At 43.2% G+C, this 72,089-nt stretch overlaps 1 protein-coding gene across 1 annotated transcript; it reads left to right on the forward strand.

Annotated features, from left to right (window-relative positions):
• Positions 1–15,737: 15,737 nt before the first annotated feature.
• On the forward strand, positions 15,738–53,455 carry WDR55 (WD repeat domain 55). Its single transcript, XM_073620876.1, has 9 exons — positions 15,738–15,817; positions 20,487–20,537; positions 22,858–23,015; positions 23,771–23,871; positions 32,714–32,801; positions 35,476–35,655; positions 39,433–39,532; positions 41,436–41,605; positions 50,797–53,455. Exons 1-9 carry the CDS (start codon positions 15,800–15,802, stop codon positions 51,131–51,133), a joined length of 1,203 nt encoding a protein of 400 aa, XP_073476977.1. The 5' UTR covers positions 15,738–15,799; the 3' UTR covers positions 51,134–53,455.
• Positions 53,456–72,089: the final 18,634 nt, after the last annotated feature.

The following is a 72,089-nucleotide window of genomic DNA, read 5'->3' on the forward strand; positions in this document are numbered from 1 at the left end:
TTTATTTATTCTGAGCATGCGTGGCACTTTGTCCGTCAGATTTGTGTACACACGATCGGAATTTCCGACAACGGATTTTGTTGTCGGAAAATTTTATCTCCTGCTCTCCAACTTTGTGTGTCGGAAAATCCGATGGAAAATGTCCGATGGAGCCCACACACGGTCGGAATTTCCGACAACATGCTCCGATCGGACATTTTCCATCGGAAAATCCGACCGTGTGTACGGGGCATTAGACTCTTCAGCAATTCAGTGGGTTTCTGGCGGCAGATCTGGCCTAATCCCGCAGAAGAAAAAAAGACAACAGCAGCCCTTTCGGTTTAACAAGAGATCCAAAGAAGGATTCAGAGAGGCCAGTGCTTACAGACAGTTTTTCAGACAGTGGAAGGGAGCCGATTCAACCTTCCAGAAACCTTCCAAGCCCAGAGCCAACAAAGCTCCTAAGGCTTCAAATAAGTCCTTCTGAAGGTGTCTCCGCTTAACCCCCTCAAGTAGGAGCAAGACTAGGAGCAAGGGGGGTTTGGGCGGAAAAATTACATGATGCCTGGATTGTAGCCATCATTCGATCACATTATCGTCTCCAGTTCAGAACAAGGCCCCCTCAGACCTTGTTCGTAGAAACTGGACTTCCTACGGATTTGGAAAGGAGGCAATATTTGCAAGGATATATAGGGGAGCTGTTGGCAGCAAGGGCCATCCTTCCGAATCCAAGGCATGAATTGGGTCAGAGAATATGTTCCCCTCTGTTTTTGGTCCCAGAAGCTTCAGGGGATTTCGGACCAGTTTTTGACCTCAAAGTCCTGAATTCTTAAATGAAGGTTCCCACCATTCAAAATGAAGTCATTGGAAATGATCATTTTGGTTGTGGAGTCAGGAGACTGGATGGTTTCCATCGATCTGGCGGTTGCGTATCTTCATGTTTCCATAGACGCATCTCACCATTGCTTTCTCAGGCCTTCCGTAGAAGGCTCTCGTTTTCATTTTTAATGTCTCCCATTCGGTCTCTGCACGACTCTGAGAACGTTTTCGAAGCTACTGTCTGCTGTCGTCACGACTCTCAGGGTCAAAGAAATGCAAACATTCCATTATCTAGACGGCATGCTACTTCTGGGTCCGTCAAATGAGCTCCTTCTAGTTCTTATGAATTTCACCTGCAAAACACTAGCTCGTTTCGGTTGACTGATCAACTTTCGGAAGAGCCAGATACATCTGACCCAAATGTTGGAGTATTTAGGGGTACAATTTGACACGGATCAGGGTCGTGTTTCTCTTCCTCAGAGGAAGGTCCAGGAGATCCAGTCTCAGACAAAAGCAGTGATGGCCAGGCCTTCTATGATGGTGAAGGAATGCATGCAGTATCTGGGGGTTCTATCAACCACAGTTCCAGTAGTCCCGTTGGTCAGGTGGCGCAGAAGGAGGTTTCAATGCAACTTTCTTCTTCAGTGGGATCATCACTCCTTGTTCCAGAAAATCTATCTGTCAATTCCGATACTCTAGTCCCTGGTTTGTTAGGTCAGTAGCTCGCAATCTTTCCTGCGGAGTTCCGTTGAAGGCCTCACAACCCATAGTGGTGACGACCAATGCTAGTCTGGCAGGCTGTGGGGCACACTGCCTGGGACAGCAGGTTCAAGGCCAATGGAACATTTGTGGCACAAAGAGTTCAAATTTCCTGGGATTGGATGCTGTCAGACGCGCTCTCTTAGCGTTCCAACCTATGTTGCGAGGTCGAGCTGTCAAGATCCTTTTGGACAACAAAACTACGGTGGCTTATGTGTCTCATCAAGGGCGCACAAGAAGTCGCCCTCTCCTTCAGGTGGCATGTCAATCTTCCTATGGGCAGAGAAGAATCTCGGCTCTCTTACAGCATCTTATCTCCCAGGGCCTGGGGATGTTTTAGCAGATCGCTTGAGTCGAGGCTTTGGAGATCACAACAAATGGGGCCTTAACCCCAAGTACCTACGCAAGATCCGCAGGGTCTGAGGGACGTCTTTGATAGATCTTATGGTATTGGAGGAGAATTGTCAACTGCCTTGCTTCTTCTCCCGAACCTGGCATCCACAGGCGTTGGGTCGGGGTGCTCTGTCCAGGTCTTGGAACTTCCCCTTGGTGTATGTGTTCCCGCCGCTTCCATTGGCTCTCAAAATCCTGCTGAAGATTCAGCGAGAAAGGGTCACAGCAATAGTAGTCCTACCTTACTGGCTCAGGGAGCCGTGGTTCCCTCTGGCTTGGAGGATAAAGTTGGGCTCACCAATCCCACTCCCTCCTTGTCAAAATCTCCTTCTGCAGAGTGGGGCCTGACACCCGAACCGCAGGAAGATGAAGTTAATGACTTGGAAGTGAGAGGGGCCTTAACTGGCTTGGGTCCCTCGGGCGGTGTAGTGGAGACATTATTACAGGCTCAGAAGAGGTCCACGAATGTAACCTATCACTGGTTCTGGAATACTACAGAAAGGGGTTGGGACCTTGGATCTCCTTCAGTATCTAACATTTTGGAGTTTTTGCAGAGTGGTCTCTAAGGCTTTAGCTTATTTAGCTTAAGCTTAGCTTAATTCCCTGAAGGGTCAAATCTCTGCCTTGTTGGCTATGCCATGTACAAGATATGCTCTACATCCGTTGGTGATCCGATTTTTAGGGGCAGCCATAGAAATCAGAAATCCAATCGTTTTTTCCAAAAGAGGGCTTAACACTAGTCTTGGCAACATTGCTGGTTCCTCCGTTTGATCAAGCTTTCTCTTGTTCATTGTTTCTTTTAACAGTTCTTTGTTTTTTACTAGCCGTTGCCTCGGCCAGAAGAGTCTGCGAGTTGTGCGCCTTCTCATCTAAAGAACCATATTGTTTGGTGCTCCCAGACAACATAGTCCTTAGGCTGATACCAAGCTTTCTACCTAAGGTGGCCACATAATTTCGTATGAACTGGGAGGTCATTCTCCCAGCCTTTCCGGCAGGTACAGCTGATGAGTGGAGTAGGTTAGACCTGGTCTCTGCGGTTTCAACCTACCTGAAATGGACTAAAAGCTTCTGAAAACAAGATCAGCTGTAGGTGTTCCCAATGGGGCCTAAAAAAGGTATGCCAGCAACATCCAGAGTTGTGTCTTCCTGGTTTGTCAAGACCATACATATTGCATACAAAACGCTGGCCTTTCCTCCTCCTTCAGAGATCAAAGCACATTCGACGAGGGGTATGGCAGCATACGCGAAGATCGCCCCTGAGGTAGTTTGCAGAGCAGCAAGCTGGAGCGCGCCCAACACCGTTTATTAGGCATTACAGGCTTAATATGGCTTGTCCGCCTGAGGAAACATTTGGCTCTACGGTTATTACGGCGGCTGTTGCCCATTAAAAATTTGAGTAGCATTGCATTAAGGGTTTGGCTTATTTTTTATTTTTGGTCTTCCCTCCCTTCTTAATATTGCTTGGTATGTCCCACAGTAGGCTGACATGGGGAGGTCCAGGAATAAGAAAAATTGTTATCCATACTTACCGTAATTTTCCTTTCCTGGATCCTCCCCATGTCAGCCAGGGATTCCCACCCAGTTTATCCATCGCGAGGCGTGGCTTTTTTTTTTTTTTTTGAACACTGGTGTGGGCAGAAAGCCACCATTTATGGTCCTGGAGGGGTCAGAGGGGGCAGAGCTGACCCATAGTAGGCTGACATGGGGAGGATCCAGGAAACGAAAATTACAGTAAGTATGGATAACAATTTTCCATATTTTCAATAGTATTCTCATCAGATCAAAAAGCAAATAAGAGAAAAATTGCAAGAGATTACATATATTTTCATCATTTGTTGCCAGTCTTTTTGTTTTCAACTGTCAGCAAGTAGTTATAGAGAAAATTTAAAATGCAGTACTTTCTAATCATAAAGAAGTCCTTTAAAATTTTCTATATAAATTCAAGGCATATAGGGCACCTCCAGTGTATGTAAATATTTTTCATATAACGGGGGGAAAGAAACCTCCATCAACACCACAGCACACCAGGCCTCTTACCCTTGGACATAAACCACTAAATTATAAGCGGTCTAAGCGCTCAATCGTCGATCAAACACGATATGGCTTCCAATAGATTCCACAGAAATTAGAACTCAATCTCGGTCTCTGTTCTAGGATCATCTCTCACAGGGTCAGATCATAATGCATGTGTATCAAAAGGAAAGATTGGGCAAGTGTCTAAAAAAAAATATATTCTTTCATCCACAGGAAGTCTGTCACCTATGTATAATACTGTTGCCTAAGGAAGAATTGGACACTGGCAAAAAAAAAAACTGTAAGCCAAACCAGGATAACCCCTGTTATTACCAGCATGCCTCTGGCCTATTTCTTGCTAGCAAATGTTTTTCTCTTCAATCAAGATATTTTTCTACATCACTGCTAGAGCTGGTCTGTTTTATTGCAGCTATCCAATGTCATCTACCCTCAACCTGGTCTTTAATGTGCTGGGACTGAAAGTTGTGGGGCTAACCTGGAAGTGGCATTGGGTTCTGTGTATGGTGCTTACCCAACCTTGTTTTGGTTTTACTTTAGCCAAAGAGTGCTTCTTTTCCTTGCCTTATAGATCGAGGGCTCTACTAAAGACACGTAAGACTGTGGCAAAACTCACCCAGTTCCTTGCCTGTTTTGACTGCAGAGGTTCTAAGTCCACTTTCATGCCTTTCCCTGCAGAGTCTATTGCAGATCTACCTGTGACCTCAGTGGCCATCAGATGCAATAACCATTTATGATTCTTTATCATCCCAGGCTATCCCTGACAAGACTATCTTTGAGGAATTGTAGTCCTCTGCTATTACTCCAGATATAAAAGAAGTAATTCTCATTGATGTGGTATGTGCTATTCTACATCTTGAAGGTCTGCCCGCTGTCTCCAGTTTTGAATCTCTAATGCCGTGTACACACGGGCGGACTTTCCAACCGGACTGGTCCGACGGACCAAATCCGGCGGACAATCCGACCGTGTGTGGTCTGCATCGGACTTCCAACGGACCATTTCGGTCGAAAATCCGACTGACTTTAGATTTGAAACCTGCTTCAAATCTTTACGTCGTAACTCCGCCGGCCTGAGTTCCTAACGGAAAGCCCGTTCGTCTGTATGCTGGTCCGACGGACCAGATACGAAGCAAGGGCAGGGTACTGCATCTCGCGCTCGCTGCAATAGGAAAAACTAATTTTCCTATTGCGGCAAGCGTGAGGGGGAGGCGACTATGTCCCTTAGGTCTGGTATGAATTTTAAGGGGAACCCCCTACGCCAAAAAAAGGCATAGGGTCAACCCAAAATCCATACCAGACTCCTATCCGAGCACGCAGCCTGGCCAGTCAGGAAAGGGGGTGGGGATGAGCGAGTGCCCCCCCCCCCAAACTGTACCAGACCGCATGCCCTCAACATGGGGGGGGGGTGGGTGCTTTGGGGTACATCGTACCCCTACCCATTCACCTAGGGAAAAAGTGTCAATAAAAAAAACACACTAGACAGGTTTTTAAAGTAATTTATTAGACAGCTCCAGGGGTCTTCTTCCGACTTCGGGGGTCTTCTTCCGACTTCGCTGCTCTCTCCGGCCTCTTCTCCCGGTGTTCAGTTCTCCCGCTCTCCGGCCTCTTCTCCCGGTGTTCGACCTCTTCTCCCAATGCCCCGTTCTTCTGCCGGCTCCTCCGCTATCTTCTGCCGCTCTTTTGCTAGCGGTGGCCCGGATTTCTGCATCGTCTTCTTCCCTCTTCTCTTTTTCCGATGTTGACACGACGCTCTCTCCTGCTGTAATGCTGTGTGAGCGCTCCGCATTGGCTTATATAGGCGGGACTGTGATGTCACAAGGGGGCATGGTCACTGGGTGATTTTGACCATGCCCCCTTATGATGTCACAGTCCCAGCATGCCCAGGGACTGTGACGTTATAAGGGGGCGGGGTCACCGCTTATAGGTCGAACACCAGGAGAAGAGGCCAGAGAGAGCAGCAAAGTCGGAAGAAGACCCCCGGAGCTGTCTAATAAATTACTTTAAAAACCTGTCTAGTGTGTTTTTTTTATTGACACTTTTTCCCTAGGTGAATGGGTAGGGGTACGCAGATCCCCACAACCAACGGCCAGGGTTGTCGGGAAGAGGCCCTTGTCCTCATCAACATGGGGACAAGGTGCTTTTTGCAGGGCGCCCCCCCTCCCCCAAAGCACCCACCCCCCATGTTAAGGGCATGCGGCCTGGTACGGTTCAGGAGAGAGGGGGTGCTCGCTCGTCCCCACCCCCTTTCCTGACCGGCCGGGCTGCGTGCTCCGATAGGGGTCTGGTATGGATTTTGGGGGGCCCCCACGCTGTTTTTTTGGCATAGGGGGTTCCCCTTAAAATCCATACCAGACCTAAGGGCCTGATATGCCCCGCGATGGGGCTCGCAAGGTGTCAAACTCGCCGATAAAAGCGGCGAGATTGACTTCCTTTTCTAGTCCCGTCGTACCCGAGTCACGCTCAAAATGAACAGACTTGTTCGTGTGTGGGCAAGTCCGTTCATTCGGAAAGTCCGTCGTAACTCCGTCGGGAAGACCGGCAGACGTAGTCTGCCGGAAAGTCCAGTTGTGTGTAGGCAAGTCCGTTCGTAAAAAAGTCCGGCGGAAGTCTGTCAAAAGTCCGTCGTACCAGTCCGGTCGAAAAGTCCGACAGTGTGTATGTTGCATTAGAGGTTCTGCAACTGCATATATCTTCCCCATTACACCCTCTCTTCAAGGTATTCCTTCAAGGTATTCCTCTGTGAGGATTGGAAGCACCCTGATAGGTCCTGGACTTCCCCTGAGCACCTACTGAAATTTTTTTCCCCTTTTGAGAAGGATTTTGTTAAACAGTGCCACTGCGGATCTGACAGTGACCCACCTTAATGGGCAAACCACTAGGCCAGTACAAGATATTCTCACAGTCAATGATTCTACGAACCAACAGTTAGAATGCCTCTTCAAAAGACAGTTCTTGCTAGCAGGCACTGCCCTTCTGAATGTGACCTTAAAGGGGTTGTAAAAGCGGAAGGTTTTTTATCTGAATGCATTCAGATAAAAAGACTTCTGTGTGCAGCAGCCCCCCTAATACTTACCTGAGCCCCATCTCTATCCAGCAATGTCCACGAGACCCTCAAGCGTCCAGGACTCTCTCTCCTGGTTGGCCATTGGCTCCCGCTGCTGTCAAAGTCAGTTAGCCAATCAGGAGAGAGAGGGGGCAGGGCCGAACCGCAGCTCTGTGTCAGAATGGACACACTGAGCTGCAGCTTGGCTCCGGTGCCCCATAGCATGCTACTTGCTGTGGGGGCACTCGACAGGAGGGAGGGGCCAGGAGCAGCAAAGAGGGACCTGAGAAGGGGAGGATCCAAATCCACTGCACAGAGGAGGTAAGTATAACATGTTTGTTTTTTTTTTGAAACAAGACTTTACAATCACTAATTTGTCAAAGCGTGGCAAAACAGCCTAAATTCATCAAAAGGGATCTCTCCACTGCATCAGTAGATTCATTCCTAAAAGAACGTGTGGAGCAAATGTCTGAAGCCTTACAATAATTCAGCTATGATGGCCTTCTGTATGAGTCTATTGTCAAAACAAATGCACAGAGCATTCTGGATCAAGTGCTGGAATGCGGCTGTTGGAGTGCCTGACCCATAGGTTTTTCAGCAACAATGTCCCTTCAGCCCAGCCCTTTAGATTATCATCAAGGGTTTCACGGGAGCCCAGAGAATGCAACTGCCTAAATGAAACGAGTCCACAGAAAGCTTGGCTAATGCCGTGTACACACGACCGGACTTTTCAACAGCAAAGGTCCGACGGAACGAATTCGCCGGACAATTCGATCGTGTGTGGGCTTCATCGGACCTTTGCTGTCGAAAAATCAGAAGGACTTTTGAAATAGAACATGTTTCCAATCTTTCCGACGGACTCGAGTCTGGTTGCAAAATCCGTCGTCTGTATGCTAGTCCGACGGACGAACAACATCACAAGGGCAGCTACTGGCTATGAACGTTTTCCTTATTCTAGTCCGGTCATACGTCATCACGTTTGAATCAGTCAGATTTTGGTGTGATCGTGTGTAGGCAAGTCCGTTGCGTCGGAACTCCGTTGAAAGTCCGTCAAAAAGTCCTTCGGAGTTCAGTCCGTCGAAAGTCGCTCGTGTGTACACAGCATAAGTCTCCTCCCTTCGCTTTCCTTTCTCTTAGAGTAGACGCATGCTTAGGCCTTCCAAGCCTTCTGTTTTTACCACCCACAAGGTCTGGGGTAAGAAGCCTGCCAAACCTTTGTGAGCAGGTTGAACTAGTTAGTTAGCTACTGTCCCAGCCTGGAAAGCGGGGTGGGGGGGATAATTCTTGTTCTGTTTCCTTGGTTTTATTGGCGGGTTCTGCTCTGGGTCTGGCCCATCTGCCCTGTATGATATAAATCGGGGCAGCAGTCCGGTGACAGAGAGATTCCTCCAGAGACACTTGGAGAAAGGAGAGTGCCAGCGCAGCCGTGGGCTGTGAGGTCCGTAAGGGATTGAGATGGATGAAGAGACCCTAGGACAGTGATGGCGAACCTTGGCACCCCAGATGTTTTGGAACTACATTTCCCATGATGCTCATGCACTCTGCAGTGTAGTTGAGCATCATGGGAAATGTAGTTCCAAAACATCTGGGGTGCCAAGGTTCGCCATCACTGCCCTAGGAGTAAGAGAATGTTGCTTGTCATGGCCTGCTTATATAGACTTTCAATTTGGGGTTCGCCCTGATGACACCAGTGCTGGAGATATGACTCTGAAGGACTATGATTACTGGACTACACTTTTGCAGGTATGCCGGGGCAGCACACAAGCCTATAGTCATAGTTTGGGAACTAGGAAATGATCATGTCTTGCCTGTTGGACTGTGAAATGTCTATTTTTGCACTTTTTCCAAGTAAACTATTAAAACATTGTCCATGCTCGATCTGAAGTTATTAACCAGAGCTTTCTTTTGGTGGTATTTGATCACCTCTGTATTTTTTATTTTTTGCGCTATAAACAAAAAGAGAGCAACAATTTTGAAAAAAAAACAAAATTTTTTACTTTCTGCTATAAAACACATCCAATAAAAAAAATTGAAAAAAATCTGATTTCTTCGTCAATTTAGGTCAATATGTAGTCAATATGTATTCTGCTACATGTTTTTGGTAAAAAAAATCCCAATAAGCATATATTGATTGATTTGCGCAAAAATTATATCGTCTACAAACGATGGGATATTTTTATAGAATTTTTTTGTTTTGTTTTTTTTTTTTTTTACTAGTAATGGAGGGGTGTTTTTTTAGCGGGACTGTAACTTTGCCGCAGACAAATTGGACACCTAACTGGCACCTTTGACACTTTTTTGGGAACCAGTGACACGAATAGTGATCAGTGCTAAAAATATGCACTGTTACTGTACTAATGACACTGGCAGGGACATCAGGGGTGATCAAAGGGTTAAGTGTGTCCCTAGGGAGTGCTTGCTAACTGTGTGGGGGTTGTTCTGACTCGACAAAGACAGAGATTGGTGTTCCTGCTTAGCAGAAACACAAGATCTCCATCTTCTTCCCTGTCAGAACGGCGATCTGCCTTGTTTACATAGGCAGATCGCCGTTCTGCCTTCCTGGGGAATGATCGTTAGTGCCCCGCGGGCATCGGGTCCGCCAGACCCGCTGATTGGCATCCAGTGTGTCTGCGATTGTGCCTCTGGCAGCACGCACCCCCCCAGTGGCTGTTGCACTCAGTTATGTACAGATACATGTTTTTGCGAAATAGAGCCAACCTGCCACAGTAAATATGTGGTAGGCGGTCTCATAAGTTACTGGCACACACACAGTCAACCAGGTATTGGGGTATGAAGACATTAGTATGGAGTGGAGTAATGTGAAGACACGTGTGCAAACTGTGACCCTCCAGTTGTTTAGGAACTACAATTCCTATCATGTCTGTGAATGTCAGAGTTTTACATTGCCTCATGGGACATGTAGTTCTACAACAGCTGGAGGGGCCCTAGTTTGGAGATCCCTGACCTAGAGTAATGGAAGTGTAACAAGCAGCATGTCAATAGCATGTACCTGTTATAAGTGCATTGGCCTCTAGCAGCAAGGGAGATGTTGTTGGCACTCCTTCCGCCAGTGGTCTGTCTCCCACAGCAATGAGAGCTGATTGCACCACAGAGGTTTCCCATCTTGTACAGAGGTTCAAGAGTTGAGTTGAGTGCATGTGTGGAGCCCATGCAGAGTGCAGGGGGGCCCACTCCGCCACTCGGGATTTACAGAAGAAAACGCTGGACAGGTGGTTGTGGACAGTGGCTCAGCATGTCCCTCAAAAATGCAAGTTTCTTTGAGGTGTGCATTGGCACTGGAAGTGCCAATGTACATGGTGTATGTTCATCTCTAAGAGTAGAGGTCCGCCTTAAAGTTGAGTATTTCCCCAGGCAGCCTCAGCCTTGTCCCAAGGCATTGATGAAAACTGCACAAAGTAGAGGTATCCCAAATGTGTGTGTAATGTGACCCTGTAACAGTGCCTAACGTAGCCCAGAAGAACCCACGCGGGGCAGGCCTTCCATGTGACCCAGTACTTGGCACCCAAAAGTTAATGGGAAAACGTGGAGGATGTCGCAACCAACCACCTGCCCCCTAAACACCCTCACGGATGAATTAATTGACATAAAGTTGCGCCCCCGCTTTTATAAGTGGGTGGACATCATCTTCAACCTTCCTATGCCACCACACAGATTAGTAGACCTTCTGCCTCTTGGGGTCTCCTGGACCTTGAGAGCCTTATTCTAGCTACTGTGGTTAGTTTGGCCTCAACAGCTGTAGCCCAATGGCCACTGTCCTTAGTCCAACAGTTATGCATGGTATCTATCAGGTCTACCATTCCTGTCCCTCCCCTTTGATTTTTCAGCCTCACCCGTACACTTCGTTTTTTTAAAAGAGAAATTTACCTTCTATTCTCTGCCTTATCATTCTATTTTCCCATGTAACTTACCCCATCTGGTCATGCTGACTCTGTTGGGTGGAACCTTGGTTCCCTAGGTGGGTCCAGAAACCACTGGTGCACTCCTTGCAAGTACTTCAGACCTAAATCATTCTCCAAATTCTTCCCTGGTAGTTATCATCTTGGCCTCCCTGGTAGCAATCAAACCTTATGGGATTAGGTCAGTTGAGGCTTAGGGGCATCTCCAATTTAGGGCACTTCTGGTCTTCCTGCTACCAGGACAAATTACTCTGTCCAATCCCAGTTTTTAGAGCAGGGCTCTATTTGTTGACTACTGTTCAGACTATGAGTCTTTTCCCTGTAGGGAGTTTGTTTTTCGATCCGCCCTTTTGGATCAGTTTATGCACTTATGATCTACAGTTAGTTGTTTTCCCTCATATGTCCAGACATTTCTCACATTCCCATGCTAATTTACCACCTGGTCTTGTTTTTCCATATGTTCCCCCTTTCAGGTGGGGGGATGGGACTTCTCCAGTGTCAGCTTTAGGTGTTGGTCCTTCTGACAGGTCTTAAAATTGGACTGCTTTTGGATGCCCTGAAGACGAAAGACTTCCTGTGTCTCTCGATGAGTAAAAAAGAAAATAGGATTTTTGTATTTATGGAGTTCATTGAGGTACACAGGTGCTACCACTCTGTGTTTACTGCTTGCTGCAAAACTGGGGCATGCTAGTAGTAAGAGTGGGCTATCCTGGGCTGGCCTACAAATTTTTTTTTCCTCATTTGCTGGTGTCCAATCCTCCTGTAGGTAGGGTTGCCACCTCATCCCTTTAAACCCAAACACATATGGATTACATAGGTTCTGAGGCTAATTTAATGCAGATAAGGCACCAAGTGAGTTTAATTACCACCTTAATCAGCCACAGAACCTGTGTAATTATTATGTGTTCAGGTTTAAAGGGATGGGGTTGCAACCCCCCAGATGACGTCTAAGGAGATGAAACGCGTCGGGTAGGACACCATTGTCGCCATTTTATCCACACAGCGCTGTTTTTTATCTTTTTTACATGTGAGTGTATTTCCTTCTCAATAAAATAGTCAAGGATTTTTTCATACGGGATTACACTATGTGGCCTTTCTTTGTTTTCCTTTGTCTATTTAACCACCCACATTGAGGACATCTACCTTGACTCATCTACTGAAGCTCACCAGCCTGGTCGTTGATGACTAAAAGCCCGTTTGACCCGATTGAACGTAGGTTCATTGGGTCCAAAGGTTCTGGTAAGCCTTCTCATTGTTGGTGGGGATGCACTTTTAAATTATCTTTGCCTTCACGTTTGGATAAGTGCAGTATGAAGTCATATCTGTATTGAGGATCACTATCACCTTGCAAGATTCATTTCTTGAGGACTTTTAGGACTTATCCCACTTTTAGTTTTATTTTTAAACAATTATTTTAGGTTTTTTCTATGATTGCTGTATTATGCTCTTTATTTATGATTGCTGTATTTGAAGAGTTAATTGCCCTTCACAGCATATAATATATGGTCGTTTCACTTTAGCGCTACACATTTGTTTGTTCCTCTGTAGGTAACGAATTGGGATTGCGGCCAGTGGCCACGATTCCAAATTACACTGCAGCAGTGGCAAAATGCACCACGCATCTTTGGATGCCACTAATCTTTAATGGCACCTCAAATGTGGTGCGGATTTGGCATGTGATAAATTGTGAGGCAATCATGGCAAACCGCATCGCACAAAGCTTGTCGCCCAAGACTTCCTGTGGACCTCAGTAGACCAAAAGAAAAGAATTTTAGCGCACCCACACAAAAATCCAGACTCTAAGGCTGGGTTAACACTATTGTGAATTGGATGCTGGTTTTGCCGCATCCAATTCGCATGTCAGGAGATTGTAACCAGCTCTCTATGGAGCTGATTCACACATCTCCGAAGCGGCTCCGGTGTGAATTGCACATGAGTCCTGTACATCTTCTGGTCCGTTTCAGGTCCAAATTCAGACAAAAATTCAGACTGAGATCGGACCTTAAACTGTGAATGGAGATGCATCAGACCCCTGCTGTCAGCCGCTCCGTGCTGCAGCATGAACCCAGCCTTAGACACAGGGGCTAAATACGTTAGTGTGCACGATATGTCCCTTTCTGTGGCCAGCCTTAGCACTGATTGTATTTCATGCCCTGTTATGTGTTCTGCATCCTGCCTACTGCAAACCTCCCAACTTTTTGAGATAGGAACAAGGGACACCTGTTATAAAAAGTATGTAGGCATAGGACACAGCTTCTGCCACACCCCCTCAAAGGAGAATTTCTACAAAAATAAATTGTACAATTGCTTTTTTTACCGCTACTATTCCTTTTTATTGGCTTTTGAAATTTACAAATGCAGCAATTTAGATTGAAAACACTTTTTGAACGATAAAAAGTGTATTTTATATACAACTACAGTAAAACCTTGGTTTGAGAGTAACTTGGTTTGAGAGCATTTTGCAAGACAAGCAAAACTTTTAAATAAATTTTGACTTGATATACAAGCGATGTCTTGATATACAAGTAGTGTCACAACTGAGTATAGAAGAGAGGCGCCTCTAAGTGTAGCAATATGGTTACATTTAATGATGGTACAACATTTAGCAAGTCACATGGTTGATGATTAAAACAGGCACATCTAAGTATGCAGGCATCCGGGGTGAAGCTGTCCACATAGACCATCCTCCACACCGCCATCGTTGTCATCCCTTCCACACTGCGCTCCATGAGCGGTTCAAGCCTCGCTTTCAAATCACTCTACTGCAGGGTAGTCTTCCCGGTCATGATTGCAGACTGACAGCGGTGAGAGCTGGTGGTGTGGGGGATGGTCTATGTGGACAGCTTTGCCCCGGATGCCTGCATACTTAGATGTGCCTCTTTTAATCATCAACCATGTGAGTTGCTGAATGTTGTACCTTCATTAAATATAACCATATTTCTACACTTAGAGGCACCTCTCTTCTTTTCATACTCTGTAGCTCCTGCTGGATTTTGCTTCTAATCCCCTTGTGGAAGCTTCCATTTGTGGATGGACATTTTATGGTTACACAACCTGGTCACATTGCTATAATCTTTCTATATGGACTATAAATGAAGGACTTATGAATACAGTAAAACCCTGGATTTGCGAGCATAATTCCTTTCCGGGAACATGCTTGTAATCCTAAGCACTTGTATATCAAAGTTAATTTCCCCATAAGAAATAATGGAAACTCAAATGATTTGTTCCACAACAGTTTATTTAGAAGTCCTTCATTTATAGCCCATATAGAAAGATTATAGCAATGTGATAGGTTGTGTAACCATAAAATGTTCATCCACAAATGGAAGCCTCCACAAGGGGATTAGAAGCAAACTCCAGCAAGAGCTACAGAGTATAAAAGAGAAGAGAGGCGCCTCTAAGTGTAGCAATATGGTTACATTTAATGAAGGTACAACATTTAGCAACTCACATGGTTGATGATTAAAAGAAGCACATCTAAGTATAATGGCTTCCTGGGTAAAGCTGTCCACATAGACCGTCCTCCGCACCGCCGGCTCTCACCGCTTTCAGTCTGCAATCATGACCGGGAAGACTACCCTGCAGTAGAGCAATTTGAAAGCAAGACTTGAACAGCTTGTGGAGCACAGAGTGGAAGGGATGACAACGATGACGGTGTGGAGAACGGTCTATGTGGACAGCTTTACCCCGGATGCCTGCATACTTGGATGTGCCTGTTTAATCATCAACCATGTGAGTTGCTAAATGTTGTACCTTCATTAATTGTAACCATATTGCTACACTTAGAGGCGCCTCTCTTCTCTTTTATACTCAGTTGTGATGCTACTTGTATATCAAGTCAAAATTTATTTAAAAATGTTGCTTGTCTTGTAAAACGCTCTCAAACCAAGTTACTCTCAAACCAAGGTTTTACTGTAAATGGTTGTGGAATGAATCATTTGAGTTTCCATTATTTCTTATGGGGAAATTCGCTTTGATATACAAGTGCTTTGGATTACGAGCATGCTTCTGGAACGAATTATGCTCGCAATCCAAGGTTTTACTGTATACAGATCAGACCAAAATAAGGGACAAATGAAGAGGACAGAGCAAAACTCCCAACATTTTGAGATGTTGGGAATGAGGGACACCTACTAACAAAGATATGTGGGCATATGACACGCCCACTGCCACCCCCCCTTAAAGGAGAATTAACCAAATAAAAAGGTTAAGTAAATCCACAAGTGCTTTTTTTTACCATTACTATTCCTTTATATTGGCTTCTAAAATGTACAAATGCAGCAATTTAGAAATTCGATAGAAGGTTTAGCACTGGGAAACACTTATTGAAAAATAAAAAGTGCATTTTATATACAACTATATAGATCAGACCAAAATGAGCGACAAATGAGGAGGAAAGAGGGACAGAGGGACATTGCTCCAAATCAGGGACAGTCCCTCAAAATCAGGGACAGCTGGGAGCTATGCATACTGCAATAAGTTGAACTGGCATTGCTACAAATCTTTCTAAAATTGCAAACTCAGTACACCTTTACAAACTATAAATGTTGTCATTTCTGCAAAATTTCTTCTAGCAAATAATAATAATGATAAAAACACCAAACACAAGTGTCTTCAAGCACCGCATGAACAATATTGGCCCTAATCGCATACCGCAAGGTCTTAGCAGTGTACTCGTACAAATGGTAACACTTAAAAACGATGTTAATGCGTTACTCGATAATTATGTTTATGCACACTCTACATACAAGCCTCATTTTTGGACACGTAATAATCTTACTACAAAGGTGCCGATTGGGCGCAGTTTTTTCTGTGCTCTATAGAGCTGCCAAGACCTTGATGTCTCTCGGTAAAGATGGCGGCGCCCATGGAGGTAAAGCATGAGTGTTGTGTGTGATCGTTGTTGTGGTATTTAGCGGGGCAGACTTTGCTTTAATATGAAATAAATCATTGATGTGAGGTGTGTTCTTTAGATTCCTGTCTAGTCATGCTGTAAAGTGTCCGTCCACACGTTATTCTACCCGGGTACAACGATACAGACTGTCCGCTATCCCGAGACCTCCTCTCCTCTCCTCTCCTCTCCATCTTCAGTGTTCTTTTAGTTCTCAATCCAGTCCTAAGAAGTTCAATGTACTTTTCTTTATCAACTAGTTTATTTTTTTATTAGGATTTCATCTAGAGCAGAAACTATTATGTAACCTGTATATGAATATTATTATTTTTTTTTTTTGTGTGTGCATTAACTGTTTGTGGTCCTTGTGACTGGTAATTGTCACCGCGCTACAAAGAAGGTGCTCTTAGGGTGCCATGTACAATGAAGTCTGTAGAAGAACTGCCACTTCTCACAATGTAGATGTCCCACTCAGTGCTGACCCACAGCACCCAACTGTCCCTAACTTCTAAGGAACTGTCCCTCATTCAGAACAAAGTCCCTCATTCCTCCTCATTTTTCCTTCATTTTGGTCTGATCTATATAGTTGTGTATAAAATACACTTTTTATCTTTCAAAAACTGTTTCCCAGTGCTAAACTGTTCATCCAATTTCTAAATTGCTGCATTTGTAAATTCCAAAAGCCAATATAAAGGAATAGTATTGGTAAAAAAACAAACACTTGTGGGTTTAACCACTTTAATACCAGGCACTTTCGCCCCTTCCTGCCCAGGACAATTTTCAGCTTTCGGCGCTGTCGCACTTTGAATGACAATTGTGCGGTCATCCATCACTGTACCCAAACTAAATTTTATCATTTTCTTCCCACAAATAGAGCTTTCTTTTGGTGGTATTTGATCACCTCTGGGATTTTTTTTTTGCTAAACAAACCAAAAAAGACCAAACTTTTTGAAAAGGAAAAAAAAAGAAGTTTTTCTTAGTTTCTTTCATAAAATTTAGTTTTCTCCTTTACTGATGGGCGCTGATGAGGCAGCACTGATGGTATGGTTGCCACTAAGGATGAGCTCCAGCGTGTTCGCACAATCCACGTGCAGATCCCGCCAGGAAGTCGGCGCTGCACTGATCACAGGTAGTGAGACATTTTCCTGATGTGCGGCTGCAGAGATCGGGAAATGTCTCACTGCCTGTGATTAGCGCCGTGCCGACTTCCTGGCGGGATCTGCACGTGCAGTGTGCGAACACGCCAGAGCTCATCCCTTTAAACCCAAACACATATTAAAATTACACAGGTTCTGTGGCTGATTAAGGTGGTAATTAAACTCACTTGGTGCCTTATCTGCATTTAATTAGCCTCAGAACCTGTGTAATTCAAAGGTGTTCGGGTTTAAAGGGATGAGGTGGCAACTCTAACTGATGGGCATTGATAGATGGCACTGTGGTGGGCACTGAGAGACTTTATTGAGGGGCACTGACTGGCAGCTGATTGGCACATCTGATGGGAGCTGTACTGATAATCAATGTGCACAGGAAGCGCCGCTGATCGGCTCTCCCTGTTAGGGCGAACCGAGGAATGCCGTTTACCGGCACTTCCTGGTTCACACGATGATCAGCTGTGATTGGTCACAGCTGATCATGTGGTAAGAATCCTCTGTTAGAGGCTCCTTACCATGATCAGAGATGAGGGGTGTCAGACTGACACGCCGCACTTGCGATCGCCGCACAGTGCACCCTGTGGGCACACTCAGGCATGTTATCCTGCTGGATGTCAAATGACGCCCAATTAGGATAACAGAACCACTTCCCAGTCGTCAATCTGCTATAGGCTGGAAGTGGTTAACTAATCTTCTCTTTTTTTTGTATATTTCTCCTTTTACGGGGGCATGTCCTATACCTACATACTTTTGCTAATTGGTGTCCCTCATTCCCATCTCAAAAAGTTGGGAAGCATGCTGACCTCAGGGATGTCCCTGCTGTGTCTTGCAGTGATGTAGAAATTGGCGGTAGGAACCACTCAGCACAGTATGGGACACACAAGATCTACATTCTCAGAAGTGTTCAGTTTTCAGCAGACCCAAAAGGAAGATTTCTCTTCGGCAAAGTAATGTGATGCAAAGTGGTCTTGGACTTCTCTCACATGGGCCTAGTTACTGACTTGCAGTTCGCAGTGGATCATATTTATCAGCAGCAGCTGGCAGGCAGTTAGGTGGCAATTAGAAGATACACTATATTACCAAAAGTATTGTGACACCTGCCTTTATACACACATGAACTTTAATGGCATCCCAGTCTTAGTCCGTAGGGTTCAATATTAAGTTGAAATACCCTTTGCAGCTATAACAGCTTCAACTCTTCTAGGAAGGCTGTCCACAAGGTTTAGAAGTGTGTCTATGGGAATGTTTGACCATTCTTCCAAGTGCATTTGTGAGGTCAGGCACTGATGTGGGCGAAAAGGCCTGGCTCGCAGTCTCCGTTCTAATTCATCCCAAAGGTGTTCTATCGAGGTCAGGACTCTGCAGGTCAGTCACGTTCTTCCACCCCAAACTCGCTCATCTATGTCTTTATGGACTTTGTTTTGTGCACTGGTGTACAGTAATGTTGGAACAGGAAGGGGCCTTCCCCAAAGTGTTTCCACAAAATTGGGAGCATGAAATTGTCCAAAATGTCTTGGTATGCTAATGCCTTAAGACAGGGATCCTCAAACTACGGCCCTCCAGCTGTTGCGGAACTACACATCCCATGAGGCATTGTAAAACGCTAACATTCACAGACATGACTAGGCATGATCGGAAATGTAGTTCTTGAACAACTGGAGGGCCGTAGTTTGAAGACCGCTGCCTTAAGAGTTCCCTTTAGAGTTCTAAGGGGCCAAGCCCAACCCCTGAAAAACAACCCCACACCATAATCCCCCTCTACCAAATGATTTGGACCAGTGCACAAAGCAAGGTCCATAAAGGCATGGATGAGCGAGTTTGGGGTGGAGGAACTTGACTGGTCTGCACAGAGTCCTGACCTCAACCCCATAGAACACCTTTGGGATGAATTAGAGCGAAGACTTGAGCCAGGCTTTCTCGTCCAACATCGGTGCCTGACCTCACAAATGCACTTCTGGAAGAATGGTCAAACATTCCTATAGACACACTCCTAAACCTTGTGGACAGCCTTCCCAGAAGAGTTGAGGCTGTTATTGCTGCAAAGGGTGGGCCAACTGCATATTGAACCCTACGGACTAGGACTGGGAGGCCATTACATTTCTTCAGCTTGTATAGACAGGCGACCCAATACTTTTGGTAATATAGTGTATGTCGCCTCTCCCATGCCTGATTTCACACTGAAATCCCTCTTCAATGCGCCGCATTAGATGCAGTTGTGGTGCAGCCCTATTCACCTCTATGGGGCACAGTGGCGGGTAGTATTTTTTTTGTGCTGTGCTGTGAAGCACAGTAATGTGTAGGGGCTGCCAGGCAGCTGAGGTTAGAAACTTGCCTTAACTGCCTGGTTTTGCTGTCTGACATTGCCAATGTGAAAGGGGCCCAAATTGTCCCCATCTTTCCCATCCTAAACTTTGAGGTATGCAGATGTGGATCTACCGCATTGAGCACCTTAGATGGCTGCTATGTGGCCTGGACCTAAAGGGGTGGTCAGGGCTCCAGGGATGAGGGGAGGAGGGGCTGCTGTGGTTCAATCAGTTCTCATGCAGACCTCCATAGGTGTGGCCCCTTAGAAGCAATGACAACTCAGCTGATAAACAAGCGAGCCAAAAACAAGAGATCCACAACTTACTATCGGGCTCTGAATTAGATGTCTTCAGAGCCCTGCCAAGGAAGCAAGTAGTGTACCAATTCTTGATTTACAAGTGATCGCACTGATCAGCTGACTTTTCACTGCATCTCGATGGCCATCCTGACAGATCTGAATGGAGCAAGATTTAACTACAGAGGAACCCAGCACTCCTCACCCCTGGGGATGGGTGTTACTGCATCTCGTTTGTTTGGAGGGGTGGACAGAAAAGGGTAATGCCTAGTACACACGGGCTGAATGTCGGGAGACATTGGCCAGTTCAATAAAATCCAACAGACATTCTGCCCGTATGTATGACAGCTGGTCCGACAGATGCCAGTCATTTGGCTGACTTCTGTCGGACGAGCATGCTGGAAAATGAGCAGCCAACCAGCTCCTGAACAGCGCTCTTAGCCGATGGCTGGGAGCGCTGACTGTAGTGTTATGTCGGGGGCAAATGTGTTAAGGTGCTTATAATGGGATGTCAAAAGGTGCACATTAAATTTTTTGTAACACAGTGCACTACAATGCACAGTACTGCAATACCATGTGTTTTAGTGCACTGCAACGCACATCTGCTGACAAAGTGAATTGGGGGTGCCATTCAGAATGTTTGTAATATATCACAGTGTAAATACTGTACCTTTTTAACTTGTTTGGAGTGATTACATTTCTGTCAGCCATGTGTCAGTGAAAATCTTACTGCGGCTGATGGGAGGAAACTCCTTCTCTCTAAAGAGCACACTGGAAACTGAAATTGGTTCAAGCTGGACCAATGTAACTGTAAAAATTGACAAATCTGGAATTCAGCTTTAGCTTTTTTCAGATAAAAAACAAAAACATATTGTTAGTAATAAATATTATTTTATTGTAGGCTGCGCCACTTAACAAAGAAGAGGAGGAAAATGAAGAGCAGAGTCAACAGGTTGGTTTTCTGTAAAAAGACCTGTACTATGTTTCTATAGAAAACAGTGCAAGTAAAAAGGATTTCTTGTTTGCAGAATGCTGTATTAAACGAAATCAAATCCCAACTAAAATTTCAGTTTAAAGTAGAACTGAACTCCCCTATTAACAACTGAGAAAGACATATTAGCTTCAGTTTGGATTTGCAGTTGCCATGATGCTGCATGAGAGATCGGCTATGACACCAGCCATTTGAGGGCTTGAAAAGTCAGCTGAGAAGGAACATAAGCATATTAGTGACTCCAAGAGTTGCACATCAAGTGGCTACCTGCGGCAAGGAAAAAATGAGCTCTGAATGCAGTCCAGTCATTTGTCCCTGGACAGACAGATTGTGTCCAGGGTTGGTAATGTGTCCTTGGCGGCAGGTAACCGCTGTGGATACATGTGAAGTTTAAAAGACAGTTGTGGCACCTGTCAGCATATCATTGTTTTGTACAGTGACCTCAGCTGTCTAGAACCACTTGTGATTTTAGCCACATGTTTTTTCAGATTCTTGCCACAGAAAAGCATGCTGCAGAGAAGGAGCCTTGTAATCAGTGTGGAAGCAGCAGTCTCTCCGTAAAGGTCCAACACACCACATACCATTTAGTAGCCATAGCTCTGCAATCAGCAAAGCTTGTTTTCCCTGTTAATAAAAGAGCTCTAGGTCTGAGTCAGTAGGGGCATGGTTGGCCTCTGCAAAGAGACTGCTGCTTCCACACAAAGAGCAAGGGTCTAGCTCTACAGAATTCTGGCAGGGGACAGGCTTTATATACTCAGGATGTGGCTTTTTAAGAAAAATGAAATTTAAACACCTCTTGTGTTGATGCATCTGAAATATATTTCGCTTACTTGAACCAGGGCCCCATTCACACTTGCGAATAGGGCCATTAGCAGTTATATGTGGAAGACCCAGCAATTAGCATCGGGAGGAAGCCCCATTGAAAGCAATGGAAGGCTGACAGCTCATGGAGCAATTGCCTGCAAATGATGCTTCCAGGGCCAATGATTTGCAGGTAATAGCATTTGCAGCAGTTTTTATACTTCAAATAGATTTTACTCTAGAGTTGGTTAAGAGGCACATTTTGAACTGGCTGCGTGCAACCTTTATCCAGTAGTGGGAGAGCGAGCCCAGCAAAGAAGCTGCACACTACAGATTATGTCCCTACAGTTATTATCCACTTTTTTGGTTCTGAACAGTAAACTAGCCAGATTTTGGTGCAAATGAGGAACCCTGCAGCACTAGGTCTCACCAGCAGAAGCTGAGCCAGAATCAAAATGGCATTGATTAGATCCCTGAGAAGGATAGATTTGCCTATTTATGGGCAGCTTCTACTGAGTATTGTGAACAACTCATTTATAGCTTTGTTTTATAATAATTCATAAATAGGCTGCTTCCATTCTCTGGTATATAGATGGTATATATATTAACTTCATAATTAGCAGGAACTTTGTAAGTCACACTCGGGCAACACAGTGGCTAAGTGGTTAGCACTTCGGCCTGGCAGCACTAGGGTTGTTGGTTTGAATCCCAACCACGGTCCTGCTTGTATGGAGTTTGCTTGTTCTCCCTGTGTATGTGTGGGTTTCCTCCCACATTCCAAAAACATGTTGGTAGGTTAATTGGATCTTATCTAAATTGTCCCTCGTATGTATGAATGTGAGTTATGGACCTTGTATTGTAAGATCCTTGAGGGTCTGGACTGATGTTTAATGTACAATATCTATGAAAAGTGCTGTGTACAATTGTTGGCGCTATGTAAATACCTGTAAAAAAAAAATTAAAATAAAAGTCTTTACAGTGCTGAATATAGATACTCAAGAAACAGTCTTCCAAGTCCAGTTTATGAGTTTATGCACACTTTTACAGTCTATGCATATACTCTTATTAAAGGTACATGCCTGGTAATATTGCAAATATAGCTTCAGATGCATGCAGGTAGCATCGTTCATGTCAACATTGCACCCCCACTCTCTTTTGTCTGGAATCTGGAACTTGTCTTAGTGCTGCTGGAACACCCTTCCTTCTTTACTGCTCTCACACACAGCAAAATGGACTGAAATGTTTCACGCTACTGTATATGATTTTTTTATGCAGGAAGCAGAAATAAAGGGAAGTACAGAGTACGGGCCTTAGGAGATACACTCCTATTGAGCCTTTATAGAAGTGCGGATGCTAATTCTGCTAGGGATCACTAAATCCCTTTACTCGTTTGCTTTTTATATGTATCAGAATTTGACCACTTATGAGCATTGACAGGGCAGATTCAATGAATAACAAGATATAATATCACATTCTGCAGGGTGAAACTGAAGAGTTAGATGATATTCCAGGCCCTGCGGAACCAAGGGTGAAGGACACACCAGGAGACATAACATTTGAGGCTGCTGTCAACACAATTGCCTTTCACCCTACCCGGGACATCCTTGCTGCAGGAGATGTAGACGGAGATGTTTTTGTGTAAGTGTTCATTCATTTTAAAGAACTCAATTTTAAACAATATGTTTGCTTTATTTTTTTTTTCATGCTTCTCTTCAAATGTTATTACTTAAAGAAGAGCTCCAAAGTGCTAAGTAAAAGCACAGCTCAAATTTTAGACAGATTTACTGATATAAAAAAAGTCAAATAATTATATCCTGTTGCTATATATATGCAAATTAGCGAGTAAAAAGCCTTTTTAAATGGCGCAGTGTGCCAGTAAATACTTCTTTCTTTACGGAGTGGAATTGTTCCTCATTTTTTGCCATCAGTTCAACTTCAAACACTAAAGTGAGCCCAACATATCTTATTTGAACACATTACACAGCCAGCTTATTGCAATGTTGTTGACATCATCATTTTTTGTTTCTCAAGATATTATGGAGTCCTTTCCCCAGCAGTGGTGTGCTAAGATAGAGCAGCAGCTACATAAATGGAAATATGGAATTATCCAGTATTAACTCACTGTTATTTGTATGCATATATTGATATAACTGAAATTTTCCCAGATGGCATTAGTGGAAATTATCTTGGCTTTTAAAGCTGCAGATGCTACTTTGTCTACTGCCATTAGGACAATGTACAGTAAAAAGAATACAACAAGCTTTTGCTATTTAAATCATTCATGAACCACTAATGTAGTACTGGTAGTATTACACATATAAACGTTTACGGTTGGGTACTTCCATGCCTTCCGATGGAGTATACATGCAGTTATTAATAGTTTGTTGTTTCAGGTATTCCTATTCCTGTGTAGAAGATGGAAACAAAGAACTATGGTCGTCTGGACATCACCTCAAATCCTGTCGAGATTCAGCATTTTCTACTGATGGCCAGCGTAAGAATTTCTTCTTTTCAAGTCTTAAACATGTACACTAGAATTTGAGAATAGCTCTAATTTTAACCTGAGATGAATGGAGGAGGTAGCAGGTCTCTGAAGCAGAGTAAAAAAAAATGACAAAAAGTAAACCTGACTGTTTTTTTTTTTTTTTTATTAGAGTAAAAGCAGGTTCATCAAATTGGGACTTTAAACAGACCACAAACAGTATTTAGTAAAAATAAACAAATTTATTGAACATTGATACCAATCAATGACATCAGAGTGGTAATAAAAACAACAAACACATATATTGGGAGCAGAAATGGAAACAACTGAAAAGAAAGCCCAAAAACTGTCAAACAGACAGAACATTCAATGCGTTCGAAAAAACAAAATGCAGATCTCCTTCAGGGACAGAGGGCTTACGAGTTCCAAATCTGTAGCTTATATCCCAAGTGTTAGTGCTCCACCCATACAGAGAGAGATCATAACTCAATAATGAAAAAAAAGATATGTCCGTCAGAGCCACGCACAGGCATCAGACCAGGAAGATAGCAACAGCCAGTGATCCACATAAGACAGAGTAGTCCCACACTGTAGAAAGGCCAATAGCCTAGATGTTTGACTGTGGTATATATTCACAGTGACTCTAGAGGAGATGTACAGATGCCTGTATCCATGACACAGATTCCATCCTACACCGACCTGATCCATGTTTTTGGGGGATAATTACTGTACATCTCCTCTAGAGTCACTGTGAATATATACCACAGTGAAACATCTAGGCTATTGGCCTTTCTTCAATATATGTGTTTCTATTTCCACTCTGATGTTGTTGATTGGTATCGATGTTCAATAAATTTGTATATTTTTGCTAAATTCTGTTTGTGCTCCGTTTTAAAGTCCCAAATTGAGGAACCTGCTTTTACTTTATGTATCAGGTATGTGGTCCACAATCAGTATAGTCAGCTAGTTGCAGCAAATATCTTTTTCGTGATTACAAAAGTCAAAACTGGTATATCATTAATTGCTAGAAGAAGAAGCAAGTGAGAGTCCGCAATGAAGGAGGAGTATATTGCGAACAAATAAGAAGCAGCAATGGTAATGTGTAATTATGAGGCAAGATGTATTAGAACATTGTGAAAGGATAACAACAGAAACGCAAAAAGGAAAGGGAAATGACAAATAAATTACAGGCTCTCGCAAAAGGGGTGAATCCCAAGCTCAGCCAAAATGTAAAAACTTCTGTATAGTGAATAGTTGGCTTCACACAAAAGGCATGTAGAGAGACATCCACAGGAGGAAGGAGGAAAGCACAACACAGGTGAAAAGTAGGGAGGAAAAAAGAGGGGTGGGGGGGAGACCTGACCCATTCAGCCATCACTCCCAGTCAACATATTCATTTCAATGCAAAGTATATGCTGTGCTTTAGATTTGATGTAAAACATGTTATGATCAGTGCATGCTGATGAGAGTTGGTACATGCCTGTGGGTGGATGCATTGTGTGTGTGTGTGTGTGTGTGTGTGTGTATATATATATATATATTATTTATATATTATTATGCTGTGTTGAAAGTGAACCCAACCTGATAACATCACTGAAGTGCAAGGACCTTTATTAGTGTTCAGATTGATCGGTGTGTTAGTTTGGACCTGCTTGAGCCTAGGCTGTACACAAAACCTTTACGTCTCTATAAATGAAGATTATACCCTGCCCCTTCATTCAGCTGTCAAATGCGATAGTACCAGTGGGCAGAAGAGGTTGTTGGAAAAATTAGTGATGGTGGGAGGAAAGAGGCAGGGCTTAACCACTTGAGCCCCGGACCATTATGCTGCCTAAGGACCAGAGGTCTTTTTCCAATTTGGCACTGCGTCGCTTTAACTGCTAATTGCGCGGTTATGCAATGCTGTACCCAAACGAAATTTGCGTCCTTTTCTTCCCACAAATAGAGCTTTCTTTTGATGGTATTTGATCACTTCTGCAGTTTTTATTTTTTGCGCTATAAACGGAAAAAGACCGAAAATTTTGAAAAAAAATGATATTTTCTACTTTTTGTTATAAAAAAAATCCAATAAACTCAATTTTAGTCATACATTTAGGCCAAAATGTATTCGGCCACATGTCTTTGGTAAAAAAAATGTCAATAAGCGTATATTTATTGGTTTGCGCAAAAGTTATAGCGTCTACAAACTAGGGTACATTTTCTGGAATTTACACAGCTTTTAGTTTATGACTGCCTATGTCATTTCTTGAGGTGCTAAAATGGCAGGGCAGTACAAACCCCCCCCAAATGACCCCATTTTGGAAAGTAGACACCCCAAGGAAATTGCTGATAGGCATGTTGAACCCATTGAATATTTATTTTTTTTGTCCCAAGTGATTGAATAATGACAAAAAAAAAAAAAAAAAAAAATATTTACAAAAAGTTGTCACTAAATGATATATTGCTCACACAGGCCATGGGCCTATGTGGAATTGCACCCCAAAATATATTCAGCTACTTCTCCTGAGTACGGGGATACCACATGTGTGGGACTTTTTGGGAGCCTAGCCGCGTATGGGACCCCGAAAACCAATCACCGCCTTCAGGATTTCTAAGGGTGTAACTTGTTGATTTCACTCTTCACTGCCTATCACAGTTTCGGAGGCCATGGAATGCCCAGGTGGCACAACCCCCCCCCAAATGACCCCATTTTGGAAAGTAGACACCCCAAGCTATTTGCTGAGAGGCATATTGAGTCCATGGAATATTTTATATTTTGACACAAGTTGCGGGAAAGTGACACTTTTTTTTTTTTTTTTTTTTTTTTTGCACAAAGTTGTCACTAAATGATATATTGCTCACACAGGCCATGGGCCTATGTGGAATTGCACCCCAAAATACATTTAGCTGCTTCTCCTGAGTATGGGGATACCACATGTGTGGGACTTTTTGGGAGCCTAGCCGCGTACGGGGCCCCGAAAACCAATCACCGCCTTCAGCGTTTTTAAGGGCGTGAATTTTTGATTTTACTCTTCACTGCCTAACACCGTTTCGGAGGCCATGGAATGCCCAGGTGGCACAAACCCCCCCCAAATGACCCCATTTTGGAAAGTAGACACCCCAAGCTATTTGCTGAGAGGCATGGTGAGTATTTTGCAGCTCTCATTTGTTTTTGAAAATGAAGAAAGACAAGAAAAAACTTTTTTTTTTTTTCTTTTTTCAAATTTCAAAACTTTGTGACAAAAAGTGAGGTCTGCAAAATACTCACTATACCTCTCAGCAAATAGCTTGGGGTGTCTACTTTCCAAAATGGGGTCATTTGGGGGGGTTTTGTGCCACCTGGGCATTCCATGGCCTCCGAAACTGTGATAGGCAGTGAAGAGTGAAATCAAAAATTCACGCCCCTTAGAAAGCCTGAAGGCGGTGCTTGGTTTTCGGGGTCCCGTACACGGCTAGGCTCCCAAAAAGTCTCACACATGTGGTATCCCCGTACTCAGGAGAAGCAGCAGAATGTATTTTGGGGTGTAATTTCACATATTCCCATGGCATGTTTGAGCAATATATCATTTAGTGACAACTTTGTGCAAAAAAAAAAAAAAAAAAAAAAAAAATTTTGTCTCTTTCCCGCAACTTGTGTCGCAATATAAAATATTCCATGGACTCGACATGCCTCTCAGCAAATAGCTTGGGGTGTCTACTTTCCAAAATGGGGTCATTTGGGGGGGTTTTGAACTGTCCTGGCATTTTATGCACAACATTTAGAAGCTTATGTCACACATCACCCACTCTTCTAACCACTTGAAGACAAAGCCCTTTCTGACACTTATTTTTTACATGAAAAAGTTTTTTTTTTTTTGCAAGAAAATTACTTTGAACCTCCAAACATTATATATTTTTTTAAAGCAAATGCCCTACAGATTAAAATGGTGGGTGTTTCATTTTTTTTTTTCACACAGTATTTGCGCAGCGATTTTTCAAACGCATTTTTTGGGGAAAAAACACACTTTTTTAAATTTTAATGCACTAAAACACACTATATTGCCCAAATGTTTGATGAAATAAAAAAGATGATCTTAGACCGAGTACATGGATACCAAACATGACATGCTTTACAATTGCGCACAAACGTGCAGTGGCAACAAAATAAATACATTTTTAAAAGCCTTTAAAAGCCTTTACAGGTTACCACTTTAGATTTGCAGAGGAGGTCTACTGCAAAAATTACTGCCCTCGATCTGACCTTCGCGGCGATACCTCACATGCATGGTGCAATTGCTGTTTACGTTTGACGACAGACCGCCGCTTGCGTTCGCCTTAGCGCAAGAGCAGGGGGCGACAGGGGTGCTTTTTTTTTTTTTTTTTTTTTTCTTTATTATTTTTTTGCTTTTTTATCTTATTTTTAAACTGTTCCTTTCATTTTTTTTTTTTTTAAATAATTTTTATTGTTATCTCGGGGAATGTAAATATCCCCTATGATAGCAATAGGTAGTGACAGGTACTCTTTTTTGAAAAAATTGGGGTCTATTAGACCCTAGATCTCTCCTCTGCCCTCAAAGCATCTGACCACACCAAGATCGGTGTGATAAAATGCTTCCCCAATTTCCCAATGGCGCTATTTACATCCGGCGAAATCTAAGTCATAAAATGCTCGTAGCTTCCGGTTTCTTAGGCCATAGAGATGTTTGGAGCCACTCTTGTCTCTGATCAGCTCTATGGTCAGCTGGCTGAATCACCGGCTGCATTCTCAGGTTCCCTGTTGAGACAGGAGAGCCAGAGAAAAACACGGAAGACGGTGGGGGGGGGGGGGGGGGGGCATTCCCTCCCACGGCTTGTAAAGGCAGTCTAGAGGCTAATTAGCCGCTAGGATTGCTTTTACATGAAAGCCGACCGCTGGCTGAAAAGAATGATACCAAGATGATACCTAAACCTGCAGGCATCATTCTGGTATAACCACTCAAAGTTGTGAATGGCGTACCTGAAGACAAAAAAATGGTTAACAATAAAGCACAGTAAACAATAAAGTATAAATAATTACATACCTGAAAAACAAACATGATAAAACATAATAACAATAACAATAACAATAACAATAAAACACTGCAGAATAGAATACAGTAAAAAAAGAGCAGAACAATAGAGAGAGAGAATAGAGAGAGAGAACAATAAAACGACAACTATTTTTTTTTATTTTATATATATTTTTTTTTTTTTTACACTTTTTTTGTAACTAACTTTTATAACTGTAACCGGTTCCAGGTTCGGGTCTCTCAAAATGCGATGGCATCTTGGGAGACCCTGTGAAAGTGTGCCTAGTCTGTGCAATGCTGTACCCTACGCTAATACTCAACTAGTGTATGGTAGCGTTCAAAACATTCACCAATGCAAAGACCAGGATTGTCAGGACAGAAGGGACAATAATAGCGGGTGTCACGCCTATATCCGCGTTTGCTGCAGACACAACATCTTTTTGGGGGGGGTTCGTTGGGTAGGGGTACTCGGGAGCACATAAAAATGCCTCTCATGCAGCCGACTGCATTTCGTTGGGGGATGTGAATGGGGGAAGTACGGGCGCTGCAGAAGTGGTGGGTTCCCAATTAGGATTGGCGAATGCAGCAGGAAGGGCACTATGGGCACGATGGGCCTGTGTTTGTCTTTTTGGTGGCAGCGGGACACTACTTGTGCTTGTCACCTCACCAGCTTGAACTGCACTTATGGGACTCGCCATGTCACCAAGTGTTACTGCAGTGCTGGTTTGACTACGACCGGGGTGTACTAGGCCGCTGGTGCTTGCCAGTTCAATAAAAAGCTTCCAAAAAAACTGTTAGCGATCGCAGGGATCAGGCCTGACTCTGCGAACGCTGCAGTTATGCGTTTAGTGTTTTGTAAGTGACAGTGATCGATCGATACTGCACTTGGGTGGGCTGGACTGGGCCGGGCGGAGGGGCAAAACGCAGGTGCTAGCAGGTATCTGGGTTGATCCCGCTAACACTGCGTTTTTGGGAACCCTAAACTGCTGGGGACGCTAGTATAGATCTGATCTGATCGGATCAGATATTGATCCGTTCAGATACTATACCACTAAAGGAGGCGTATGCTGCGTGCGTGGGTGTTAGCGGTACTGGCGCTAACCTGACGCTGCCTGGGGCCGGTGCTTGCTAGTTCACCAAAATGCTACCAAAAAAACTGTTAGCGATCGCAGGGATCAGGCCTGACTCTGCGAACGCTGCAGTTATGCGTTTAGTGCCTTGTAAGTGTCAGTGATCGATCGATACTGCACTTGGGTGGGCTGGGCTGGGCCGGGCGGAGGGGCACAACGCAGGTGCTAGCAGGTATCTGGGCTGATCCCGCTAACACTGCGTTTTTGGGAACCCTAAACTGCTGGGGACGCTAGTATAGATCTGATCGGATCAGATATTGATCCGATCAGATACTATACCACTAAGGGAGGTGTACGGTGCGTGCGTGGGTGTTAGCGGTACTGGCGCTAACCTGACGCTGCCTGGTGCTTGCTTGCCAGTTCACCAAAATGCTACCAAAAAAACTGTTAGCGATCGCAGGGATCAGGCCTGACTCTGCGAACGCTGCAGTTATGCGTTTAGTGTTTTGTAAGTGACAGTGATCGATCGATACTGCACTTGGGTGGGCTGGGCGGAGGGGCAAAACGCAGGTGCTAGCGGGTATCTGGGCTGATCCCGCTAACACTGTGTTTTTGGGAACCCTAAACTGCTGGGGACGCTAGTATAGATCTGATCAGATCAGATATTGATCCGATCAGATACTATACCACTAAGGGAGGCGCATGCTGCGTGCGTGGGTGTTAGCGGTACTGGCGCTAATCTGACGCTGCCTGGGGCGACGCATATCACCGCCGGGCGATCAGGGGGCTAAACCTTTATTAGGTAATAAACGGCGGGTGCCCTGACACTATAAAAAATAAACGAACTAACCTGCGTCACCCGTAACGGTTATACGGTGATCAGTGGTGAAAGGGTTAACTAGGGGGCAATCAAGGGGTTAAAACATTTATTAGGTAGTATATGGGGGTCCCTGTCACTATAAAACGCTGACGGCGAACCTAAATATTTACCTCACTAACTAGCGTCACCAGCGACACTAATACAGCGATCAGAAAAATGATCGCTTAGCAACACTGGTGACAGGGGGTGATCAAGGGGTTAAAACTTTATTAGGGGGGGTTAGGGGGGTACCCTAGACCTAAAGGGGGGTAATACTCACTGTCCCAACACTGTAACTGTCACAAACTGACACTATGCAGTAATCAGAAAAAAAAAAAAAAAAAAAAAAAAAACCTGCTGGTGTCAGTTTGTGACAGGGGGGGGGGTGATTGGGGGGCGATCGGGGGGGGGATCGGGGTGTTTTGTATGCCTGGCATGTTCTACTGTGTGTAGTGTGTTGTGCACTCACATTGATGTCTTCTCCCCTCGGCGCTGGAACGGAAAATACCGAGCCGAGGGGAGATGACATCATTTCCTTTGCTGCTGTTTAGCATACAGCAGCAAAGGAGTGTTCCCATTGGCCGGCGGCGATCGCGAGGGGGGGGCCACGAACGGATGGCCTCCCCCTCATCTCGGATCGCCGGGGAACAGAACGGGACCGCTTCGGGCACCGGGGGGGGGTCCGATCGGACCCCCCACCCGCGAGAGGCAAATCACGTACATGTACTTGATTTTGCCTGCCCGTGCCGCCTTGCCGACGTAAATCGGCGTTAGGCGGTCCTTAAGTGGTTAATCTCAAACTTAAAGAGGAACTGCAGTCTGCTACATAATCTGTAATAAAAACATCTTTGCCATTCCAAAGCTTCCCTCCAACCACTTTGCATATTATTTTATATATACTGTGGTTCTGTACTTGCCAGATATGCTGCAGAAATCTCCCTCCACTGAGTCTGGATGCAACCATTTTAAATGTGGCCAGCTGAAGCTGCTGCCTGGTAACTTCCTGGATTTACACAGACACACCTCCAGCTCTGCAGCTTTCATTGGCCCTCTTGTGACTCATCCCCCTCCCATCCTGGCAAACTCTTACGAGAGTGAGAGAGTGTTGTGTATGATGTTATAAGCCTAGGCTTTTTTCCAGACAAGAAACAGGAAGTGGGCCGTATAAGGTATTTACTGGCAGAAAAAAAAAATGTTTTACTATCCAAAGATAAAACAACAAGGGCAGAAGATTTATTAGATGGAAAGATGAAAAAAATTACTGAAGGTCAACTTTAAGAAAAGTCAAGGCTCTGTATACATCTAAGCCTACATTCCAAGAGTTGCTGCAGGGATAGATTTGATGACTAACAGGTACTTGCTTACTTTTTAAGCCAGACCAAGTCCACTTTAGGTTTATTTCTTGTGTGCAGCACAATAACAGATTAATCATCAGATGCTGGCGCTCCTGGTCCCTCCCTCCTGCTGAGTGCCCTCACAGCAAACAGCTTGCTATGGGGGCACCTGAACCACTTTGACAGCAGCGGGAGCCAATGGAGCCCTGCTGCTGTCTCAGCCAATGAGGAAGGAGATTCCCGGACAGCCGGATCGAGATGGGGTTTAGGTAAGTATTAGAGGGAGCTGAGGGAGGCTGCTGCACAGAAGGTTTTTTTTATCTTAATGCATAAAATGCAAGAGAAGGGTTATACAAGCACAGTAGAAATTTACATTTGAACTTGAAATCCGCAATAAGAATTGTGAAGGCAACCTTAGAGGTATGACCTTCAAGATGGAGAGAACGTAAAGTATTACACAGCACACTGTGCACATTTAAATGGCTCATCAACCAGAACACTCACCATTTGAGCCCTGTGCACATGGCCTTTGAACATTTTAAATACTGTTTCTAAACTAACCTGAACTCATTTTCTTTTTTTCAGAACTTTTTACTGTTTCCAAAGACAAGTCTATTCACATTCTAAATGTGGAGGAGGGGAAACTTGTGAAGCGCATTACTAAAGCTCATGAGTAAGAACATTTCTGAGGATTTGAATAATGTATGAAACGTAAAGCAAATGCTGTTGCCCATATCATCCAATCATTTATTTTTAGTTTTACATTTTATAGAGTTTAGCCTCATTGTATCTCAAAAAAGGACTAAAAACCTTATCTGAGAAAAAGTTGGGCTGAGACTGGTAGAAATTAAAGCTGAATCCCAGGCAGATTTAAAAGACACAAATTAATTTAGCACTGTATTCTTTAAAATATCATTAAAGCATTTTTTAAAATTATTTAGAAAAATAATTCAGAGTTCACAACCATAATGCAGGTATTACAAAAATACTGTACACAGAGCTACATAAATGTGTGTACAAATCCATGTTGAGAAAAACTGTGGTGGAATAGGCAGCAAAAGGAAAAACAATACAGTTATTGCAAAATGCAAAAGACCACCTAGATCGGCAGTGGATTGAGCATATGACGAATTACCGGTGATAACAGAGTTCTCCAGAGCATACAGGAGAATGACCAGTACATGTGCCAAGAAAAGGGAGGCGAATACTTATATACAGGGATCTGAATTCAATTTTTTTCATATTTTCTACAGGGAAGGGTAGTGATGCAGGGGAAGATCAGTAGGCGAATAGAAAAAAAGGGGGGAAAAAAAAAAAAAAAGAGCATGGGGGGGGAAGGAGTCATTAAAGTATTTTTAATGCAAGTATGTGTAACTGAATATTTTTTATTGGCCTCCTGCAGTATACTGTCTAGCATAGCCGAGACTGGGAGAAGATGTAGTAGTACAAGGAACCAATCAGTTCTGCTGAAGGTCTAACAAAGGACATGCTGCCAGGAGAGGGTAGAGTGACAGAGAGATGATGCTCCTCTTTTACATTTTTATAGTTTAGGGAGGGAAATAATCTGTAAGTGTCAACTGTAGAAGAGAAAAATAGATGGGCTGTGGTTTGTGGCAGAGCTCTGTAAATCTCAGGACCGGATTGACAGAAATACAAATCTTATGTCAGGTAAAACAGCACATATATATGTTTCATTGCTTTATGTAGTGGTTTGCCCAAGGTTCAGTTTTAAAGTAGTATTAAACCCAAATGTAATATTGTATATTGTAGCCTACCAATTTTTAGAAGTCGTGGCTGCATTAGATTTCTTTTTTGGTTTATTTCCTTTATTTTCAGCTGGTGATCTGGCAAGTAAGTTTTTTTTTTTTTTTCAACCTTTAACAGACCAAGCTGTCCAGCCAAAATTAACAGTTAGAGGGTTAAGACAAACCATGTAACACTGACAAGGGTGCTTACAATGATTAGCTTTTATTACTTTATGTAAAACCTTTATCCCGAAAAGAAAAATAAACTGTTGCTGGAACTGCTTATAAATTGTTAGCTGCTTTAATTTGTAAGTCAAGTCCCTCTAAATTTGCTAGTGATTCTAACAATACCTTCCTCCTAGACTGACAATGCTGCTTTCCAAAAGTATCTTCATTGCTCAAAGAAAAAAAGGCTTAAAAAAGAAAACTAATGCAGCAACCACATTTAAGGGTTGTTAAGCTGCAGTATGTAACACATTTATTTTTGGGTATAAAGGATAAGTTCACCTTTAAGAGCATGTCACACCTATATTTTAGGGTGTAACATGCTCCTGTCCACCCACCTCCTGCTGCCAATTCTCCCCTCTCTGTAACAGCAGCTGGGGGATCTTCTCCTCGCACTCGATGTCACAATTTAAAAACAGAGCGGTCATGCAGGGCTCCGCCTACACGTCCGCATCATTCATTCACAGTTTCCTGTGAACGAGTAGACTCCAAGTGCCGTCAGCTATTGCGGCTGACACCTTGTAGTTCTCACTGGTGAGTGTCTTGTAGTTCATTGAACTTCCTGCCATTCAGTAACTGCCTGCCCATATCAATGTGAAGGACATGCAGTGTACTGAGTTTGCAGGATCTTGGCATTGCACTTGTGATCTACTAATAATGGGTGCAATGCTTTACAGGATGCAGTGTAAAGAAATAAATAATAAATGCACATTTGTTTTACCTGCAAAATTATGTACATTTATTTTTATTTTTTGCAAAAGGTGAACTTGGCATTTAATACTGCTTTACGTTTTACTAGGCTGCACTAAATGATTGTTTAGTTGCAATGGGCTGCAAGTCTATTTTAGACCTTTTTATACCTGTTCGCCTTCAAGTTTAATTTTGCATCCCTTTTTATGTTTTACTTGTTTTTTTTTTTTTTTAATACTTTTTGTCCCTTAGTTCTCATCTATTCATGACTATTATATTCTTGGCCTGGTTTTCAAAAAACAAGGCAAGGAAAACAGTAAACAGCATGCACTCTGATGTGTTGTCTGTGCAGGTTCTCTTTTATCAAGGTCATGGTATAGATAGTAGTAGTTCATCACATTCAACTGGACTTGTTCAGTCTCTGAAATGGTTCGCTGCTTGTCCTCTAATATTTGAGTTACCTGTGTGGCTGTGAATGCTGGGGTGAGTTTCTGGCACCCAGAACTGAGGAAGCAACATGTCTTCAGCATTCTGAAACAAGTCTAGTTGAATTTGACATACACCTAGCTAGTCACATGTCTTGTTCAATCTTTTGCAGTTTTCCTAACCCTTAGTTCCAGTTGTTATAACTGAGATGTATGAGAACTGTAAAATCTACATGTCTGAAACAATCTCTCATACATACAGCTGCGCCCTGAACAGCCTTCTTGTGATTGATGAAAACCTCTTTGCCACTGGTGATGAGAGCGGGATGCTGAAAGTGTGGGACCTCCGGAGAGGTACAGCTTTTATGGAGATGAAAAATCATGAAGAATACATCAGTGACATGGTCATTGACCAAAATAAAAAACTGTTACTTACTGCAAGGTACTTCAACTATGTCATGCAGACAGTATTGTTTTTCTCTTTAAGTTGCCTTAACCACTTCAGCCCCGGAAGGATTTACCCCTTCCTGACCAGAGCACTTTTTACAATTTGGCACTGCGTCACTTTAACTGCTAATTGCGCGGTCATGCAATGCTGTACCCAAATGAAATTTGCGTCCTTTTCTTCCCACAAATAGAGCTTTCTTTTGATGGTATTTGATCACCTCTGCGGTTTTTATTTTTTGCGCTATAAACGGAAAAAGACCGAAAAACTCAATTTTAGTCATACATTTAGGCCAAAATGTATTCGGCCACATGTCTTTGGTAAAAAAAAAATGTCAATAAGCGTATATTTATTGGTTTGCGCAAAAGTTATAGCGTCTACAAACTAGGGTACATTTTCTGGAATTTACACAGCTTTTAGTTTTACTGCCTATGTCATTTCTTGAGGTGCTAAAATGGCAGGGCAGTACCACCCCCCCCCCCCCCCCCAAATGACCCTGTTTTGGAAAGTAGGCACCCCAAGGAAATTGCTGAGAGGCATGTTGAGCTCACTGAATATTCATTTTACAAAATTACAAATTACAAAAAGTTGTCACTAAATGATATATTGCTCACAGGCCATGGGCATATGTGGAATTGCACCCCAAAATACATTCAGCTGCTTCTCCTGAGTATGGGGATACCACTGGTGAAAGGGTTAACTAGGGGGCAATCAAGGGGTTAAAACCTTTATTAGGTAGTATATGGGGGTCCCTGACGTTATAAAACGCTGACAGCGAACACCAGTGACACTAGTACAGCGATCAGAAAAATGATCGCTTAGTGACACTGGCGACGGGGGGGTGATCAAGGGGTTAAAACTTTATTAGGGGGGGGTTAGGGGGGTACCCTAGACCTAAAGGGGGCTAACACTAACTGACCTAACACTTCTAACTGTCACAAACTGACACCAATGCAGTAATCAGGAAAAAAAAAACTGCTTGGTGTCACTGTGACGGGGGGGGGGGGGGGGTGATCGGGGGGTGAAAAGTATGCCTGGCGTGTTCTAGTGTGTGTGTGTGTGTGTGTGTGTGTGTGTGTGTGCTCATATCGATGTCTTCTCTCCTCCACGCCGGAACAGAAAATACCGAGCCGAGGAGAGATGACATCACTTCCTCTGCCGCTGTTTACTATACAGCAGCAGAGGAAGGATTTCATTGGCTGGGAGCGATCGCAAGGGAGGGGCACGAATGGATGGCCTCCCCCTCACCTCTGATCGCTCCCGGACAGAAGCCGACCGCCTCGGGCACCGGGGGTACGTGATTTTGCCGGCCCGTTCCATTCTGGCGGTCGGCAAGTGGTTAATATATACAGTGGGTTTAGAAAAAGAATAAAACCCTCCCCCCCCCTTTAAAATAATCACATTTTGTTGCTCTGCAGCCTGACATGAAGACACACACAGTTTTTGTTTTATCTAGCTGTGTTTACTAGAGCAACTTATAACATCCAAGTGAAAGCTATAACACCAACATGTCAGAAAAAAATCAAAAACAGAATCACTAAGTTGGAAAAGGGATCACCCCCTTGTGTCGATATTTTGTTGGACCATCTCTTGCTTTAATTACAGCCTTTAGTCTGTTGGGATATGTCTCTACTAACTTTGCACATCTAGACTTTGCAATATTTGCCCACTCTTCTTTGCAGAACTGCTCAAGTACAGTTACATTTGATGGTGACCATTTGTAGACTGCAGTCTTCAAGTCATTCCACAGATTTTCAATGAAGTTTAAGTCTGAGCTCTGTCTAGGCCATGCAAGGACATTCACCTTTTTCTCCTTCAACCACTGTGTGTTCATTTGTGCTGTGTGCTTTGGGTCATTGTCATGTTGGATGGTAAACCTTCTTCCCATTGACAACTTTCTGGCAGAGGACAGCACATTTTCCTCAAGAATTTGATGGTGATTCCCCATCAATTTTTCTGCTATCCTGACAAGTGCTCCAGGCCCTGCTGCAGAAACACACCAAAAAAACAGAATATTACCACTTCCATGCTTTACTGTAGGAATGGTGTAATTTAGATGGTGAGCTGTATTGGATTTCCACCAGACATATAATTTGGTGTTGAGGCCAAATCATTCAATTTTAGTCTCATCTGACCACCTTAACTGCTTGCCGATTAGTGTAACATACATATACGGCAAGGCAGCTCTCCTGTGCAGGATTATGCACCTAGTAGGTGATCCTGCACTTCCGGGTCTGGGACGCGCCAGCGACCCACTCCTGTTGTGATTATACAAAGCGGGAGCTGACCTGCTGGTACCGCCGACTCAACCCCTTCCCAGCCAGTGTCATTAGTACAGTGAGAGTGCATATTTTAGCTATAACTTTTGTGCAAACCAATCAATATACGCTTATCGGGATTTTTTTTTTTTAACAAAAATATGTACCATAATACATATTGGCCTAAATTTATGAAGAAATTAGATTTTTTTTTTTTTTTTTTTTTTTTTTTTATTATTATTGGATGTGTTTAATAGCAGAAAGTAAAAAAAAAATTTTTCCAAACGGTTGGTCTTTTTTATTTATACTGCAAAAAAATAAAAACCGCAGAGGTGATCAAATACCTCCAAAAGAAAACTCTATTGGGGGGGGGGGGGGGGAGACATAAAGTTTGTGTACAGCGTTACATGACCGCTCAATTGTCAGTTAAAGTAACGCAGTGTTGTATTGCAAAAATGGCCTGGTCATGAAGGGGGTTAAATCTTTTGGAGGTCAAGTGGTTAAACACACATTGAAGATCTTGAGGTCACATGGAAAAAGGTGTTATGGTCAGATGAGACTAAAATTTAATTATTTGGCCTCATACCCTGATGTACGGTGTATTTCTTTCTTGCTCCTGGCAGCTGATGAGCACAGCAGTGGACTGAAGAAAAGCTCAGTGTGTGCAGTGGGGGAGGGTGGCAGTTGAATCAAATTGGTCACTTTTCGGCCTGTGTCACGGTTCCAATCTGCTGTAAGACGATTAAAAAAAGCTTAGTTTTTGAAAGTTAAAACTTTTACAGGACTCTGCACACTGCCACTGCATCACCATATAGCAGCGTTGAGACTTGCTGAGTAAGCGTCTACTGAGGCACCAACCTCTGAATTGTGGGGGGAAACGGAGGGAGTACCTGGACTATTTATTAAAGCAGTATTGAACTTGGCGAAATTTTTTTTTTTAAAACAGTCTCCCTGCAGGTTGATGCCATGATGTGCTAGTATGAACAGCATACTAGCATATTATGACAGACTTACCTCTCATACGGAACCCTCCAGCACTGAGGTGTCACCTGAGGTGGCAATTCCATCTTTGCCCGGTCTTCCTTCCAGGTGTGTTATTGTATAAAATCTAACACAATAAAGACATGGACCAAACAAAAAAAAATGTGTAGTCTGTATTGCTGAACATTGTCTCTAGCTGTGAATTATTACTTGCACAAGCAAATGATGTGTAATCAAAACTCTCTGCATTTTTCTTTTGCTCTTTATAATTCAATAACAATGCATTGAAGGAAAAAAAAAACAAAACATGGACCAACAGTGGAGTTGTTGCCCCCAACAACCGATGTGGATTTATCAGTCAAATAATTCAAGAATTTAGTTGCTGTGAATAACAACTCCACGTTGGCTTCAGTTTGTATTTATCCATTTAGCCCTAATCTGAAGCAAATCATAATATTGTGATCAGCGTAAGTTTTGATTTTCTTTTAAATTTAATGAATAAGTAGATATGCTTTATTTATTTTTTTTTTTGTAGTGGAGATGGAACCATGGGTGTGTTCAACATTAAGAGACGAAGGTTTGACCTACTGTCTGAATTCCAGAATGGAGACTTGACATCTATTTCCATTATGAAGGTTGGTACAGTAATGTGATACACATAAAGGACAACCCAATCTAAAATGCAGCTGGACCTATTTTTACAAGACAAGATGCAGTAGCCCATAGCATTATACTCTCATGAAAACCTCAAATCTATTTTACAGTATGTTTGTCTCATTTTACATTTTGTCAAGCAAATCCTTTTTTTGTGAAACCGTTCCAAAGTTTCCTACATGCCGATCCTGCCAGTAACAGCACTTCATTATGCAGGCTCACAATGCTAAACCACTGCCTAACCTTTAGCAGCAGCATTGTCAGCCTGCCATGTGTGCTCTTTCAGTTTGGGCTGCTTATCTGATAGATTGCTGCCTTGCAGCTAATTGCAAGGCAAAGTTGTCAGCCTGAAACAGGAAGTACTGTTACTGGCAAGATCTCCAGGTAAGAAACTTTGTAAGAGATTCACAATAATCAATTTTTAAGTCTGTATAGAGTGGGTCATCATGGCGAACATACTAAAATCAATTTTGGGTTTACCTACACTTTAAAGTCTAGGATGCAACAGAAAATGGGCGGTGGGTTTCAGGACTGCCTTTCTGATCCATATTGTTTCCTGTTGATAGTGTAGAGGTAAAGCACCATCATGATTCACTGCTACTGCAATAGCTGATCAACATGCACTGCTTGTCCAAAGTACAGTCAAACCTTGGATTGAGGGTGTTTTACAAGACAAGCAAATTTTGTCTTGATATACAAGTAGCATCACAACTGAGTATAAAAGAGAAGAGAGGTTCCTCTAGTGTAGCAATCTGGTTATATTTAATGAAGGTACAACATTAAACAACTGATTGACAATTACAACAGGCACATCTAAGTATGCAGGCATCCGGGGTAAAGCTGTCCACATAGACCATTCTCTGCACCGCCGGCTCTCACCACTGTCAGACCGGGCAGACTATCCTGCAGTAGAGCGATCTGAAAAGCGAGCCTTGAAGCGCTGGTGGAAGGGATGATAGCGTTGTGGAGGATGGTCTATGTGGACAGCTTTACCCTGGATGCCTGCATGCTTAGATGTGCCTCTTTTAATCATTAACCATGTGAGTTAGAAAATGTTGTACCTTCATTAAACATAACCATATTGCTACACTTGGAGGCACCTCTCTTCTCATTTATACTCTGTAGCTCCTGCTGGATTTTGCTTCTTATCTCCTTGTGCCATTTTGTGGATGGACATTTTATGGTTACACAACCTATCACATTGCTATATTCTTTTTCTATGAACTATAAACTGAAGGACTTATGAATAAATGGTTGTGGAATGAATCATCTGAGTTTCCATTCCATTTCTTATGGGGAAATTCGCTTTGATATACGAGTGCTTTGGATAACAAGCATTGTTCTGGAATTAATTATGCTCGCAATCCAAAGTTTTACTGTATAAAGTATTTTGAAGGTTTGATCGTTCACATGCTTCAACAAACCTGTTTTTTAGGCTACAATATTTCCTATTAAACCCTTTTGTAACCCATTTTTAACCCCTAACTAGCCCCCCCCCCCCTCCTGCACTATTTTTCCAATATTTTGAAACAATATTTTATTATTTTATACTGTTCATATAAAACAGTATAAGCTACCACTCTAAAAAACTAGAAAGTCTTGTCTCTAAGCAATCTACAGCAAACCAACAATGTAACAGCAGCCAACAATGTTCTCCAAGTGTCATGGAAAGATTCTATATTTCATGTTCCTAAAATTAAGGTTTTTTTTTTGTTTTGTTTTGTTTTTTAATTGCACATATTTGTATGCAGTATTTTATATTTGTCCGAATAAAAATGTATTATTTTTGTCCTGTATTTGTTTAAAATGCAAAGCTCAAGGCATGTCCTTTAACTCTTTGATGAGATCTGTTTTTTTATAAATGCATTTGTCCTTTGCTTTTAGAGGGGCAAAAAAGTGGCCTGTGGATCCAGTGAGGGGACAATCTACCTGTTTAATTGGAATGGCTTTGGAGCAACAAGTGATCGTTTTGCAGTGAAGGCAGAGTCTATTGACTGCATGATCCCCGTTAATGATAATATTGTGTGTACAGGATCCATGGATGGTGTTATCAGGTCAGTAAAACTGCTGAGGATATACTAAGTCTGGTAAGAAAATCCCTCTAGAAAGAGGATAAAGCACCATTTACAACACAATAGGGGAATGCTAGAAACAAGTATGGAACAGATTTTATATAATACAGAAATTACTATATGCTAATAAAGCAGTAAATCTGACATTTACTGCAGGTGAATCTTCTTGGTAATTGTGTGATTTGGCATGCATTGTGCCAGAGTATTAAATAATGGATAGTGGTGTCTTTATGAAACATAAAAAGTAAATTTTTCTTTATCGTACATCACAGGACACAGAGCACCATAGTAATGACTATCTGGGTTCTATGCTACCTTTAGGTGATTGGACACTGGCAACCAATAGGAAGAAGGTTCCTCCTATATAACCCCTCCCATACAGGAAGTACCTTTAGTTTTTTGCCAGTATCTTGAAGGTGAAGTCACGGCTGTGGAAGCTCTTCAAATAATGTCCCAGTGAGGATGTTCTAATCGGATCCATTCGGATGGCATATTATGCTAAAGTGGATGGTACCCGAGCCTTGGTTCAAGAACAAGGTTTTGCCTGTAACGTGTCCTTATGGCGCTGGACCCTTGTGATATGGTATTCCTGGACTTTTCACTTGCCCAAGGAAACCTAAAGGGTGCCTTACAGGTCCAAGGGTGTGGACCCTGATCAAAGGGGGACCCGGTCCTTGAAGGTCCTCAGTGACGCTACCCGTGGTGATGGGGGAAGATTGGGCCTATCTCAGACCCTGCTGCGAGGATTGATGAGTGCTTCCTCTGGAGGCTTAATTTTACATTGTTGCTAAATATATGTTATGGCCAGATTTTCGTGTCCGTTGGCCCACTGTAATAGTCTCAGATAGGCCGCAAGATACACTCAGGCGGATGTTCCCGGACGGGGGCCACCTGGACTGGTCGTGTGCATTGGATGTAGGTGCCGCATGCCTGTGCGCCTGCTTCCACCTGTGTGCGCCTTGGCGCGTGGATGGCGTGCATCGCGGCGTGTCTGCTTGCCGCGTGTCCCCTGCTGGCGCACGCATGTGCAGTAAGGTTCCCGGGCGTGCATACGTCACGTGGCGGTGCACGTATATAGGGGTAAGTCGGGCACCTGTGTGTTAGTGCTTGTCAGATTTTGCTCGTGTGAGCCAGGAGCCTGTTACGGTGGGACACAGAGCTGGGCACGTGAGTCGGGCATTTGCAACACTTTAAAGAAGGCCGTGGTAATTGCTATAGCTGATACAGCCATATAGCACAGAGTATTTTCCTCAACTTTGTAAGCAATGTCTTCCAGAAAACGAGGTACAGGGAGTAGGGCTAGTCCAGGGGTGAAAATGACTCCTTCAAAAACAGGAGATCAACCTCAGGCTACTGCAGCATCAATCTCCCCTTAAAGACCTGTGGCATTTGGCCTGGCTGAGCCATTGCATTTGTCAGGCATAGTGGCCACCACCAATATCCCTGCATTGGCTTATGTTACTAAGGATGACTTAACGTCAGCCCTCGCTGGCCTGGAAGGCAAAATAGTGGGTATGATTGCCTCAATAACACAGGGAGGGAAAAAACGGCATAGATCTCCCTCTGCCGAGCCTGGTCCCAGTGCAGAGTCACTTGAGCACCAGGACTCCCTTAGCCAGTTGGATCCTTGTGATTTGGATCCAGAATGGGCAGAGGATTTTGAGGAGGTGGCCGTAAGGGATAAGGAGGAAGCAGAGGCTGAAGAGTCCTCAGCGGGGGACTCAGGTTCTGAGGAACCATTGTCGGCTTTGCAATCCCAAAAATTGTTTATCCAGTCTTTGGCTGAGATGGTGAGAGCAGGATTTAAGTTACACCCCCCCCCCCCCAGCTGATTTACGCTGACTGGGACCACCCCGACAGGATATACGTACCTCCAAAAAGGTTTTCTTTTTTATACCCTATGGAGGAAAAGTTAAAAAAAAAAAAAAAAAAGTGGGATACGCTTTGGTGGATGCTGCTATTTCATCAGTGAATAAAAGCTTAACCAGTCCAGTGGATAATGCCCAAGGGTTTAAAGACCCAGCGGATAAAAAGGAATCCTTACTAAAGGCCTCCTTTGCGGTGGCTGGGACAGCAGTGCAACCAGCAGTTGCAGTTATTGGTATTTGTCAATTCATTCTTTCTTTCTTTCTTCCTCCCTCCCTCCCAATTGTTACCGGGGGAATGGTCCCTTCACCCCGAAGTTTTCCTTCAAATCTGCCAGCGTTGGGGAATGCCAGATGTGGATCTCCTTGGATCCAGGTTCAATGCCAAGGTGGACAGCTTTGTGTCCAGGACCAGGGATCCACTTGCCGTGGGGACGGATGCATTGGTGATTCCCTGGGATCAGTATTTCCTAATTTACGCTTTTCCTCTGATCCAGATGCTGCCGCACCTGTTACGCAGGATACAGGAGGAACAGAAAACAGTAATTCTGGTGGCCCAGGAGGTCTTGGTACTCACAGATTGTGAGGATGGCAGTAAGGGACCCATTGTGCCTCCCATTCCATCCAGACCTGTTGTCCCAAGGTCCCATATACCATCCTTCTTTACGGTCACTGAATTTGATGGCATGGCTATTGAGACCAGGGTACTAAGGGACCATAGTATCAGAGGATCTGTCCTGTCTACTTTAATAAATGCTAGAAAGCCAGTTTCTAGAAGTATTTACCATAGGGTTTGGAAGTCATACGTCTCATGGTGTGAGAGGAGAAGTTGGCACCCTCGCAAGTATACAATCGGGAGGATCCTTGCTTTTCTTCAAACAGGAATTGATTTAAAGTTATCCTTAGGGACCATTAAGGGACAAATTTCAGCCTCATCGTTTTTTTTTTTTTTTCCAGAGGCCTATTGCTTCTCATTCTTTAGTACAAGCCTTTGTCAAAGGAGTGCTGCATTTAAGGGCACCAATTAAGCCGCCCCCTTAACTTAGTGCTTTCAGCTCTACAGAGTCAACCCTTTGAACTTATTAGGCGTATTCCTTTGATCCTATTAACTAGGAAATTGGTCTTTTTGGTGGCTATAACCTCAGCCAGAATGGTGTCAGAGTTGGCCGCCCTTTCTTGTGAAAAACCCTTTGTTTGTTCATCAGGATAATGTGGTGATGCGGCCCCGTCCATATTTTTTACCCAAGGTGGTTTCCAGTTTTCACTTGAATCAGGATATCATTTTACCTTCCTTCTTTCCTAACCCTAAGTCTAAAAAGGAAAGATTGCTCCACTCACTGGATGTGGTGAGAGCTGTCAAGGTTTACTTAGATATGTCAGCCCCTTTTCAGAAGTCTAACTCACTTTTTGTTCTGCCTGAGGGTCCTAAGAGGACAGGCAGCAACAAAATCCATGGATTTTTTCCGACAGATGTTGGCTCAAACTTGTCTTGCATACACATGGTCAGACAAAGTTGTCGGAAAATCCGATCGTTCTGAACGTGGTGACGTAAAATGCGTACGCCGGGACTATAAACAGGTCAGTAGCCAATAGCTTTTGTCTCTTAATTTATTCTGAGCATGCGTGGCACTTTGTGCGTCGGATTTGTGTACACACGATCAGAATTTCCGACAACGGATTTTGTTGTCGGAAAATTTTATAGCAAGCTCTCAAACTTTGTGTGTCGGAATTCCTATGGAAAATGTGTGATGGAGCCTACACACGGTCAGAATTTCCGACAACCAGGTCCTATCACACATTTTCCATCGGAAAATCCTATCGCTATTAACAGGGCATTAGCATTGAAACACAGGGTTCCACCTTGATATCTCAAGACTCACTCTACCAGAAGCGTTAGTACATCATGTGCAGTGCACCAACAAGTGTCTATGGCTTAGGTTTGCAAAGCGGACGGTTGGTCTTCGGTTCATACATTTAGCAGATTTTACCAACTGGATGTTAGGTCTCAAAGGGAGCCTGTTTGTTTTTGGCCACAGTGTGCTGCAAGCAGCTTTATAATTCTGGAGCCTAAAAAGGGGGATCTAGGAATATTATGTTCCCTCCCCTCAAAGGCATTGCTTTAGGACATCCCAGAAAGTCATTACTATGGTGTTCTGTGTCCTGTGTCCTGTAATGTACGATAAAGAAAAATTGATTTTTAAAACAGCTTACCTGTAAAATCCTTTTCTTGGAGTACATCATGGACACAGAGGTCCCTCCCCTCTTTTTCTGGGATCTTCATTGCTTGCTACAAAACTAAAAGGTATTTCCTATGTGGGAGGAACCTTCTTACTATTGGTTGCCAGTGTCCAATCACCTAAAAGGTAGCATATAACCCAGATAGTCATTACTATGGTGCTCTGTGTCACGTGATGTACTCCAAGAAAAGGATTTTACAGGTAAGCGGTTTTAAAAATCCATTTTTTTTTTAGTGAATCATGGGAACTGAGACATTGTAATAAAACAAGAGGATAGAAAGATAAAATAAATCAAAGACTAAACTATAAATAAACAATGCAAAATATAAGTGCAGTGCAATCGCATATAAAATATAACTTAGATAAAAATAAAACCGCTACAAAAGCTAATGTGCTGAACAACACACAGTGTTAGAGTCCCAAAAATAAGCACTCCACCGCTGTACAAACAGTTCTTATAGGGACAGCCAATTTGTTCGGGGACCACCACCCCCCCAGATAAAATGCCTGCTCACCTCCAGTTTATGACTCCACTACAAAGTCATAAAAGACTTAGTGAATTTCATTCAAGATAGTACTGGAACACTACTTCTGATATTGTCCCTGAAACATGCCACTCCACTACCTAAATTTCGATCTACCATGTGACATATCGCAGAATAGAAAAGGAGAAACCATAGTGCTTTCCGCTTCAAATTATTTATTAAGACTGAATATAGGGATTAAAAACAAACACTCACATAGATATGTGCAAAACAAGCATAAACTCCGCTCACCATGCTGATACAAAAGTAATGACATCACGGACAATGGCTCCTCCCACCCAAGTGTCCGTGACATCAATTACCTTTTGAATGGAATTCACTAAGGCTTTTATGACTCTGTAGTAGAGTCATAGACTGGAGGCATTTTATATATGAACTGAGTTTGCAAAGTGGTAGAGCTCTTATTTTTGGGACTCTGTTGGGTGTTGTTCATCACATTAGCTGTTGTATTTTATTTTTAAGTTTTAGATTTTATACGCGATAGCGCTGCACTTATATTTTGCACTGTTGGTTTATGAAGACAGTTTGGTGGATACACAAAAAAAAAAAAAAAAAAAAAAAAAGGTGTTAGCAGCAATCTTTGCCTTTAGACACATTTTTAGTAGATATTTGCACATGTAATTTAGTTGTTTACAACTGTCTTGTGAAATATAATCAGCGCAAAGTATAAAAAAAAGTTTATAATTGCCTCTCTTTAAATATTTATGTGGCATGTTCACCAATGCCAGGAGCATGGTGGACAAGATGGGTGAACTAGAGATACTGTTGTACAAGGAGGATTTGGATTTTGTGGGAATTTCAGAGACCTGGTTCAACAGCTCTCATGATTGGCTGGCAAACATTCAAGGGTATACCCTATACCGGAAGGATAGAGAGGGTAAAAAAGGGGGAGGGGTATGCCTATATATCAAGAATAATGTACAAGCGAATGTGAGAGATGACATCACTGAGGGAGCTAGAGAGGAGGTGGAATCCTTATGGGTAGAGCTCCAAAGGGATGAAGCTAAAGGGAAAATAATACTGGGAGTATGCTATAGGCCCCCTAACCTGAGGGAGGAAGTGGAGACGGATCTCCTATCACAAATTGGATTAGCAGCAAGGATGGGAAGTGTTATCATAATGGGGGATTTTAATTATCCAGACATAGACTGGGCGGAGGGAACTGCGCATTCATTTAAGGCTCGCCAGTTCCTTAATGTCTTGCAGAACATTTTATGGGTCAGATGGTAGACACACCAACTAGAAATAAAACATTACTGGATCTACTGATTACCAACAATACAGACCTGATCATGGATGTGGAAATACGGGGCAATTTAGGTAACAGCGATCACAGGTCAATTAGTTTCAGTATAAATCACACAAATAGGAAACATAAAGGGAACACAAAGGCACTGAATTTCAAAAGAGCCAACTTCCCTTAACTACAAACCTTGCTAAAAGGCATAAATTGGGATAAAATATTAGGAACAAAGAATACGGAGGAGAGATGGGTTTGCTTTAAGAGCATATTAAATAAGGGCATTAGCCAATGTATCCCATTGGGTAATAAATTTAAAAGAGCGAACAAAAATCCTGGATGGCTTAACTCCAATGTAAAAATGCATATAAAAGCAAAAGGAGAAGGCCTTCAAAAAAATACAAGGTTGAGGGATCATCCTCAGCATTCAGACTTTATAAAGAATGCAACAAGAAATGTAAGGGTGCAATTAGGACGGCTAAGATAGAACATGAAAGACACATAGCGGAGGAGAGCAAAAAAAAATCCCAAGAAATTCTTTAAGTATGTAAACAGTAAAAAAGGGAGGACAGACCATATTGGCCCCATAAAGAATGAGGAAGGACATCTGGTTACAAAGGATGGGGAGATGGCGAAGGTATTGAATTTATTCTTCTCCTCAGTCTTCACGAGTGAATCGGGGGGCTTCAGTAACCAAAACTGCAGTGTTTATCCTCATGACAACACAGGAAGCACCTGCATGGTTAACAGAGGCCAGAATTAAAATTAGACTTGAGAAACTTAACATTATTAAATCACCGGGACCAGATGGCTTGCATCCGAGGGTACTTAGGGAACTCAGTCAAGTGATTTCCAGACAGTTGTTCCTAATTTTTACAGACAGTCTACTGACTGGAATGGTACTAGCTGATTGGAGAAAAGCCAATGTAGCACCAATATTTAAAAAGGGCCCAAAATACATCCCTGGGAATTACAGACCAGTTAGCCTAACATCAATAGTAAGTAAACTCTTGGAGGGGATGATAAGGGACTATATACAAGATTCTAGTAATAAGAACGATATCATTAGCAGTAATCAGCATGGATTCATGAAGAATCGTTCTTGCCAAACCAATCTATTAACCTTCTATGAGGAGGTGAGTTGCCATCTAGATAAAGGAAGGCCCGTAGACGTGGTGTATCTGGATTTTGCAAAAGCATTTGACACAGTTCCCCATAAACGTTTACTGTACAAAAATAAGGTCCGTTGGCATGGACCATAGGGTGAGTACATGGATTGAAAACTGGCTACAAGGGCAAGTTCAGAGGGTGGTGATAAATGGGGAGTACTCAGAATGGTCAGGGGTGGGTAGTGGGGTTCCCCAGGGTTCTGTGCTGGGACCAATCCTATTTAATTTGTTTATAAACAACCTGGAGGATGGGATAAACAGTTCAATCTCTGTATTTGCAGACGATACTAAGCTAAGCAGGGCAATAACTTCTCCGCAGGATGTGGAAACCTTGCAAAAAGACCTGAACAAATTAATGGGGTGGGCAACTACATGGCAAATGAGGTTCAATGTAGAAAAATGTAAAATAATGCATTTAGGTGGCAAAAATATGAATGCAAGCTATACACTGGGGGGAGAACCTAGGATGGAAAAGGACCTAGTAGATGAATGGCTCAGCAATGGCATGCAATGCCAAGCTGCTGCTAATAAAGCAAACAGAATATTTTGGCATGCATTAAAAGGGGGGATCAATGCAAGAGATAAACGATAATTCTCCCACTCTACAAGGCTCTGGTCCGGCCGCACCTGGAGTATGCTGTCCAGTTCTGGGCGCCAGTCTTCAGGAAGGATGTACTGGAAATGGAGTGAGTACAAAGAAGGGCAACAAAGCTAATAAAGGGTCTGGAGGATATTAGTTATGAGGAAAGGTTGCAAGCACTGAACTTATTCTCTCTGGAGAAGAGACGCTTGAGAGAGGGGATACGATTTCAATTTACAAATACTGTACTGGTGACCCCACAATAGGGATAAAACTTTTTCGCAGAAGTGAGTTTAATAAGACCTGTGGCCACTCATTACAATTAGAAGAAAAGAGGTTTAACCTTAAACTACATAGAGGGTTCTTTACTGTAAGAGCGGCAAGGATGTGGAATTCCCTTCCACAGGCGGTGGTCTCAGCGGGGAGAATTGATAGCTTCAAGAAACTATTAGATAAGCACCTGAATGACCGCAACATACAGGGATATACAATGTAATACTGACACATAATCACACACATAGGTTGGACTTGATGGTCTTTTTTCAACCTCACCTACTATGTAACTATGTTCTCTATAAAAAAAACAGTACTTTGGTCTGTCACTGTCCCTATTTCTGCACAACTGCATTACCCTGAAGTTGTAATGCAGGCATCTACCTGAATTATACTTGGCTGCCTATGGCTCCTTCCTTTTTTTTTTTTTTTTTTTTTTTTTTTACTAGAAGCATATAGTGCGCATAGATGATATGATGAGTATAATAATAGACCGACAGATAAAAAGGAGCTGCTTTCCTTTATTTGCATCCTAAGCATTAAGGTGAAAAAAACACCTGGCAGTCACTGCTCCCCCGGTTTTACTTACCTGAGCCCCTTCATTTCCTCAGCGGGGACGCGCTGTCCCTCTCCCCGCGGCTCTTGATTTGGATAGATGGATAGCAGCACAGCCATTGGCTCCCACTGCTGTCACTCAAATCCAATGACCTAGGCCGAGTCCAGCATCAGTGTCTGTGGTGGCAAATGCTGAACTTGGAAGTGTGTACGCAAAGTAACACCACCCCCCCCACCCCACCCCCTCGTGAGAGCTCTTCTCCTAGGACAGTGATGATGACAATGCAGAGTGCATGAGCATCATGGGAAATGTAGTTCCAAAACATCTGGGGTGCCAAGGTTCATCATCACTGTCCTAGGGGTTATCTGATGTGAGGAGGAGCTGCGAGAGCCGCCAGGGGATCCCAGAAGAGGATGTTCAGGGCCACTCTGTGCAAAACAAGCTGCACAGTGGAGGCAAGTATGATGTTTGTAAAGGATAGTTTGTTTTGTGTGTGTGTGTGTGTGTGTGTGTGTGTGTGTGTGTGTGTGTGTGTGTGTATATATATATATAAAAAATCACTTTAAGTTATATGAGTAAAAGTGCAATGCCTTATTCCAATACACAAGGTTTCTATTGTACCTGGAAGCAGAGACTATTCAGTGTTCATGGAATAAAAATGTTTATGCAATAATGTAATGCATAAATTTGACTTTTTTTTTTTTGCAGGGCGATTAACATTTTACCTAACCGAGTAATTGGCACTGTGGGCCAACATCCAGGTGAACCTATAGAGCAGCTGGCAAAGTCCTATGATGGCAAGTTCTTGGCAAGCTGTGGCCATGACCAGAAAGTAAAGTTCTGGGATGTTTCATCGATTGGATCTATCGATGTGGATGTTTACAGGAAGCGGAAGAAGAACAGGCAGCTGCCTGCCTTAAGCAAGAAGGCATTTGGAGGAGCAGATGACTTTTTTGCTGACTTAAAGGAAGAGACTTTAGAAAACAAAGAGGAGGAGGAGGAGGAGGAGGATGATGATGATAGTGATGACACAGACAGTGACTAAAGTAGTCTCTGTTAAGATACGTTATGGACCTTTGTTGAATTTGTAATGTTCTTTTTTCATGTAATGAGACTTCTCTATACTAGCTGGAAAAGGAAATTACCTATAGCAGCCCCTTCAGAGTCTAGCTCTTTACTATACTGCTCCTAAATGTAAGAAGGGCCTGGTTGTTATTGTACAGCAGTGCTACACTCTGCCATGGTCAGTAGAAATCCAGTTCTGAGCATTCATAAGTGCCTAAAATGTGCCACTTTATTGAAGATCCATAAGGATAATATTGACATATTTTAAGCACTGGTTGCTAAAATAAGCAATTCAAATTGCACAGCCAACACTGTATCTGAATGTCAGTTTGGATCTCCTCACACTTTTGCCACAGATATTGGATCAATTTTCTGAGTGGTAGTGTTACAAGTACCGTGAGAGGTGGGCCAGCACTTAGGTAAGCCTGAGGTGGAAATTTATGACATCTGCCTGCCTTTCCAGCTCAGCTAAAAGTAGAAGCCTTGTATTCATTGCTAAAAATACAAGACCTCTCCTGAATAGCAGGAAAGCACTCAGTCCAACCAATTTAAAATTACAACAGCAGACGGGAAGCTGCTCAACTTGCTGCCAACTATATGTTAGGTAGTTAATGCTACAACAGTCCATTACAGCAGCTGCATTGTTCTGTAATGGAAATCATTTGTTTGGGGCAGCCTGGCCCCAAACAAACCGTTAAACTTGAGAATCAACATTAACAATTTGCATTTACTTTAAGGATGGCCATGTTTTTCATTAGGTCACTGAATATGCAACACGTTTACCTAACACAGACATCATTATGCACACACTTTTCTGAACCGCAGCAAATAATGGGGGTTATTTACAAAAGGTGTTTAAAAAAAAAAAAAAAAAAAAAAAAAAAAAAGGCAAATCCACTTTGCACTTGAAAGTACAGTCGCTGTAAATCTGAAATGAGGGGAAGCTCTGCTGATTTTTATTATCCAATCATGTGCAAGCTAAAATGCTGTTTATTTTCCTTGCATGTCACGCTCGGATCTACAGCGACTGCAGCCCCAAGTGAACTTTGCCTTTATTAAATAACCCCCAATGTTTTTGATTTAACATGGCAGCCATATCCTAACAAGAAACCCCCTTTCTGGTTTTGCATAGCGCCAAAGTAGGTGTTGGGGCCCAGCCCTAAATCAGACATTTTTCTAACCATTCTCTCCAGCCCTAAATGACCAAAGTCAATTTCCAATCATTTTTCCAGCATACAGTTGTGTGAGCTTCTCTCAGGAAGACTTTATTCCCTGAAAGGTCCACCATTTTCTCATTACAACACCTAGTCTTAAGGATAGGGTTCTACCCTTTCATGTCAAGGTGCACTCTATTATATCTGTGAGCGCTTTACTGGCTTTTCCACATCAAGCAACAGTTGTCCAGATTTTTTTTTTTTTTTTTTTTGACACCTGGTCTTATATTCACACATTCCCGACCTTCTAGCAGGTGGATGTTTCAGCTGCATCTCTCAAGCAAGTTTTTAATGTAAAATCCATTATGTGACTCTTTTGTGCTGGAGGTTTCCTGTGCCCCTCATTGCACTAGAGGGAAAACCAGATTTTACCACAAGTCCAAAATGCCTTTTTATAACTGAAAGGAGCTGCTTTCAAAAAACGTAGTAAGTACATTAAAAAAAAAGTAGCAGGTGGTTCTGCCAGAACTGCAGTCAGCCCTCAATTTCCTGTAGTAGGCTTACAGCACTGAAATACCAACAAAGGGGAGAAATCAGTGCTTGATAATTTTATATATATTTTTTTTAAACTAATAACTGGACATAGATGTGCCTACTAAGAACAGAGGAGGTACCCATTTTTCTGCAGGATGTTTTATTGATTGATTAAAGCACATCCTTGTTGACATATAGGGCATTAGTTACTAAACCTGTCACATGCAAAATCTGGTGCAACTTTGCATATTAACCAATCAGCTTCCAGGTTTTTATTGTTAAAGTTTAATTGAACAAGCTTAACTTAGAAGCTGATTGACTACCATGCACAGCTGCACCAGATTCTGTGTGCTCCAGTTTTAGTAAAGCTAACCCAACGTCTGCACTACTATATACAATTCACACATTTTGTATAGAATTAGTGAACATCTAATGGAATACAGGTTAAACATTTGTTGGTATCTGATGTACCTCAACATCCCTAAACTCTGGAATAAGGGTACCAAGTCCTCGAGAAAGTTTATATTCCAGCTAGCAAACTTGCAAAGCTCAAAAGAGGTTGGCTATTACAGGACAAGTGGCTTTTTTAATAAACATTTCCTTTTTAAATCCAATTTCTTTCAGTGTCTTAGTCCTTCATGACAAATGCTAAACAGCCACTACTCTTATATCTGCTGGATAGACAAACAGCCTGCCGTTAAAATCAAGTTAAAGTGGAAGAAAAGTCCAACTAGAATTTTTTTTTTTTTTTTTTTGGTGTTCCAGGTACATATTTTTAATCCACTCAAGTTCCTGCAGCTCTGGCTCCCCTCTGGAAACGAGCAGTTAACAATGACTGGATTCTCACAGCCATAATAGCCCAGCCACTGTCAGCAGTAACCACTGAGACAGAGGGAGCTGGAATTGTAGGATTACATGATCAGAGAATAACTACCGGTAACACCAATGATTTCTATACAGGGTAGGTGGGATCCAAGCGATTAGTAAGTTAAAGCTTATATGGGAGGTTTTAGGGAATATGTTTACATTTATTTTCGCAAGCTACGCTTGAGTTCTTTGGATTGCTTTTCCAACATACATTTTCTTCTGTGCCCTCACTTTTTTTTTTTTATAAAAAAACCCACACACCACTTTTCAAATACTTTAGGTGAATGGAGTAGAGAGGTACTACATACCTCTACTCATTCCCATGGGGGGCATCCGCCTTAAAGGGAGCTTCTAGATTCCAATAAGCCCCCATAACTACTGGCTAGGGTTGTGGGGGGAAGAGGCAGCTCATCCTCCCATTCCTGGTCTGGCCGGCTGCATGCTCAGCTAAGGGTCTGGTATGAATGACGACGACGAGACACACACCCACCATTCACCGCTCCTCAATGCTACAGCTACTAAAACAGCTTACACACTAGGCTAAACGCCTGCAAAAATGCTAACACATTAGCATTTTTTTTTTTGGTCAAGCCTTCTAGTGTGCATAAAGCCTAAAACACACCTGCCTACTTCTTGATGTTTGGCAACCTCCATCCCTAAAGACCCTACCCATCTCAGTATAGCCATGTCTTACAGGCTGGACAGCTCTACCTTAAGGTCTCACCCCCAAATCAGCCCCATTCCAATACCCATAAACCCATTACAAACCCTTATACCACATCTTTCTACTACATCTTGGCAGCGAAGTGACTTCTCTCAGGTAACAAATGTAGCCCTGGTTCACATTGATGCAATTTGGCATTTCAAATCGCATGCCAAATCAGCAGCTATTGCCCACAACGGAACCATCCGAATCAGTACACCAACTTTTCAGTGCCACACCGATTCCCAAAAGTAGTTTCTGTACTACGTTTGGCGATTTCAGGTGTGCCTTCAATAGACATCTGTACAGGAAACCGCACAGATGTCTCTGAAAATTGGCATATTGACATGCGGGAATTAAATTGCGCGAGTACAACTGAACTCACAATTTCAATTCCGCAGCAGTGGGAACCTGGACTTAAATAAATACAGGAAAGACACTTAAAAGCTTTGGAGACCTTGCAAAGGAATTTGACCCACTGACAATATACACAAATCACACATTATCTAAAGGCATTTCCAGGTACAACTATGCATAACCCCACTAAAGACTGGCATTATTATACATACAAAATGTACTGACCCAAAAGGGTATCTACATTCTACACCCCCACACCGAGCCATATCTCCTCCTTGACATATGTTTTTTTGGAAACTGGATTTATATGATAAGTGCTATAGCCCTTAGGCTGGCCATACATAATACACAATTTTCATTTAGAAATACCAAAAAATATATAATATGGAGGTCAAACTCAATCACTTTCAGTTTGTATGCATTCAGGCAGGCCCTTGCACTACATAGTTGAGGGTAAATCTAAAAGAAAATTGTATAATGTATGGCCAGTCTTGGACAAGGTTTGGTAAAAACTGTCCAGTAGCAGGACCACACATGAGCATGACTAGGCAGAATAAGCTAAAATGTGAAAAACACAAAATGGGGAGGTATCTTTCTACACCAGAAACCAGGTATATAATCTCAGACACACAAAGAAAAATTGACCAGCAGGTGGTCAATTTTGAGCGATAGAATGAACTTAAGCTTGCAAATAGGTCAACATGTGTAAACAGAAGGCAGGTTTGTGTCAGCAATTTCATTTTTGTAAATCAAGCATAGATGCCATGCTACATGTACCAGGGGTCCATTCAGTGTCATGGGATAGCACAAAGGAGCAACAAGAGAACAACTAGAGACAAAAAACGTTAATTTTGGTAACTATTTGGGCACCGTTTATTGCAGCGTACAAATACATTTTTAGCCATAATCGGCTCAGAAAACACAAATAACCATGACAAGTTATAATGGGTGGGAGCAGTGTTCTGGTCTTCTCAGCAGTGCTATCCATGAGGGGGGAGGGGGAGAGCTGGAGAAACCCATAGCAACCTGCCCAGCAAAGTGCAGCTCTCCTCTCTCCTGCTAAGTGTCCTTTGCGCTATTCCACGAGAGCCCTGTTGAGTGCTGAGGACCCCAACATTCTGCAAAATCCATCACTCCTGGCAGGGTGACCTTATACATCTCCTTAAATTCTTCACCTCAGGTTTTGGACAAACCAGATACTGGCAACACCTCCTCAAGGCAACAAAGTACAGACTTAAATATAGACACAAGACAGTGATAAAAGGGATGGATGTTGGGACAGAGGGCACAGACAACAGTTCTCTGCCAACAGTTAAGCTTCAGCTCTTTTTAGATTCAAATGATTTCTGGTATAAGGGGAAGAGGTGCCGGGAGGCAGAAATGTTGACACCAAGAACAGGAAAAGTTTTGGCTCGATATCCATCTACACACATACAATAAATGTACGGATTTAAAATCCACAACATATGCTGATGGTACATCGTGAGGGAGAAGCTGAATTTTAATAAAGCAATTCGGACTTCGTTACCAAATTCTTCTGCTCCAGCAAGAAATCTACAATGGGAATGTGGTCATTGCAAACAGTAGGGTGAGTGTTGACATGTGCTGCTTTGAATTTCAAGGCTAGGTAGCCTATGACTGTAGAATTGTATGCTTTATTTTTTCTGCTTCTTGCATTTTCCCTTTATCTTAAAGACTCCCAGAAGTAGGTCAACAAGAGCTAAGGGGGATTTAAAGGCATCGCCCACAAAGTTCAGTTGGATCCCCCTTCCCAGCTTCAAAGGTTTTAACGGCATTTGCTTGACCAGTGCAGGGTCGGGGGGGGGGTATAAAAAAAAAAAAAAAAAAAGGAAAAAAAACTGGGTAGGAAAGTGTTAAAGTGGGTCCATAACTAAGTGTTGCCTTCAACAGTGGTCCCTACACCTTCAACCCTTTTGCTGCAATTTTTCCCATTGCTTTTTATTATTTATTTTTATTCATTTGTTAGGCAGCAAAAAATACAGTTAAGGTGCAAAAGGGCAACTTGACCAGTTTAGAGAACCAGGACAGTAATTTGTAAAAATGTGGTTTTGGCTCCAACCACAGCTCTTGGAACAGTTTCTTACTCTGCACCCTCAACTCAAGTTCCAACAAAACTACCCATTTAGACTACACTGGGGGACAAGACAGGCCTAGTCTCCCCCACCGGCCTTTGTACATTCACATCGATACATTCTTGCACATATTAGGGGCAGGAGCCATTTAAACTAAGCATGTCCTGGAGTGTGATGGGATATCAGAGTACCCAGAAAAACCCACATTGCGCACAGGGAGAACATGCAAACTCCAGGCAGATAACGTCTGCATAAGGATTCAAACCAGGGACCTCAGAGCTGCAAGGTAGAAGTACTAAGCAATTGGGCTGCTGCACATGTAATTCTCCCTCCCAAAGTAACGTACCAACCCAAAACCTTAGATCTGGGCTAGATACGGTATTAAAAGCACTGATGCATATGCCTAAGGGCACCTTGCCAGTCCAGCTGATATACTCCAGTGCAATCAGAAGCGGCTGGTCTATCCAATCCAAGTAGGTAGGCAGGTGGAGTTGCCGGTCGGTGTAACAGAGAACCGGGTTAAAGTCCCTGGAATTCATGGTGGTTGGGCCAGTAAAGAGGTGAATGTCCCAGCATCATGTTTCGTTTCTGTATACCGGAACTTCAGGACATGTGGGATAGTCAGCTGTCACTCTTACATATAGGGCCACGATCCTCCCACAATCTTACTAAAACAACCTCAGGTGCCATTAATCCATCGTAAACAATTATAGTAGCAATAATGAACATTGCACAGCCCACTTAAAAAATGCACACGTGTGTCACACAAACATTATCTCCCTACTACACATAGCCATATATTATAACAAAGGGGAGGGGGAGAAAATAAATTATCCTCACAGATATAGAATCCATGCCTGAACACATCTCCCTATATGAGCATGGGATTCCTCCCAAATTGATACATAAATGATCTGAAGTAATCACATGGAGCAAAGATTAAGGCAGAGTTATTACTACAAATATATACAAACCGCAACATTGTAGCAAGAAACCACACAAATTGCAATGTTTTCTGTAGCAACCTAGGTATCATATGTTAACCACTTCAATCCCAGATCAACTGAATGTTAACATATGATGCCTAGGTTGCTACAGAAAACATTGCAATTTGTGTAGTTTGCTACAATGTTGCAGTTTGTATATATTTGTAGTAATAACTCTGCCTTAATCTTTGCTCCATGTGATTACTTCAGGTCATTTATGTATCAATTTGGGAGGAATCCCGTGCTCATGCAGCATCTATGCCTGAACACATCTCCCTATATCTGAGGATAATTTATTTTCTCCCCCTCCCCTTTGTTATAATATATGGATATGTGTAGTAGGGAGATAATATGTTTGTGCGACACGTGTGCATTTTTTAAGTGGGCTGTGCACTTTTCATTATTGCTGCTATAATTGTTATTACAATGGTTAATAGCACCTGAGGCTGTTTTAGCAAGATTGTGGGTGGATTGTGGCCCTATACTTGAGCGACAGCTGACTATCCCATGTGTCCTGAAGAAGTTCCGGTATACAGGAACGAAACATGTAGACGTTAATGCTGGGACATGCACCCCCGCCTTTACCGGCCCAGCCACCATGAATTTCAGGGACTTTAACCCGATTCTTTGATACACTGGCCGGCAATTCCATCTGCTTGCCTACTTGGATTGACCAGCCACTTCTGATTGCACTGGCGTATAGCAGCTGAGGATATCACTGCAGGAGAGCTATACATACTTAGACTAGGCTGAGCAGTTTGTTAATCCTCCTGCAGGAGACTGAATGGTGATCTGTGAGGTTTGGGAGTACACTGGTTATTACACTGAATAATTGAGTATAGCTATACTTGTGACAGGCTGAAATTACCTGCATGCTGTGAGAATCTTCCTATGCTGATACACATCACCAAATTTGAATGTGTGGCAGCCTCCTCAGCGTGGTGCATAGAGATCTGACCTTACACAGAAGCTATTTTTTGTTCCACACCATATCACAGCTATCCCTTCTTCCATATTCCCACATTGACAGCCTGCTTCAGGTAGCAGCAGTCAGGACTGATCATTTACATGGCTGAACTCCCTACCTGTTACGAGGGCTAACTAGCCGGATAGCGGATGATTTGATAGCGATTGGATATCAGTGATCTGTCCCAGTTTCTGATGACTTATATTCCATGGATGAACGACTGACCTATGACTGCAAGTATCCCTATGGGTTTAGTAGGTTGTGGTTTCCTATTGGCTAATGTATCCCAGTTCCATCACGGGGCAGTGTACTAAATGACCATTGTGGCTATAAGGTGGATCACTGCACCCCTCTGGGAACGAGTTTTAGGGATCTCTAGTAGGTTGGCTTACAGCCATTTCTTAAAGGGGGGGGGGGGTTCTCTTGGAGAGGGTGGGCTCAGCTCCCTGCAGGGATTGCATCCCCCCCACCCCTCACTAGGTTATGAGGGGTGGTGCATTTCAGTCCCATACAGGGTGAGGTATTTGGGTCAACTTAGAAACCCCCTCTTATGGGAGGTTTTGGAGATTGTGGTGTCTTTTGGTTTGTGCCAGCAAAATTTGTATAGTTATTTGATGTAACAAATATGTAGTTAACTCATTTGGGTGTGTAGAATCCTCTGTTTTTGCTTATTTGATTACCCCCCCCCCCCCCCTAGACATGGGGCGAGTACCACACACAGTAATTAGGTGGGATTCCCATTTTCTTTGATTTTTGACAAACATGTAGAGCTTTACCTGCCTGTCACCGATTTCCCCTACTTTGTCTCTGGGTCCCATAAAGCAGCAGAAAAGGCACAATTTTTTAATCATAATAGCTAGGACTGGCACAGTCTGTACTTTGTCTACATATACAGCCTGAAGTGTATGGTATAAAAGCCACTATTTCCATAGGACACTGGCCACCACCAGCGCCTAATGACTGTTCACCTCATCTCCCCTCCAGAGCTCAATCTAGGCAGCACTGGTGTCACAATACCTCCCTCACTAGCTCAAGCAACTCCCAAGAACCAAGCCCACACCCTGCATGCAGAGAGTTCTTGGGAGTTGGACCTATGCATTTCTCTGTACAAAAAAAAAAAAAAGTTGTGCCATGCTAGACTACAGCACTGACCAGGTGCTGCTACCAAGAAGTGTAATGTGTGCAAGCTGAATTATCTCCATATTAAACTATTCTTATTAGATGAGAGGGCGGTTGAGTTTTTTTTTTTTTAATTACATCAGCTGCATATATTCACCTTTCCGCTGCTCCCCCCCACCACACGGTATGCCAAAATGGAGCAAAAAGCAGCAGTTCTATATATACACACCAATGCACAACATAGGGCCAAAACCTTTCAACCCACATCCATGCGACATGGCTTAGCAGTCAGTCGCAAAGCACTGCACTTCCTTAGGTAAATGGAGCAGTGGGGGAGCAAAAGGAAAAAGTACTTTTATAAGCATTTGCAGGGACTGGCATTAAAGTAATCCCATTGCTTTGTCCTGCATTTAACTAAACATAGCCTGTACATTTTCTGTTTTTGGGTTTCTCAACTCTGGGACCACTAACCAGTCAGGTTTCTATTGTGAGGTTTGCTAGATACCATCTCCCATATCAAATACCATGGTCTGTAACCGTAAGGACAAAAAACACATTTACCATATTTTATCTTGTATTACAGATTTTCTAAAATTTACATATCAAACGTCTTAAAACATTAAGATGCAAAAAAAGTGATCATAAAAACAAACTGATAAACCTTAAACTGAAAAAACACGTGTCAAGTGCAAAAAAAGTGATATAAAAACATTGTTTTAACAAAAGTGAAAAAAGTGCAGACAGAAAAATGGCTTTCAAAAAGTATTCTCAATGGCTACAAGTACCTCCTACCAACGGTAAAGTCAAATTGAAACATTAGTCCAGTTTTTCTTTTTAGTAGTTATGTGCCATTTGTGCTTCAAGTGCAACAGGTCCAATTTTAGATGCAAGTACCTTTTCTGTGATTCGATATTTACGCAACACTATAAAAACCATAAAACCATAATATCCAGAACCTGAAAGGGTGATCTCACTAGTCATCGATGTACCCTGTAATACAAAAAACATAAACCAAGTAGGAATTGTGCAATTAAAGAAAAAAGCCCAACTTTTATAAAACCATCATCAACCTACAAATACAGTATTTCCTATTTCCATGGCAGTCAACCTTTTAAATACAAGGCTCTGTTATATTGTTTTGCGTGTGTTCTAAACATGGGGTCAGGCAACTGGAAAAAGGAGCAACTGTCAAACTTCAGAGGACCTCTGACCTTTAGCCCTCAGGTCCTTAAAGTGGTTGTAAACCTCTGATATGAACAAAGCATATCCCTCCATCGTGTGTACTTGTCTCAATCCAGAGTACTGTCATTTCTCTCTGCTGCCTCATTCCTCTGCTATCTGCATTAGTCACATCTGACAAGTTTTCCTAACACCAAGAAATAAAAGGCAACAGAGGAGCTCCAGCACAGCATGTGATTGACAGTCTCAGCTCTGTTCCTGTGTTCAGTGGGGTGTCCCTTGCCTCTCTTTATTGAGCTCTACAAAGATAGTTCAGCTCCCTTTCCCCAGCTTTTTGTTGACTGTAGAGAAGAGAATACTGCAGATAAACAGGTAAAACTTAAGGTGGATGTAAACCCTCATATACCCAGGGAAGCGACCAGCCTCAGATAATACTCAGATTAAATAAATCTCCCTACATAAGTTAACTTGTATGTGCAGTCTTCAACTTTCTAGACCATTTAGAAAATGCACATTGTGTTAGAATTTTATCTTCCTGTTCCACCACTGGGTGTGTGACAACTGATTGGAGGAAAGGCACACACCCACTCTCCATATAGGCGGGGGGGTGTAGAAATGTGCAGAGCTGTGCTTCGACTAGACAAGCTCTCTGCCAATTTCTATGCACCTACCGACACAAATTTCCAGCTGCTTTTCGCTCCGTTTATATCTGGGTTGGAGAAGTTGTCGGACATCCTCATGCGGATAACAGAAAAACTAAGCAGCAGAAAGACACAGAACTTAGGGCTTTGGAAAGCGATAAGTAAACACTGCAGACATATGTGCCCAGGTCAAATTTCATGAATTGGGTGAATTTTTTGCATTTTAGTGTAAATATGAGATCTGAGGTCTTTGACCCCAGATCTCATTTAAGGAGGTCCTGTCATGCTTTTTTTCTATTACAAGGGATGTTTACATTCCTTGTAATAGGAATAAAAGTGACTTTTTTTAAACAGAAAAAATAAAAATTCTTATTTAACGCACCCCATCGTGCTCACGTGCAGAAGTGAACGTATACGCGAGTAGCGCACACATGAAAACGGTGTTCAAACCACACATGTGAGGTATCACCGCAATCGTTAGAGCGAGAGCAATAATTCTAGACCTCCAACTCAAAATATGCAACCTGTAGAATTTTAAATGTCGCCTATGGAGCTTTTTAAGGGTAAAAGTTTGTTGCTATTCCATGAGCAGGTGCAATTTTGAAGCGTGACATGTTGGGTATCAAGTTGCTTGGTGCAACATCTTTCATAACAAAAAAAAATAAAAAAATTGGGCCAACTTTACTGTTGCCTTTTTTATTGCAAAAAAGTGTATTTTTCCCAAAAAAGTGCGCTTGTAGGACCACTTTGCAAACATGGTGTGACAGAACGTATTGCAATGACCGATTATATACACATACACACACATATATATACACATATAAATAAAATGTTTGGGGTTCCAATTAAGGTTTCTTGTAAACATCAAATCTCAGAAAGAGGCTCGGTCCTTAAGTGGTTAGGTAGAAAGATTTGTTTAATCTCAGTGTATCACCTGAGGCCAGTCACTTACTGGGTATAGATAAGGGTTTACAACTGCTTTAAGAGTAAATTGCCTCCACTTTTACCCATGTACATATGTATTGTCCAAAAAAAGCTCCACTAAACTGAGAAGTTATACCAGATAGATATAATACACACTTATGAGTTATTCTTACATTTGAGGTTTGTATTTTGTGAACATCTTGGGTTGTTCCTTCAGATGTGCGCAGACTATTGCATTAAGGTGTGCACCCCAAAGCTTAAACACATGGAACATACACACACAAAAACATTTTAAAAATGTTTAAAAAAAAAAAAAAAAAAAAAACACGACATTTTCAGAGCAGTCAGTAGTTTATTTTATTTTTTTGGAGCCCTGTTGAGGGGCTTTGGTGAAATATCAGCAGGGGAAATCTGTGCAGCACAGGGCGATTAGGGTGTGTCCAGGCACATCCACCACACCCCCTGTGCACACCTATGGTTGTGCCAGTTGCATAGTGTTAGGTAAAATTACTGGAGTTCCTTAGAACAGAAGGTATCCTTATGTCTTTTCACCTATCCTTAAACTAAGGGATTACAGACATCCCAAGTCTCTTGTGAGGTGCGGGAGCCTCCCACATTTGGGGGACAGCTCCCGGACACCCACAAGTGGTGCCTGATATCCTGGCTGCAGGGCGGATTCTGGCTTGTCCCCTGGTTCAGGGTCTGGGATGATCGGTGCAGCAGGGACAGCTGTGAAAACTGATCTCCCTGTATAGCAGACATCCGCTTCTTCTCTCCCTTCCGCAGCTGTCGGCTAAAAAGCTATACAGGGGGATCGGTGATCACAGCTGTCCCTCCTGCTGCACCTATCCGACTGTTCCCTGCATCCTCCTCCTCCAGCCCCCCTCAGTGTCCTTCTACCCCCTGTTCTTCTATGGCTCCCCTCCATGTCCTTAATTTCCTCCCCTCCGTGTTCTCCGGCTCAGCCCTCCTCCGCCCTCCCTCGTCCTCCCTCCTCTCCCGCCAGCTGTGGGGATCTGTCAGGATGGAGAGCGGTCTTTTACTGGCCCCTTTCTTTTCTGAATTGGACACAGTGAGTGAGATCGCTTCTGTGAAAACTGAGCAGAGTAACCTGTGTTTTACCATGCTCAGTTTATGAATGGACAGGAGCTGCTGTCTATCCATTCATCTTCAATGCTGAGAAAGGGACAGGGGAATCTCTGTCCTCAGTCTCTCGGTCTCAAAGGGAAGATGTCAGGAGTCTGTTTAGACCCTTGATATCTCATCGAAGCCCCCTCCCAACAGGGTTGATTTAAAAAATAAAAAAGCTAAATATAAAAAATAAATAAACTACTGACACCAGCCCCCTGCCCTACCAACTGTCCACTGCCCCAACCCCCTCCCCCCAAGAAGCATTAAAAAAAAAATATATGTAAAAATAAAAACTGACACGGTCCACTGCCCTGACACCATCCTGCACATACTACTCACAGCTGTACACTCCACACTCCGCTCCTACACATTATACCCACCTGCATACACTCTGCGCTGTACATTCCCTATTTAACATTACTACATTCTGCACTATGCAAGTCATCTCAGACTCTATAAAACCACACCCCATTTAAACCACGCACAATATGTAGCACGGTTTAAGCCTCACCCACCTCCCTGAAATGAGTTTTTGCAGGTTGCGTTGTCTGGGGATTACACCTTATTTACTGGTTAAAGTCATGCAAATCATTCCTTTCACCAATTGGCCAACTGTACAGCCAGGAACCACTGGTGTATAGCCCAGTTAAATCCTAATCTAGATCCATTTTTCCAAACATACAGCTATTTTTCGGCATGTTGATTGGTACAATATGGAAAAAAAAAAAGTTCTAAAAGTTACCTGTAAAATGACTGGAAATTGTATTTCACCCCTTAATTACCTCTTTTCTCCCAATTAAAAGCCAAATTCTAGGATTCATAGTAATGGTTACCTCAACCACACACTTCTGCCACAGCATGTGTCCCAATAGTGGTAGCTGAGCAGGATCAATTGACCCTGGGTGTCAGATGTTACAGCAGAAAGAAGCTAAACGTCTTGAATATATAGAGATGTGCCCACCTTAGAAAATATGCAACCACAAAGACATGCACAAATAAAGGGAAGCCAAGTATTCAGGCTCCATGCATACTGGGCGTAAAAAAAAAATAAAATAAAGTCTGTTCTCTTGGCAAAAAAAAAAAAAAAAAAAAAAAAAAAAAACACCTTTCCAACAGCTTTTGCCTATGGTGCTGCCCCCCCCCCCCCCCCCCAGACTCACCACTCTGTGGGTTGATTGACACCCAACCTCACTTGACTTAGTTCCTGTGTGCCTGGGGTATCAAGGATCACAGCAGAATGCTGCAGAACATTGCCACGTCATTACTTTTCTACAGTATTCTGGACCTGCCCAAATATAGGGGATCCTCACCATCTGTATGTCAGAACCAGGCTGGAGTTATGAAGGTTCCCCCCCTCCATTCTTAACCACCTCCAGTGGCATCGCTAGGGGGTGGCTATTGGGGCTGTTGCCCCAAATCCGGGGCCCATTGCCCGAGTCTCTTGCCACAAGGTCCCTGCCTAACCAGCGGGTCTTGGCTGTGGTGGGTGGTAGGAAAGAGGCGAGCAGAAATGGCATCTCTCCCTGCCCGCTCCACATCACCGCTCTTCTGCCCTCACAGCCGGGCCTCTTCAATGTGGGAGCGATGTGCGGCAGAGAGACGACATCTCTCACTGCCTGCAACACATCAGCGCCCTTCTGCCCTCACAGCATGGGTGCATATTTTGTCAGAGCATGGGCCTCTTCAGTGTCGAAGGTGTGGCAGGGAGCAGAGTGATGACATCTCTCACTGCCCGCCCCGCATCTCCACTCTCCTGCCCTCAATAAATGGACCAGTGCTGCCAGCAATGCACATTTGGTGGCACTGGCTGGCATGGCAAGTGACAACCCACATCTGGTGGCAGGTGACGTGGCAAGTGACAATCTGCAAATGGTGGCAGGTGTTGTGGCAAGTGACAATCCACATCAGGTGACGTGGCAAGTGACAACCTGCAAATGGTCTGCAGGTGACAATCCACATCTAGTGGCAGGTGATATACTGCATCTGGTGACACGCTGCATCTGATGGCAGGAGATGTGGCAAGTGGCACGCCTAGGGCTCCCACTGATTCTGCATTATAGAGTTGAACCACTTCATTATATATTACAATGTAACAATAGAATCAAGGTGTTTCAAGCACCCTGACACCATATCAACCATGGTGCCATGATGATTAAAGTGCCAACACTAGCCATTGCCCGCGAAAAATAGCTTACCACTGGCTGCCCCGCCCCCCCCCCCCCCCCCAGAAAAAGGTTGGTGACCACTGCTATGGGCTCTAGCCCCAGATATTTTGCAGATCTAGCAATGCCCCTGACCACCTCCATATTCCAGCACTCATCTCTCACATGTAAAAATCATCTTTTTTGCTAGAAATTTACTCAGAACCCACAAACATTTTTTTAGCAGATACCCTAGGGAATACAATTGCGGTCATTGCAACTTTGTTTGTCTCACAGTATTTGCACAGTAATTTTTCAAAAACGTTTTCGGAAAACAAAAAAAAAAAAAAAATAAACCACATGAATAAAGTTAGCCCAGTTTTTTTTGTATAATGTGACAGATGTTATACTGAGTAGATACCTCACTTCACGCTTTAAAAATTGCGCACACTCGTGGTATGGCGCCAAACTTCTGTACTTAAAAATATCCATAGACACTAAAAACTTTACAGGTTACACGTTTTAGTTAGAGGTCTTGGGCTAGAATTATTGCTCTCGCTCTAATGTTCGCAGTGACATTTCACGTGTGGTTTGAACATAGTTTACATATTCAGGCGTGACTTGCGTATGCGTGTTCTGCTTGCAAGCTCACAGGGATACTTAAATTTTTATTGTTTTTTTATTTTTACATTTTCCAAAAAAAAAAAAAAAAAAAAAAAAACACTTTTATTCCTATTACAAGGAATGTAAACATCCCTTGGATGTGGGGTCCTCTTAAGACCCCACATCTCTCCTCCAGGCTGGAAAGCATCAAATGAAAATGGGATCTGATGCTTTCTAGCCGAGTCCCCGGCTTTGTTTACCTCCGGCGGCCCGGACGTGACGTCATAACATTGCACCCAGGCCTCCAAGGGTCAGAGATTGCCATGGACCATCTGTCCCTCGGTTTTCTCTATGACTTCCTTCCAGCGCCGGCAGATGCCTTCCCTGGGTCCCCGATTGGATAGGAAAGCCTGGAGAAGCACCGGAGGGTGGCGGGAGGACGTCCCCTCCCGTCGCTGGTAAGAAGGATCAAGCGGCTGAACTGCCACTATGATCATTCCTATGGTGTAGAGCAGGGTTTCTCAACTCTAGTCCTCAAGGGGCCCCAACAGGTCAGGTTTTCAGGATTTCCCTCAGATGAAATGGCTGTGGTAATTACTAAGGCAGTAAAACTGATCAAATCACCTGTGCAAAACAAGGGAAAGCCTGAAAACATGACCTGGTGAGGCGCCTTGAGGACTGCAGTTCAGAAACACTGGTGTAAGGAATCGCCGGCTAAAAATATATGTCTGGATGATGCCTGCAGCTGCAGGCATCATTCAGATGTCACCACTGAAAGCCAAGGACATTCTAGCCCAGAGGGCTTGCTGCCCTCCAGGGCTATGCTGCCATGTGCTTGAGGTTTGTGAGGCCTCGGGTGGGCAACCTGAGTGCCTGGATACTACAGCTACATGCAGACGGAGGGGCTGTCTGCTAAAGATCTAATCTAGTATCCCTGGAGAAAGGTGTCACTTTGAAGTTGGAAGGAGGCAACCAACTGTCCTGGAACATTTTGTGAGTACAGACTGCTGTGAGAGATCTTAAGACTTTTGGGCTGCTGTCACCCTTGTGCTAAAAAGTGTTTGACCAAAGGGGACATCAGCTGGGAAGGGACTCTGCTCTTGGTGCTCTAAAGAAAGAAGCCCGTTTTTCACTGCTTTTACTACAAGTCCACAGTTTGTATTTGCAAAGACATTGCTTCAGCTTTTCAGAAAGGAGTGTACTGTCCTCAACTTGTACATAGTTCTCATTTTTGGAGCATCCCACTCAATTCGCTCCCTACCCCAATTACTCCAAAAATAAAAACACCCATGTACTGGTTATTGAGCCAAAGCGTGACTGAACGTATGCCTGGTTGCTGGGTAATCCACTGGGAAAAGAACCTGGGCAAATTTCCAGCAGCCTTTTCGGGGAGGTAATTAACTTAAACAAAAAATGTAATATATTGCAGCCTACCAGTCATTAGATGTGGTGGCTGTGTTAGTTTTTTAGGCTTTTCCCTTTAGTTTTCCCCTGATGATCTACAAGTAACACCTCCTATATTAGAGTACCCCCACTCTGGATGAAGCACATGAGCACCTTTGGACAGCAACATTTTTAGTCTGGGGGGGTAACTTTCGTGGGGGGAAAAAAAAAAAAAATAGATTATAGCATGTACAATTGTAATACAAGTCATCTTGTAATTGATTAAAAATGACCTTTTCCTTTTCAATCTGCAGCTCTGTAGTTCTCGGAAGATGCAATGCGGCTACCTGGAGGTGTTATGTACACAGAACAATTTCCTGCTTGTGCGATTGGCTTACCATATTTCCCAAAAGTCTGCCCTAAGATACAAGTCAGATTAATGGCATTCCCTGCATCAAAAGTCTTTTATGGCGAGATACTACCAATAGGAAATCACATCTAAAGGGATGCAGACCCAGCAGCTTTCTTCATGCGTGCCCTGCAGGTGCTGCAGCTGATTATGAAACCACTCCCATTAGACTCGCTTTCCCACATGGATACAAACAGGGATTTCTTCAGAACAAAAAGGTTGGAATCTGCAACAAAATTTGTTAAAATCCTTGTACAGGCGGTCCCCAGGTTACAAACAAGATAGGGTCTGTAGGTGTGTTAAGTTGAATCTGTAAGTCGGAACAGATACATTTTTTAAGTGTAGCTCCAGCCCAAAAAAAACACAAGCTTTTTGGATAACATAGGGAAGGGTCATCACCCCTATAATGTTTGTTTTGCTGTGTGCCCCTGTTCAGAAGATTTCCCCTCTGTCTTGGTGATAAAGTATCAGTGGAGACCACTTTTTTCCCCATGATTACAGGGATGAATTTCCCTTCCTTGGGGTAGATTTCCTCTCACTTTCTGTTGTCTCCCTCAGTTTGTAAGTCGGAGGTTTGTAACTAGGGGACCGTCTGTAATGTACATAGATCACCTAGAGGGGAATGTTTCTCAAAAGTGGAGTTACGCTTTAATCAAATTGAAGGAAAAAACCCCACACACATTAAACTTACCGGTAATGGTATTTCTACAAGTCTTTCAGGACAGCACCTGGAGAGAGCAGAGCTCCACCCATTTCCCCAGGAAACACTGCAGTCAGTTTTAGGGCCAGTCACTTCCACCATGGCCTCAGTTGTTTATAGAGTACCTCCAGCCATACTGAAATTAGATAAGCAGAACATAGCAATAACACCACATTTTAAATCACAATTAGGGAGGGACATCAGTGCCGTCCTGTAAGACTCATAGAAATACCGTTACCGGTAAGTCTAAGGTTTTCTCACCTAGTCTTTCAGGACAGCACCTGGAGATAAGAATACTTACTCTAGGGTGGGACCACCGCCTGCAGGACTTTCCTGCTGAACAATTGCGTTGATGCTGAGAGCAAGTCCAACCTGAGAGTGAAGGTGGAGAAACTCATCCATCTTGCAGATTAGTTCCGGTGAAGCCCCTGCTCGTTCCGCCCAGGACGTTGCCACCGCCTGGATTGTATAGGCCACTACCACTGAAGCCTTATAAGCTTCATTGATGGTCAACCGCAGCCATCTCCCTATGGTGTATTTAGAGGCACCATATCCTTTACACAACCCTGAGAACAGCACGAACAGAGAATTCGATCTCCTGAATTCTTTTGTAACCTCGAGACATCTCACATCCAGGCTATGAAATACCCTTTCCTTAGGACAGGATGGTGTTAGGCAAAAAGTTGGAATTTTTTCTTGCGACCTATGAAACACCGAAGAAACCTTTGGTAGAAAACACGGGTCAGTTCTTATCACTACCCAGTCCGGAAAGAGAAAAAAAAAAAAAAAAAAAAAAAAAAAAAAAAAAAAAAAAAACAGTTCGATAGACAGGGCTTGCAGTTCACCAACCCTCCTAGCTGATGTACCCGCCACTAACAATGCCAACTTTAGTGACCAAAATGTAATTGAAACCCTGGACCAGGCTTCAAAGTGTTTTTTGTCAAACCCTGTAATACCACCGATACATCTCATTTGGGGGCGGGGAACGTACTGGCTTAGCTCTTACCAATGCCAAAAAAAAATAAAAAATAAAAATCTATTTCAGTGGATCCTGAGATAAATTGTCTCGCCAAAAATACTGATAAGACAGCCACTTGGACCTTTAATGTACTAGCTGCCAACCCCTTGTCCATTCCGTCATGGAGAAATTAAAGAACAGAAATAACCTCCAGTTGGGAAAAAAAGCTTTAGACGTACACCAGGAGTTAAGGTTTCCAAGTTTTTTCTTTTTCCTTTTTCCTGCCATTTAGTATGGTTGAAACTAGTTTGGACAAACCCTTTGCCTTCAGGATTTGTTCCTCAGTAACCAGGCTGTCAGATGTTCCAGTAGCAACGGGATCATCTGAAAGGGGGGGGGGGGGGGGGGGAGAGCATAGCACAGGCAGAAAGTCCATGACTGCAATACGCATCCAGGCCATTTGCTTGATCCTGCCTGTTCAGGGAGAAATAAACCGCCACCTTTGCGTTGGCCTGTGATGCGAATAGGTCAATCTGGGGAGTTCCCCATCTTCCTATTAGCATCTGGAATACTTCTGTGTTCAGGCTCCACTCTGATTCTAGTACTCTTTCCCTGCTTAAGTCTGCTACTAGATTCAGGTCGCCCTTTAGGTGTACCGTTGTCAGGGATGCCAAGTTGACTTCTGCCCAAGACAGAATCTGAAGAGCCAAGGACAGCAACACTCTGCTTCTTGTGACTCTTTGCTTTATGTAGGCCACTGCCGTGGCATTGTCGGAGAACAATTGAATTTGGGGGCCCTTGACTCGATCCTCGAAAGCCCACAGTCCCAGGAGAATGGCCTTTAGTTCCCTCCAATTGGAGGATCTCTTGGCCTCTGTCCAAGCTCCTAGGGTCATCTGCCCTTCCAGGTGGGCGCCCCAACCCCAAGAACTTGCATCCATTGTCAACCTCTTTTCTACTGGGAATGTCCAGAGCAGGCCTCTGTCCAAACTTGTATGTCTCCTCCACCACCTTAACTTCCTATGAACCTGAGGGAATGATGAATAACTTCTCCAGTGACCTCTCGAAGGACCAATTCCTCAGAATCGCCTGCTGGAGATCTCTTAAATGGAGATGCGCCCATTGCACTGCTGGGATTGATGCTGTAAGGAGGCCTAGCACTGACATGGCTGCCCTGATCGAGATTGGCAGATTTGTTTGGATCCTTTTTACTGCATCTTGGATCTTTTCCTCTGGGAGAAAGATTTTGTACAGGAGTTGATAGTATACCCCAGGAACTTTGAGACAGAATCATGCTTGATTTCTCCCCATTATCCAACAGATTCTACAAGATTCTTCACGTCTGTCCCCAAAAGATCCCCTGACTTGGCAAATACCAGGTCGTCCAGGTATGGGACAATCGATATTCCCCTCAGAGGGGTGCCAAGGCTTCTGCCAAAATTTGTGAAAATCCTTGGGAGGGGAGGAAAGCCCAAAAGGAAGAGCTCTGAACTGTAGGTACAAGACTACCCCTTCCATCTTGACTGCTAACCGCAGATATTTTTGCAATGCTGGCGCTATGGGAACATGACAGTAAGCATCCCAGAGGTCTATGGACACTAGGAAGCAGCCTGGCTTTAGATGACTCTTCACTGAGAAAATTGTGTCTATTCGGAACCTGTTGTACCAAATGGATGCGTTTAATATCTTCAGGTTCAGAATTTACTGAAATTTTCCCGATGGCTTCTTGACTAGGAACACGTGCAAATAGCACCTTAGTCCTTACTTTTCCCGGGGAACTGGGATGATCACTTTCTGCTGAACAAGTTCTTGCAGGAGAGATGACATTGTTAGGGACTTTTCTTGATCTCGGGGAGCCCGAGTTATGTAAAAACTTGGTGGTGACTGAGAATTCCAATCTGTAGCCCTCCAAATTTCGCCTAGAGGACAAAAACGGACTGGTTGTTGTGGTCTTCCACTGAGGGAGAAAAAAAAAAAAAAAAAAAAAAAAAGGGCTGCAGTCTTACTTCCACAGCCAGAGGACTGTCACCGATTTTTAGTTGTCTGGTTAGGTTGGAAAAGCACCCCAGACTTGCCCTGACCTCTGG

The sequence above is a fragment of the Aquarana catesbeiana genome, linkage group LG03, assembly GCF_042186555.1.
Source record: "Aquarana catesbeiana isolate 2022-GZ linkage group LG03, ASM4218655v1, whole genome shotgun sequence".
Taxonomy (NCBI): Eukaryota; Metazoa; Chordata; class Amphibia; order Anura; family Ranidae; genus Aquarana; species Aquarana catesbeiana.

Bases quoted from the DNA above. Each gene is read 5' to 3' on its own strand.
- WDR55 (XM_073620876.1), top strand. The intron at 23,016-23,770 runs GTAAGTGTTCAT...TTGTTGTTTCAG, and splicing joins GTAGACGGAGATGTTTTTGT to GTATTCCTATTCCTGTGTAG. The intron at 41,606-50,796 runs GTCAGTAAAACT...TTTTTTTTGCAG, and splicing joins TCCATGGATGGTGTTATCAG to GGCGATTAACATTTTACCTA.